Source organism: Carassius carassius, chromosome 18 (genome assembly GCF_963082965.1).
Source record: "Carassius carassius chromosome 18, fCarCar2.1, whole genome shotgun sequence".
NCBI classification, from domain to species: domain Eukaryota; kingdom Metazoa; phylum Chordata; class Actinopteri; order Cypriniformes; family Cyprinidae; genus Carassius; species Carassius carassius.
The window spans coordinates 13,791,900-13,852,847 of record NC_081772.1 but is presented as its reverse complement, the minus strand read 5'-3'; the positions used below and the strand labels follow the sequence as shown (position 1 = coordinate 13,852,847).

Sequence of the window (60,948 nt, the reverse complement as noted above, 5' to 3'; positions counted from 1 at the left end):
GTCTTTGGACTCATGGCTCTACATTAGCACATAAACATGTTTTGGATCATTTTCCGCTGCCTACAGAGCGGAAAGGTGCAATCATTAAAAACTTCCCTTAAGCTGTAGAGCCTGAGATCACTACACCCACTCTTTCACCTGGTGCCGCACGCGGCTTTGACGCTCTTCTGTCAAATTGCTTCCCTTAAATGAGTGGGTTTTAGTGTTCTTAATTTAGAAGAATAGAAATCAACAAACAACACTCTGAGTGTTGGGAAAAAGCTATGCTTGCATCACTTCGCAGCACCTTTTCAGGTTTACACAAATAACGGACTGAGTTATGATAGGACAAAAGTAGAAACACATATTCAGATCATTGTCGAGAGTTTCTGATGGCATATTGAGAGCCTGCGAGAACTTTCCACTCATCTTGTTTTCTAGTCAGTTATATCTTAAACTCCTAAACCATGTGCCAATGCTGGGTCACACAGCATTTAATAGCAGTTTACAGTAAAGGACACCTCCCAATACTGAACACTTCCTCCTGGGACAGGTAAAATTACCCCTGCATTGCCGAGGAGGGGCAGGGTGTGAATCTTTCTGTCTGACACTAGACAGGGTGTGTGCATGAATCGTGTGGTCATAATAGACTTCAACACAAAACGACTCTCTTGATAAAAAGAGTCATTTCAGAACTCAACAGTTCCATCTGCTAAGAGCAAAATTCACTCTCTCACACACAAAAACACATATCTTGCAATTACTCTAGCAACATTAACATTTGCAGAAAACCAAATGTGCAAGAGCACATCATTTTATTTTGGCTTTTAATGTGCAACTGGACAAAGAGGCAGTGCAACTTTTCAGATTAATTATTAACAGGCCACTACATGCTTACAAGAAAACAAGTGTAAATCAGCAAGTAGAAAAGAGGATATTAGAGGCAATAAATTTTCTTTTAATGTTTTTTAAAACTGAAATGGTGTCTTAGTGTTACAACTTAGAGGCGCTGTTGAAATTTTGTATTTGTGAAGGCTTATCGCTTCACAGGCTGAAAAGAGGCAGGCTTGAAGCAATTAAGCTGGAGCTTCATACTACTCTTAAACTTATTCAGTAGCTCCTCCAAGAGTCTGAGAAAAGAGAGAGAGATAAAGATGTATTAGAAAACTATTAACAAGCCAAATTTACCCTCAATAAACAAAATCATCACTAAACATCTGTACTTATTTTAAATATGTCTGATATCTGTACTTATTGCACTATTGTGCCAGGACAATCCGCTCAATTCCTTTTTTGGGAGGGTTTGTTCGTTTTAAACAAGGACACATTAACCTGATTAAAACTGAGGGTAAAGGCTTGTACCTTGTTAAAAAAAAAAACCTTTCTTTTTTTAAACTTTCTATTTACCAGACGATCCTGAAAAAAATGTGTTATTGTCACCACAAAGACATTAAGCAGCTCAGTTGTTTTCAGCATTGATAATGGGCCGGAAACAGCATATTAGAATGATTTCTGAAGGATGATGTGACGCTGAAATCTGGAGTAATGGCTTCTGAGAATTCAGCTTTGCCATCACAGGAATAAATTACATTTATTTTTTTAAAACTATATTGATAGTAGTTTTAATGGTAGTATAATATATAAAAGTATAAATGTATTTTGATCAAATAAACACAGTACTTGGTTATCATAAGAAAGATGTTCAACGAACAAGGCAATGCAAGTATCGTACATTTAACTAAATGAAACAGAGGTTTAGTATAAGCTGTAGACCCCATTGCAAAATTGATGGTTTCTGCTCAGGTGGTTAAGTGACCCATTTTCCATAACGACACTTTCTGGTTTCTCAAATGGTTTCATTCATCCACTTTAACTCCCGTGTGTATGTATATGTCACTGCATGCAGATCAATTTCACTTCAATGATTCCTGAAGTTTATTTTCTGGCCACAAAAATAACATTTCTTAGAGCTGATATGAAATTACACTGAATGTTTGCTGGACAAACAGATTAGTTGTTTGTAATATCAATTCATCTACAGTTACTACTGGCAGCTGATATAAATAGTTATAATCAAACTTAATTAACTGTAATTATTTATCTAAATTTCCCTTTAGAGCTAATTCTCTACATGACTGAACCAAACAATGTCACTTGGACATGTCATGTCATGTTCTAATTATCATCATCTCTGATGACTAATATTTTTTTTAGATTTTCAGGGTGAAGTATAACATTCGGTATGTATTTGACTGAAACTTCCAAATGTTACTGTGATAACTTACTTCTTGTCAGCTCCACTCTGTAGCTGTGGTAGAACTTCCAATGCCTGCTTAAAACTAGTGCTGAGACAGAGGAGACATATGAGTCAACATTACACACCCACATTATCATACTAACACATTTTGGTTTTAATTGTATTAAGACATCTGTGTTGAGTGTGTTTATGTCTTACAGGCTCTCTGATGTGAGGTAGGGCTCTATGGCGTCTCGCAGTGCACAGATTTCCAGACGTGCCTAGAGAGAGAAATATTTGTGATGGTGAAAAACGATGATTGTGGATTTCAATATCTTAAGATCAAATGTTAACTGTCCCATTAAGTGACTTGTACCTGCAGTGCACCGTTTTTACTAAAGGAGGACACACACTGCATCAGGCGGCTCATTTCTTCAGCTACAGCCTCAATGATCTTTGATATTACACGTGAAACCAGCTCCTTGGAAACTGTGAAAACCTAAAAAAAAACAAAAAACCCAGATTCTTTGGGACGGTCTATTAATTTCATCAATATGTTTTAGCGCCAAATGAAGATATCAATGGCTGCTGAAAATTCAGCTTTGCAATCACAGGAATAAATTACATTTTAATTATTACAATTATTCATTTTGAATTGGTAATAACTGGATGGATGCAGTTTTTGGGCTTTAAGATATCAGCCACTATTCACTGCTGTTATAAAACTTGGAAGAGCCAGGACATTTTTTAATATAACTCTGATTGCATTCGTCTGAACGAAAAAAGTCATCTACACATAGGATGGCTTTAGGACAAGTAAATCATGGGGTAATTTTCATTTTTAGGTAAACTATCCCTTTAGGAAATGTTCATTAAAAATTGTAACCAACCCCTCAAATAGCAGTGTATGTTTACAGTTGATTGTACATTTTTATTTTTATTTTTTCCAATAACTTGTCAAATTGAATTCTGGGATTGTCTTATCCACAAAGACAACATGTGATACTGTCTTAGAATTTGGCTAAAACAAGGTAACTTATAATGAAACTTACTTTTAGAATTGAAAGTGTAAACATAACACTTTTAAATGCTGTCTATGTAAGTAGCTCACAAGGTTTTGAAACAGAAAAGGTGGTAAAAGGTGGTAAAAGGCCTGTTCACACCACAATTTATCACTATAGCTGTGGTTTGAACTCTGCTATTCTTTAATATTGAGAACGATTTTTAGAACTACATCGTTATCTTTATAGTTATCATGTCTAACAGAGCATTTTTAAAGCAGATGAGCGATTTGTCGAACTGAAGGTTTGAGCATCTCACCTCAGCATGAACAGAGATGATGCTGACCAAAGCCTCCTTCAAATAACTCCTCACACCTGGGTCAGAAAGAGAGAAAGGGAATGAAAAAAGGTAGATCAAGCTATGAGAGTAGTAATTTTGTATTCTTTGCACACAAAAACTATTCTCGTATCTTCATACAATTAAGGGTGAACCACTCTGGTACATGGACTATGTTAACAATGTCCTTACTACATTACTGTGCCTAGAACGTTTGAGTTGCATTGCTGTCTATGCAGGGTCAGAAAGCTCTCGGATTTCATCAAAATATCTTCATTTGTGTTCTGAAGATGAATGAAGGTCTTGCGGGTTTGGAATGATATGATGCTGAGTAACTAATGACAGATTTTTCATTTTTGGGTGAACTATTCCTTTAATAAAAGTATATATAAAAAGAAAAAAAAATACATATTTATCCCAAACTTTTGAATGGAAGTGTACATAAATGTCTAATAATGTTGGTTTGTCTATTTTGGGAGCTAAATCAGAGCAGTTGTGGAGAAAAGTAGGTTTTACACAGTTCAACAAGTTCTTCTTATAACATCTCAGAAGCAGGAAGCATTCTTGTAAGTTCACAAATGATTCACATAAACCATTGCATTTAGTCAAGTATGCACCAACACACCCGATCAATATACACACACACATACACATTACCATAACTGAAACTGACATAAAAACAATGACGGCAAACTGAAACTGCAGATTTAAGACTAGCAAGTGTGTGGATATTTCTCTATTAGTACCATCTCCAGGGTGATGGTGTTTCAAATAGACTTCTAGAAACGTCCACAGAGGGTTGTCAACTTTACATCATTGAGGTGTGTAATACCTGTAGGTGGAAGGCAGTCCTTCCAGTCAAAGTATCCGGCATAGATGCCAGGCTCCAGAGAGCCGACGATAGGATCCGTTTTTTTCTCAATGTACATCTCAAACAGATATTCATCCAGCTGTCTCAATGCCTCTATGCTGACCTGAAGAACAAGAGCATGCTTTCAGTTCAATTACAAACCACTGATCATACAAGATTATCTCCTGAAGTACATGTGACCTTAAGAAACCATTAACATCACACACTTCTTGCAGAATGAGTAGAGAACACTCATGCATGTCCATCATTTTGATGTGTTTTGAATTTTAGGGAAGTCCTCAAAAACCAGAATGGAAAGCACCATCTCAAAAGGGGACAAAATCTGCGGGAACTCTGTGAAACACCATAGATGGACATCTGTCCTGACAGATGAGTGTCAGTCTTCTCTGAGAAACAGTCCAATTGTTGTTACATATTTTTAAGTCATTGTCAAGTAAATGGTTTGTTCAAATCCTTCATCACAATTAACAAAAGTAATAGATATGCAGCTCTAAATCACTCTGAATACCACTACAACGCAAGATCAAGAATAAATTATTTTTTGTCTGTACTAAGATAAATATGTCAGAGATACTTTATGACCATGTAATAAACCTCTTCTGTGGGCTCTCCAAGCTCTTAATCAGAGTTAAATTTCTCTGAAAGGTGCAATGCAGAGTATTTTTATCATACTTTATTGATTTACACAAACCGTTGAGCCCAACACACTCTTTCACTAAAACCATCTGCATTTACTGGAAAGGCCAACCATAACCTTTCACGAGGGCATAACCCTCACCCATCACCATCTTGAGGGAGTTGTAATGCCACCATGAAAAACCCTCAAGCTTCTCCTCAATCTATATTCTCTGAGTGAGTCATTCTCACTTCACTAAAATACACATAAATCATCACACTTGGAAACACATCTGTTATCACTGAAAAAAAGAAAAGAAAATGTCAACTTTGGACTGGAGTAAAAGGGAAGTGTGCATGTGTCTTTGTACCCTGATGATCTTCTCTGCAGTGGTGAAGCCGTTCTTCTCCAGGTGCTCAGCCAGATTGAGAAACGTGTGTCTCTCCAGATACTGACAGTTACTTAGGATGATGAGGAGAAGTTGCTCCTACATGAGCCAGAATAAACATACACATAGCAACTGAATCAGTTACAATGAACATATAGATATCTAGAGAGATCCCCCCCCCCCCACCGATGCATTCAATTATAATGATAGGAATGATTATAGTGATTTTTAATGACTTCTGAAGGATCACGTAACACCTAAGACTTGAGCTTTACATACAGCAATAAATTAATATTTTTTAAATATGTTCAAAAAGAAAAGTCATTTTAAATTGTAATAACATTTCATATAATGACTGTTTTAACTATATATCTGATCAAATAAATGCAGCCTTGGTGAGCATAAGAGACCTAAACATCCTTCTAACCCCAAACTTGTACATTTATATGCATACAGTTGAACAAGCAGTACTATAACAGATATGATTGGGTATGTCTGTGCCTCTACTTAACCAAAAACCAGTCTGTGAAGGAGAGAGAGAGAGAGAGAGAGAGAGAGAGAGAGTAAAACAGAGAAAGTGAGAGAGACAGAGGGGAAACCTGCAGCTCTTCCACTGCAGGCTTGGGGAAACCCCATGTGCTCTCTGAAGAAAAAGCTGCTATTTTTCACAACACATGACTCCTGTGCATGATATTCAAATGTTTGCTGTGTTGCAGATGGAAACTGTGACAAAAGCATCCACAACGGAACACAGGATGTTTTCTTGGGAAAATGGTTCTTAACCAACTAATAAATAACACACACACACACAAACACTATTTGCACTATTTTACTAAAATATTTAAAAAAATTGCATTTATTTTATATACCGTGCAAATATTTTAACTAAGATGTCACGTTTCAAATTACAAACCAACATCATTTGTGACCCTGGAACACAAAAAACGGCTTAAGTCGCCAGGTTATATTTGTAGCAATAGCCAAAAATACATTGTATTTGTCAGAATTATTGATTTTTATTTTATGCCAAAAATAATTAGGATATTAAGTAAAGATCATGTTCCATGAAGATATTTTGTAAATTTCCTACTGTAAATATATCAAAACTTAATTTCTGAATAGTAATATGCATTGCTAAGAAATTCATTTGGACAACTTTAAAGGCAATTTTCTTAATATTATTATAATTTTAATTTTCTTTCCACCCTCTGATTCCAGATTTTCAAATAGTTGTATCTCGGCCAAATATTGTCTTATCCTAACAAACCATACATCAACAAAAAAGCTTATTTATTCAGCTTTCAGATGATGTTTAAATCTCAATTTTGAAAAATTTACCATTATGACTGGTTTTGTGGTTCATGGTCACATATGTATAGTTTAACATTGGCACAAAAAGTATTTGCATATTTTCTGGTTGTCAAATGTTACTGGAACATGTCCATAAGTTGATGTTATGAACTATACCTGTGGTTGCTCTGCTAGGACACTTAAACTTAAAGGAACTTACTTCTTATGGACACTAAAAATCCCCCTTGCATGACTAGTTAGTTGTAAGGCTGGGCAAAAATAGATATTTCAATTAATGTTTTTTTTTAAATGCAATGTTACAACAGAAAGCCTGTCATCCATTCAGTGCTTATTATGGTGGAGATACTGTTGACAAGAACCAAGAACAAACCGTGATTTGCAATACTCTACAAATCTGTGGAAGCATTTGACATCACACGTAAAGGCGCCATAATTTCCTCAATGAATGAATGAATGAATGAATGAATGAATGAATGAATGAATGAATGAATGAATGGCGTTTTGTTTACGCAAGCACAGGCGACGCTCGTGGAGTTTTCAACCTCTGTCTTCTCACTACGATGATATGAATACATGAATTTCATCCCTAGCTGCTCTGATAGCTCATATAAATATTTTATATGGCCCTATTATTGTTTAAAAAAGGACCCTATACAAAAAAAAAGAAAAAAGGTTTTAAAATATGAAAATACCAATCGAGAGCTTGTGAATCAAAATCAAATCGGGACATCTGAATCAATACCCAGCTCATAATTGCAAATATATATAAAGAAATGCCTCAAAAAAGTTTTTTTAAAAGAAGGGTTTAATAGAGGGAGGAAGCACTCAAGGTTAGTTGAGGTCTCTGAATATCTTTAATCAACAAGGTTTCGTTTTGATCATTTTTAAACTCTCTCTCTCTCTCTCTCTTTTTCTCAGTCTATCATGTTTTCAGTTTTTAGTAGTACGCTGACACTGTGGTTCAGATGAACATCAACAGTGTTATTTGGATTTCAGTCAGAGAGAAATCATTTAAAATAAAGTGAGAAGCGGAGCATGTCAGAGTAGCATGAAGGCAGCTGTTATCTAAACTCACTTCCTATTCTCCGTACTCAAATATCCTGTCACATAGTGACATCCACCTCTGCAGTTTACTGTGAATAAAATACCACATAGGGCTACTTGATGTAGTAACCAGCTAACCAGTCTACACATACTGCATTTTATTTATGTGGCCATTTTTTATATTTTATTGACAGTGAAAGTGGATATACAAAAAAAGTGAAGAGTGGCGAATGTAATGAGTATCCAACGCAAGTCAGATTCAGACCCTTATCTCCCATATGAGCACCACAGCTTGATGTGCTAACTGCTAGGCCACAATTCATATTTTTTATATGAATAATAAAATCTGTATGTATTTTATAGCACAGTACTCTTTTAAATATGCATTATTCATGTAAATAGAGATAAAGAGCATGGATAAAGCTGGAAATCAGGAAGGGGGGGGGGGGGGTGGACTTACTGGTTTTGAAACAAAGTCTTCTTGGATGCTTCCAAATAGATCAGGAGAGGCCAAGTCCACAGACAAACTGAAAGAGAAAAACCTTGATATCATACTCCCACTCTAAACTTAAACATCCAGACTAAACAATATATATATGGCTCAGTGACACAAAGCTGTTCAGACTTGCCTGAAAGAAATGTGCATCACAACAATGAAAAATGCAATAATTAAAAAAAAATTTTTTACAGAACTTTACACCATTTGCTATTTTTACAGTCATTAAATCAAAATTACTGTTGAAAAGGTATATATAATATATTACATAATAAACTTAATATAGAATAAAACTCACTGAGAGGTGCCAGTTTCTCCATCAGTCTTGGTGCTGAGATGCTCAAGGCACTTAATAAAGACCTGTACCAAGCAGAGACATACAAATTATTTTTATTCAGCATGGATTATATTTACAAATCCCAACATACACAGAAACCAGAACACACTACCTTCATGATAGAAACACACTGCTCACAAGCTTTGTCTTGAACCACATCCAGATTAAAGATCTGAGCACGAAAAGACAGAAACACATGAAAATAATTACTCTCCATATAATCTGCAGTGGAAGGGCAGAGGACGAGTGTCGTGTGAATATTTGTACATTGATCTCTCCAGGTTTACATTCCATGGGCTCTTTCAGAGACTGCAGCATCTGAACCATACACTGCTCAAACTGGGCCGGCTGAAACAGACACACCATTCATCCTTAAGGTTTGGATTTTCAAGTTTTTAGAATGAAATAAACTAGAAAAAATATAATAAAAGCAAAAGATTTACCAGTGACGTGATTCCTTCATTGTCCACAACCCAGTCTTCTTTTTCTGCAAGTCTCTTAACGTCTAAATAACACAAAGTATAATCAATATTAAATAATCAATAACATTGAAAACTCACTTCCCCCATTCTCTCATCCTCAGTATTAAGGAAACTACTTTAACTGGGAAAGCTAGTTATTTGAAAAAGTATTTGGCTATTAGTTATAACATTAGTTGGCTATTAGTCAATAAAACTTTAGTTCACTAGACATGTCTTGATAAAACCCTAAAATGACTAATAAATTGTTTATACTTAATTTGAATGCAAATATATTTAGTTGAGAGCTCTAGAGCTCCCTCTATTGTTTTCATCTGGAGCAATCAACATCAGTGATAGACTGATATTTCGGTCAGTCCATCTTGAGATGATCAGTGTTGACCAATAACCTTATCTGCAAGGCATTTTAAGCAAATATTCTGTAGAATAGTTCAGCAATCTCATGCCATTGTTCGCCTGAAATATAAGACATTTACAAAAGCTGAGTGAATGTGTAGTTTTACCCTCTTCAGTGTGTTGTAGTGTGGTCAGCAGACAGTGCACACGCAGGTCCTGAAGTAAATCCTGAATCACCTGCAGCAAGTCATTAGGAATCTCTAAAGCTGACAGAGCTTCCAGACTTAACCTAAGAGATTAAATCAAATGAGTTTTGTGTGAAAACACAAGGAGAGGATGAACAAACTGAATGGGGGGAAAAAGGCTGAAAATGCCAACAGAAACCAGCACTTAAACATTTAATAACAGCTTCTGTGACATAAAAAACAGCAGCCCGCATCTGCAATGATCCTGGATCTAATGTAAATATGAATGATCATTAAAAAAATGTTTTATGTTTCACATTTACATGAAACAGATGAACACCACAAAACAACAAACTTGCTTAAAGGGATAGTTTACCAAAAAATAAAATTGTGCCATTATTTACTTAACCCTTAATGACTGACTTTCTTTTGGGCAATATAATTTTTTTTTTAAATAATGTTAAACAAATCCACTGTATGCACAAAAAACACACACACACACGGAGACTTCACAAAATTTTTTCTTTTGTTTTCCACAGAGCCGTGCAGGTTTGGAATGACATAATGGTAAGTATTAAGGACAGAATTTTCATTTCTGGGTGAACGGTCCCTTTACGTCGACAGAAGAGTATGCAATTAGCAAATTTGTTTTTGGCTATGAATTTTCATTTTGACCTATTACTAATTGCTACATTTCTACTACAACCTCCCTCACTTACCTGACGGTGTGGATGACCTGAGTGAGCCAGGCTCCGCTGAGAGGGGTTTTGGTGTCCCAGCCTCCATACTGCCTCAGCTGCTGCTCAGTAAGAGAGGAGGGTAACATAGCCCCTCGAACCAGCTGCACCAAACGACAGGTCACCTCCTCGATCATGCCCTAAACACAACCAATTGTGCCAAACCCATCATGGTTTTTCAAAAATAATTTTAATTTAATAATCAACACTCAGATAAAAGCTAAAAGAGTTGTAATATAAACCATTAAATTGCACAAAAGGATATAATATAATTCTGTTTCTGCTCTAATTATTGTTGAAATCTAAACATTTAAATGGTTACTGTATAAATTGTCTTTTAAGACAACAGGTTGATTAAATATAAATATTGTGCCTTTCAACATATCTACTGATGTTCATGATATTCATGTTATTCTGATTTTGGTTCATCAAAATGACATGTTCACCTGTTATGTGCATGAAACAGACACTTGACTATATCAAAATGCGCTATGGAAGAAACGCAGATTAAACACCAGTTTACGTTAATGATTTAGCCCTCTAAACAGTTTCAGATGAAACTGAAAATTCATTTTTGGGCCAAATATTTTCAGTTTCATAAATTTTGGTGCGTCACTACTCTTGAACCTTAGTGGCTCATGCGCACACTCTTAATCTCAGGACCACAAGCTCAAAACAATTCCAGCTGCTTTACTGACCTTAAAGTCATTCTGTCTTTGCCGGGCATTCTTCTTTAACTTCTCCACCTGACCAGACTTCTCTCCCGTCTGTCCAAGACAACACAGTCAACAAGATCATCAAAACATGATTACACTAAGCTTTGTTTCTAACACTTCTGAGTATATTTGTCCATGCATCTACCTCACTGAACAGACTGCCGTTGACGTAAGAGATCCACAGTTTCCAGAAGTTGGGCAGCTGGCTGATGACCACGTCTGAGAGCTTCTCCACAAACCTCACCTGCTGAGGGCTCTTATAGAGCCTCGCTGAGAAAATATGTATGATATAATGTTATGAAGACAGCAGCATTCGGTTTCTGAAATTAAAGTGGCTGACGATGAGCTTTCTATGACTTTCACAACTCAAGCTAACTAGGTGCAGTTTCAAATTCAGCGAAAATCATACATTACGCAGAACCTGATTTTACCAAGTGAGACATGTTCCTGGGACAACATAGTGATTAACCAATCAGATTTGAAGAACCAGTTTATAGATTTTGTGAAGTGTACGCTTAAAATCACTGTTTGGTGCTTGTACATCAGTGTCATTCATCTATCATTTCCTCTGATTTTAGGGATTACTCATGGTTAAGGTTAGATTTAGGTGTAGGGATATGGTCAAGAATATATTTTTATATATATAAAATGTTGTTCCAGGGTCAACAAAATATGTTGACCTAGGAACACACCTAACTCAGCAAAATCAGGACGTGCCATACATTACAATATATCTGTATATAATATGTGTACGATTTTTTTTATTGTCTTTGAAAGAAGTATATTATCCTCAACAAGCTAAAAGCAGTAAAAACAATTATATTGTGGAATATTATAACAAATTAAAATAAAGGTTTTCTATTTTAAAATACGGTAATTGAAAACAAGTTTATGCCTTTGGTGGCAAAGCTGAATTTGTCAGCAGCACATGATCCTTCAGAAATCATATGTTAATCATTCTGTTATTGTACTCACAGTCATCTTTAGGTGTCTGGAAGCTGCCTCCTCTCTTCACTGGAGCTGAGAGGCTGATCCTGTTCAGGGCTGAGGAGCGATCCAGCTCTAAACCGACACCACCCACTGACACAGAGAGACACGATGAATGCTCATCTACACACGTCAGCATTTAACAATGAATCATGTTTATAAAAATAAAGGGTTTCGGTTAACCCCACACACTCAGTTAAGAGTGCCAATTCATGCTCCACTCATGGTCGGATGTAGATGAAGGCATATTTGGAGCCTTGCTCATGGGGAAACAGGTCTAGATGATGCTGCACTCTTTCAATCTGTTTTTTTTTTTCCTTTCTTTTTTTCCCAGTGATTTGAGCGCAAATAATGAGGCAAATGCTTTTATGCAAAGTGACTTTGCGCTCTGCTCAGAAACCAAAAGAGCTCTAACCTAATAATAAACTAAGATACATATACATGTTCTACTGCTTGATATGTTATTAAAATGTTTTACACGGTATGATAGGCTACATGTTTCTCTGTCTTAATCTCTCTCAAAGATGGCATTTATGCAGGTATTTAATTTTTACAGATTTACATTTATATGCACAGTAAAAAGTTTTCTTTTTTATATTTTTCAACCTCCAAGTTCTTTAATCTGCTAGTTATAGAGTCAGCCTCTTCTTATTTGAAGTTGTGGTTTCACCTGACATTACTCAGAGTTATATATATTCCTCTTATTTTACTTTTATTAACATCTATTACTACTGTTTTAATTAGAACGTTTTAATCAGGAAAGGTCCCTCTCTGAGCTTAGATTCGAACTCAGGTCACCTGACGCCCAACCGCACTACACCTCAAAGGACTGTCTATACGAGGCTATCAGCTCAGACAATCAGATGATATTTAAATGTTTTTATCATAAAGAAAATTATAATTTTATCAGTTATACAACGAATATATAAATATATTTTTTTGTGATAACTATGAGGAAAAAATATAGGCTGTAAATTCATTGAAATAACGGTTTGCAGTAATTGTATGAACATCTGGGTAAAGCACCGCCCACTTCCGGATTTTATCCTGATACAGATCATTTTGAAATTGTTACAGATAGAGATATTGGCTCCTCTGCACACCCCTAGTGCAGTAGCTCTTCTCTGACAGTAGATGGCACTAAAGATCTTTCTGGGACTCTTCCTAAGTCTTGATTAAATTGTTGATATAGTCTGAAACATTCAATATGTCCACATGGTGTACACATGTCATGTTTCTCTCTCACAGATAAAGATGTATACCATTCAGCCACTTGGATATTTACTCTTTCTTTCTTTTGATAAAAAAAATAATGCTGGTGTTGATCCAGGTTTCCAATCATCTCCTGCTTTTATCTATGCTCCTCTCTCTCCTTGTATTCCCCGATGTCTGTCTCTCTTTACAGCAACCCCCCCCCCCCCCCCCCCCTCCCCCCCCACCCGCTCTGCCACACTATAGAGCTCTGTGGACTTCCTGTTCTCTACAAGGTCATGACCAGACCACACACGGGCTGCTCTCTATCTAAACAAACACACACACTGCTTTCACTCTTCGGAGTTGTAGAGGACCCATCAATTTATTTCAAACTATCTGTATGAGTGTGTGTACCTTTCTGCTCTTTGATATAATCTTCTTTACAGTTTTGCATCAGCTGCAGGATCCACTTATGTTGAGCGACTATACATTGCCATGCTGGGTCACCTGGAGCATGTAGATCCGACAGGTATCTTGAGTAAAAAAAAGAGAGAGAATCATTAGAGCAATATAATCACGTCCTTTTTCAGGACCCCTTAAACCCCTCTCACAATGACAGGTCATGTAAGGCAGGGAATGTAATTACTTAAAATAAATAATTAAATATCAAATATTTACACTACCACTCATAAGCTTGGGGTAAGTAAAAAATTAATACTTTTATTCAGGAATGATACATTAAGTTGATCAAAAGTGACAGGAAAGATTGAAAATTCTATTGATTTCTCACACAGTATGTTTTTACTATTTCCCTGGCATCAAAAAGCATGAAAACTCCGGTCACAGGTGATGAATAACGTGAGCTTAACATACCTGATATAGCGTTTCTGATCATGTAGAGTGGATGGCGTCTCCAGAAGTTTATCCAAAAGCAGTTTCCTCAGGGTTTCCACCCGTGTTTCCACCTCCGAATACACTACAAATAGATATGCAGACAATCTTTTTTAACATTTACACAGTACTCCAGGTAATGTGAATGTATGCGTGTCATATTAACATATGTTATCAATTATTATCAGTGAAGATCAGATCACCTTTCTTAAAGACAGGGACCTCTGTGTTCCCAAACAGAGATTTGGCTTTCTCATAATCATTTATAACAACGTCGTAATCGCCCTGGAAGGAAACCATACACATACATACAGTCAGTTTAGCATTCAGAGATCATTTTTATTTCTCATAAAGTATATATACTACCTTTCAAAAGTTTTGGGGTGGTACGACTTTGCAGTGTTTTTAAAAGAAGTCACTTCTGCTGCAGTTTTTTGATAAATTTTAATATACAAAAATATTTTATAATAATTATGAGATATTGTGATAATAATATTACAATTTATATTAACTATTTTTTATATATGTATATATATATATTTTACAATTACATTTATTACTTTCTTCAGCAGCCATTACGTCAGTCTTCAGTGTCACATTTTTCAGAAATCATTCTAATATGCTGAATTTAGTATTCAAGAAACAAACTTTTTTATTATAAGCAATATTGAAAACAGTTGTGCTGCTTAATACTTTTGTGGAAACTGTTAAACATAGATTCTTTGATAATCAGAAGGTTCAAAAGAACAGCATTTATTCAAATTATTATTATTTCTTTTTCAACATAAGTCTTTACTGTCCCTTTTGATCAATTTAATGTGTCCCTGCTGATGTATATGTATGTATATGTATGTATTTAATAAATATTTCAAATATCCCTGTACCCAAACTGTACAGCATGTATGTATGTATGAATGGGGGATGCCACCTTCTGGATGTTGCGCTCAATGTTGAGTGGCAGATTAAACAGAAATTTGAATCTCTGAAGGACATTGAGAGCACTGCGTGTGGAGTCAGCCTTGTCCTTTCTGCCCAACACTTCTTGAAACAGGGTGTCAGCAGTTTCACTTGCTCCTGAGAAGAATGAGCAAATGGAAAGAGATGAGATAAGGGTGTAGAAGGGCAACAGCTGATAAAAAAATGGTTTAATCATCCTTGCTTGGTTCGAAATAAATTCAAGATCTCTTACGCTCCCTCTTCTTGGGTGGTCGGCTATTCTGGAATCCCTTGGTCAGATTTAATAAGAACCAGCCCCCTGACCACTATAAAAGTCCGTCAAGCATTTTTTCCACTATTGTGCCCCTTTGCGATTGGCTGAGAGTCAAAGGCATTAAGTGGCTTTGGTAAGAACATACATCTAAATGTACTTGTAAAGATGGGTGGTGAGGAGGATAAGGAGGGGCTGGCGATGAAAGCACGTCAGTGTGTGACTGGTTTATTTGTGCGGCTCGGAGGAAACGAGCATGTTTATTGACCTTCCGTCACATGAGAGAATTGATATGGAGATATGATTGGGATATGAGTGGTCTCGAACACACGCAGACGCACTCATAGAAACACGCCGAGGTCTGTGTGAAATGTGTGGCTTTGATGGTCTAAAGAGAATGCATATGCAACTCTGATCTTAAATTTAGCTGTTTTGTGTAATCGTGTGTGATTCTGAGCATGTGTCTGGGTTTATGTCTTACTGTTAAGGACATTCTCTAGTCTCTGGGTCATAGAGCCCTCCACCTTCTCAGTGCCGTCCGATTCAAGCTTCTGATGGATAGCTAGACAAAGACAGTGAGAGAAAGAGAGAGAAAAAGCATCTCCACTACCGTTTAAAAGTTTGGGGTCAGAAATTAATACTTTCATTCAGCAATGATGCAATGAATTGATCAAAGGTGATAGTAAAGACATTTATAATGTTACAAACGCTGAGTTTTAATTATAAACAATCCCAAAATATAATCTTCTTTTGAATTGTCTGTGCATTGCTATTACAACTTGCAAATAAAATTTGAACTGTAAAAAAAAACATTTTACAATATAAACCCCATAATGTAAACGCTATCATAATTCATCAACAGTAGACCATATACAATCACTTGGCATAAATGTGTGCTATTCACTGATTGCGAACTGCTCTGAAACCGCGAGCCTGTAGCACGTGCAACAATGCTGTGTATTGACTATCAATGTGTTGAAAATGTGTTCCTCGCATTTATTTAATCACAGCCTTTTGAAGTTTAATAATCACAATAGACCGTACCATAATTCCTGTTTTTCTGCCCCAAATTTAAGATCTCTTAAATGATTATTACGACTTGTGTTATACCATTTAAGATATTTAAGAATTTTATGACCTTAAATTTGACAAAACTGAATCTGAGACATTATAAGACTTTTTAAGGCCATGCACTCTATAGCGCATATATATATATATATATATATATATATATATATATATATATATATATATATATATATATATATATATATATATATATATATGCATGCTATAGAGTACCTAAATACGAAGATAAACCATTGCACAAAAAAACTAAATTAAGTCTTTTTTCTGTCTCCAGATCTGGATTTGGGAAACTTCTGTACACAATGACGTCATGGCTAACCTCCGGCTCTCCCCGGGGTCCGGAATGCTATGTGGTACACTTCCTCTGTCTCTGAGGTATGTTTTGACTTCTGCCTGGTAAGTTTTGTGAGTCTTCTCTGGGAATCAGTGCAGCTTCCGTCTGCTGCTCTCTCGTTTCCTCTCAGCACAATGACAACCTTATTACTACCTCATATAAACATTATGACAACCACGCCTTGTTATCCGTCCTCATGCATGTCAATCACATGGAAACGCAGTGCTAAGAATAGTTCTTCTGTTTGACTCCAGACAAGTGACCCAAGAAAAGTCTAACACACACAGATTTGGAAAATAGAATCTGCACAGTGACACTGACCTCTGATGACAGCACTCTGAATAGAGACACATACACCTGTGTACAATGAAGTAAGATGCAAAAAAAAAAAAAAAAAAGACCTTGAATAAAAGTCCCATGCAACTATATGAGACTATTTGAGCTTTACTTTTAAAACTAAATCTAGAAGCCAACCCATTTAAAAAAAAAAGCTTAACAATTCTTCATCAGAAGTACACAGAATATATCCAAAAAGTCAAAAAATAAAAAAAAACTATACTGTACAGTCTATATTCACAAATGAAACTGATTATAATCAATTGCAATGTGCTTCCAGTCTTTAATTCAAATCGACTCAAAAAGCCAGAACTCTAAAGAAATCCTGAGCTTCCCAATGGTCATTACAACATTGTATTTACGGGATGAGTAATTTCAACACAATCATTCCAACATGACCTAAACGCAATAAAATCCTCATGGACACAATCCAGTCCCACCCTATATTACTTCCCACACAAAATTCTGTTTCCCTAAAAATGCTTCTGTTCCCTTCAGTCAAATGCAAGAACTGAATTACTTATGATTGTATTTATATGTTTAAATGTACACACCAAGCACACATACCTGCAAGAGCATCCTGAGCCTCAAAGAAAGTGCTGAGACCTCCTTTCACGTAGGCCAGACTGCCCTCATTCTTCTTACTGGCTTGTTTCTTAAGATTTCCCACAGCTGCACGCAGTTGCTCAAAGCTAAAACAGCAAAAAACATAACACACATCAAACAAAAATCTATTTTGGCAGATTAACAAATGAACAGATGGATGGTATATAGACCGACCTGGTTAAAGAATGGTTCTCGATGAGATACCAGGTGGCAGAGAAATTATCACTAGTGAAGTCTCCACTCATTCTAGGGAACATGTTCTCTAAATCCTTCAGAGGAACCTTCCCTCTGAAAAATAGAGGACAGACACCCACACAGCTGGTCTATAAAGACTCATCACGAAAACACCACAGATCATAGACCATCTGATCTACCACAGTCCAGACTATAGAGAAAACAAGACCAGATCTGTCCTCATATAAACAGCAGTGCATAAGCCAACCCACAGTGTCTTTTGATGTGTCACAGAATAGACTGATGAAATACATATGACTCACATACCGCTGAAAAAGTTTGGGTGCTGTACAATAAGATTTATTTTTTGAAAGAAATAGAAAATCAACATGTTAGAAACACTTCTGAAGAATCATGTGACACTGAAGACTGGAGTAATGGCTGCTGAAAATTCAGCTTTGCCATCACAGGAACAAATATTATTTAAAAAATATTATTAATAGATTTCTTAAATTACTGTTTTTACTATATTTTAATCCAATAAATGCAGGCTTGGTGAGCATAAGATAAAAAAAAATAAAACATTACAAAATGTTACCCACCCCAAACATTTTAACTGTAGTGTATCTCATCTGACTGAATATATAGATATGAATTAATAAATGGTTAAAGATGCTGCAGAGGTCAGGGAAAGGAAGAGATTCACTTCCTATCTAAGGAAATGGTGTACCAATGACTTCATCCAGGTAGACGATATACACACAATGGGGCTGTTTCTACTTTCTGTTGAACTTCCTTCCTTATAAACACAGCAGTCCACTCTTATAAACAAAGGGCAGTGCTTCTTGGGTGAAGTGTGTGAGGAAATGCATTTGTTATGGTCTACGTGAGTGTGTGTTTTAATCAGAAAGTCAGAAATGAAGCACATATGTGCATGTGTGTGTGTGTCGAGTAGAGAAATACCTGTGATTAGTTGTAGGTGTAAATGTCTTACTTTCTAAGTTCATAAGAGGACAACACAAACTCAATTGTGAATGTTTCTTTACTTGTCTATTTCGATGCCCAAAGGGTTGGCCGGCCTCAACGAGAGAGGAGAGATTCCTTTGTTGCGATCGGTCCTCATGTCATAGTAATTCAACTCATCAACCCAGACCGCAGATTGATCCAGAATGCCTAAACACAAAAAAACATGCACTCATTGGTTGAGTGCTTAAAATCCATTGCCGTCTTCAAAGAGCATCTGTGTACATTCAAGGAGTGTGTATCTATCAAACCGAAATTATGATTTTGCCTTTAACAGATATTGAGTGTGTTAACATGCACACCCATATGCTGATAATTCAAAAAACAAACAAAAAAACAAAAAAAACTTTTACGTGAGATCCGAAAATTATCAAGATATATTTTTTTTAAACAAAAAACTGACTTCAGTTGGTATAAAACAAAGTGATGCAATAATTTTTTAATAAACTGATGAATGAAAGGGCACAGTTTAAGGTGATTACATGACCATACAACTTGTCAGGGTTCAGCATAATTGGTGTAAGATTGAGCATTGTAAACATGCACGGAGTGTGTGTACACGAGTTAGAGGGCACTGTGAGTGTGTCTCACCGATCCTCTCGGGTTTGAGCAGTTTGAAGGAGACTGTGGACGTCCCTCGGCCTCCGCTCTTGGTGGTCACAATGATCTCGCCCTTGTCATCTTTAGCTGGACCCACTCGACACACTATCTTACTAGCTAACATCCATTCTGCTGTCAGCAAGCAGTTATGACCACAGATAGACAGACCTGATCGACAAAGACAGACAAAGACCAAGAGAAAAGGAAGTTAATGCCAAAACTGATTTAATAGACTGATCATTTCTGTATGAAGACATTCATATTAACAGTGGTATGTTTGTATTGTCCTTTTTTAGCTCTTTGCTAAATCAGAAGAAAATGGGTGAAAATTTGCAAAAAAAAATTCATGTTTTTGTAAAAAGTCTCCTGTGCTCACATAGACTGCACTTATCTAATCCAAAATGTTTTAAAATATTATTACAATTTATAAATAGTATTTACTACTATTATTATAACTATTACTTATTATTATCAATGCTTATTATAAATTTTTTTTATAATAAACCGTGATCTAAAAGTTGAAAATAAAATTTATTTGAAATAGATTTTTTTGTAACATCTTCACTATCACCTATGATCAATTGAATGCGCCCTTGCTGAATAAAAACATTTATTTCTTAAAATAAAACTTAATGGCCCCAAACCTTTAAACGCTAGTGTATGTTTGTTCAAACGGAGGGTGTTTATCTGTAATGCAATGGATATATACATGTTTATTACCTATGAGATCACTGGGTCCAGTGCCCAGGTTCTCTCCACGAATAGTGACTTTGGTCCACGGCGCGCCCTCGTTGGGTGAGATGCCAGTCACCAAGGGAGGCTGGCGTGCACGAGACATCCTTTACACACCTAGACTAGACACAGGTAAACACTAAGTGTTTTGTTTAGGCTCAGGAGGCATTCTCAAAGAAAGGCATTCTCTGCTGAAAGCCACACATGAAAAGATTCAGCACGTTCAGTGCATTTAAAAACTGTTAGACATGAACAAATAAATCTACCCAACCAGCTCACACTGAGCAAGCGTGTTACTGTTCGGAGCAACACAGATGCTACACTATAGTATATACACTATACTAGTTCAGCAATCAAGGCATTTTTCCCGTGCCACAGTCACAAAAGCTCTCTCTCGTATACAAACACCCACACGGAGCACAAGACTGACAGCTCCAGGGCGGTTTGCATGCAAGACCCCATGGCTGTCTCTGTGTGGTCTGGTAGGGTGTGTTTCTGTGTCTGTGTGGTCTCTGGCATGGGCCAGAGAGAGAGATAAAGGGGGACCGGGTGATGGTTGAGTTCTACAGCAGACCTTCAGAGTCCACAGTGCAGCTTCAGAAGACGTCTTGCCGTGTCTAGCAGCAATATAAACTAACTGTCTGACATGTACAGTATATTCACTGCTGAATTTTTATGATGATACCAATTTCTTGGTAAATAGTAAAATTGTTTTTATAGATTACATAGTTCAATGGTGCCCTGTGTTATTTTTATTAATTTTTTGTCTGGGTGTGCACTAAAATGCAATTCATGCATACTATGATTTAAATACACCTCTTTTATGATGAGCACGTTTTCATTCAAAACTTAAAAGTGTGGCAAAAATGTCAAAGTGAGAACAATAATTGTGAAAATAAATAAAGATGAAAATGGGGAAAAATCTATTAAGTGGCTTGGCATTTTTTTACAAAATAAAACTAAACAAAAAGAAAGAAAGAAAGAAAGTAAAGAAAAGAAAAAGGAGGGGTAAAAAAACACGTAAAACAAACAATTAAAAGGATTACATTTTTTAAAAAACTTAAAAAAAAATGCCTGCTGCTCTGTTACAGCAAAGTCTAATGGAAGTGAACATGGTAAAGTCAAACACACACACACACACTTCTGTGAGGCAACATTTGGGAATGATTGACTGCTTAGATGACTGACACCTGAGAGTCTCTATGGAATAAGGGGCTCCTCTCAGACAAATTACTAAGCGCCGTCCTATCAACACTCAGCCCCCTTCATAAACACAGTGACCCCCCACCTACAGCACACACTCTCTCAGCAGGAGAAATTAACACTCCAGATGTAATAGTGGGAGCTTGAACAAAATATTTAACATGAGACCATCATACATACTGCTGACTGCATATCATTTTTCAACGTTTACAAAATTACAAAAAAAAAAAAACATCAAATAAAAATCGAGCTTTTGCAAAGCATGATGGGCACTGGGCTGCATTTTAAGTTGCTGCTATTATTTAACACATAACTGAAGATGAGACGGAAGAAACATGATCCCAAAACAAAACAAGATGTTAGATCTCTCATAGAAATGAAACAAAAGATACTTAAGTCAAATTTGATTTATACGCTTACTTTGCTAAAATTATTATGCATTCAAACTGGTTAAGTTTGGTTAAGGTTAAATAATACAGTAACAGTTAGTTGTGTGATGAGTTTGTAATTACTGACAAAGTAATGAACTGACGGAGACTGTTATCCTCTTTGATTAGAACAAACATGAATTTTCACAAAGATAAAATACACAACTCATTTAAGACAAAAAACTAATTCACATACATTATAGTGAGGTTGTCAAACAAAACATGGACATAAACAGCAGCTCTGACAGATGACAATAGCTGACTGGCTAATGCTAAAAACAAGCCGACAGAATTGACAAGCCGACGACAACGAAATCATTGAGAACATAGTTTTTCCACATAATAAGAACCCTGCTTTATCATCTGCAAAGCAAGGTAAAATAAAACATTGCGATTACTTACAGAGGTAAAGGCAGGAGAAAGTTTCTGAAAAACAGTTCCGGTTGAGATGCTGAGGCCCCGCCCACACGACGAATCACGTGACAGACACACGACCAATGCATCATATTGAGCCACATAGTGTAGATATGTAAACTGTAATGTAATTTTAAGGAATTTGATATTTATTCTTTATTTATGCCTACAAATGACAGTGCAGTGAAAAAGAAGTTCTGAACTTTTGCTATTTGCTGGAAAATGCTCATGTTTCTGGAGAATGAGTGAATGAAAGCTAAAACATCTAGCACTTTTAATTTTAATCATCATAAAAATACAAATATACTTGGTAAATAGCAAGAATATGTTGTAGGTGTGTCGAATAAAAGTTTAAAATAAAACAAAAGACTGTAAAATCCTGAACACTCGAACTTGCTTGGGAACTAACTTTAATATAAAACTTTTTGGTAGATGTCTCCTGACTGAATCAAAGTTGTTTAGTATTAGTTAAGGATTTATCATTCCTTGTTTTATTTTGAACTTTAATCATCATTAAATATGAATGTAAACAAGAGACAGATAGATTTTCAAATTACATTTTTTGTGTATAATATATAAATTAAATTTATATAGTTTATAAATTGTGTATAAAAGTTATTAATCATTTCATAAAACAGGCTTATATAACATTACGCTCCAGGTTTTGTGTTTCATGCTATGATGCAACACTCAGTTTAACTAATTGTATTTCAATTACACAATGTTCAACATCAAAGTCATCCTGTGAGGTCACATGTAGATTATGAACCATTTTCACAATGCATATGGCGTTACTTCCACTTGTTCTGGGAAAGTGCCGCACCATAAAACCACACAACACAGACCACCCAAGTACCGTGTGCCATTATGCCCTCTCTTATCTCCCTAAATAGTGCACGGCAAAGATACTTTCCCTCAGATAAGGCCTTTTGGGCTCTCGGGAACGTCATTTTTTCAATCATTCTGAACTAATCTGAGGAATCAAATCCAATTTGACTTTCTTGCGGCCTCAACGCACTGTGTTGCGTGTGACGGCACCACAAGGGATGTTCAACAGTGTAAACACGTCATGTAGCCTCGGCTATTTTCTCAAGAGGGCCACCGACAAAGACCCATCCAGCTAATTAACAGAGAAAATGTTAGTAAAATAAGATAACTCAATTAAGATCTCCACTGTTTGTTTGTTTAGCTCACCCACTGCTGATGATTGTTCCACATTCCTGATATGAAAGTGCCAATTACTACACCATGGGTCACAACACAGCAATAAGACTTAAATGACCAGAAACATCAGTACTCTGGTACAGAGTGAGAGTAGAACAGACACATAATACAGAATGAATAACAGGGAATTAGTTTTTTTTCAGATTATGAATTAGCACTTATTCATGTTACTTCTGATTAAAAGTTTATTATTATTATTATTATTATTATTATTATTATTATTATTCACTTTTACACTTGGATAGCACTGTGTGCACATGATGGGGACAGAAGAAATTTCTCTACATTATTGTTCTGCTTGAATGTGTTCCTCAATGTGTTCCCATGGGTCCTGGGCCAGCACAGGAAATACTGTGAATAGGCTTCCTATCACACACACATGCACACACACACACACACACACACACACACACACACACACACACACACACACACACACACACACAAACACACACACACACACACACACACACACACCTAAAAATCACTCTCACAGTTACTGTTACTGTAATAAAAAATTTCTGAGCTCTTGACGTCTTGAACAACTACATGGATCAGTGAATTGAATAAGTTGCATTGATATGTTCACAAGAAGATAAGATTTTAGAGCACTAAAAACTGTTTTAAAATAATTTAACAGGGATTTTATTTAGGGCTTCCAGGTCTCTTTCTGTTCAAGCCAACAGGCACTTCAAAAGTTCAAAAGGTTATGCAGTTTGGTTCTCATTTGAAAAGCTCTCTATTTCTCTTCAGTTATTCGTAATTTATATGTATTAGTGAATTGTGTTTTATTCGCAAAGGTAATTTATTTGTAAATATTGTGTAAAATTAATTATAATTTGTAAGACAACTCCAACAGGAGACATTTGTGGTTTATTATGGTATATTATATTTTAATCTTCTTTTTGACATTGTGTTAACACCCACTAATCACTGAATTATTTATTTTTATTTTAAAAAAAAATTGTATTATTATATGTTACGTAAATATTGTTTCAGTTATAATAGATTTTAAAAGTGTCACATATACTACACATAATTTCTGGGTAGCGGTGAAAGAGTAGAAAAAAAGTTATATGTACTCTACAACTGTAATATGTCCATTTACAAGTATTTTATGAAACTCTATGTGCCAAACTTGACCAGTTGAGGGCGCTACAAAAGCAGAGATTGCTGAGCAGTTATTCCAATCGTGTATGCGTACAGTCATAAAAACTACTGCTTTCAGAAGACGTGTATATTCACTTAAAATGCATAAAATGTGAGTGATTGGTTTGGTATCTGTCTGACAGCGAAATACCACACGGAAATAGGCCTATACGATGAAGAATTGTTAACAAGGTTATATACAGTCTTATATTTACACAAGCAGAGCTAACCTGAGCTAACAGTCGATGCACTGAATTTATGAGCTAGAGGAAGTTTAGCGTAAGTAGGGTGCTTGAATTTGGCAGGACATCCATCTGAATGTATAAGCTTAATGTAAGTGTGTGCATGAGTAATGAGCTAAGCATTAAAAAGGGAAATAGGGCTCATTTCCACAATGTGGACAAAAGGGGTATCTGGCCGAGGAAACTACACGTGTGAGAGAAAAATGCACTGGGGTCATTTTTAACGGGCTTTTGATCCTCTTGGAAAGGGTGGATGAAAGACATCCTGTAGGCTACTGCAGAAAAAGAGAAGAGGAGGGGTCACCATTCAGCTCTATCTTACTGCTTTAACAAACTCTCTTCATATCAAGCTCTCTTATTATGTAACTAAGCTACACACTGTACTTTCTGTTAGATTAGCCTTAAATACATTTTTTAATTGGTTTTTAAAATATATATATAGTTTTATAAAATCTAAAATATAAGATATACTAAATTGGTTTCTCTGTGTCTATAATGCTATTTAAATATGTGAATTATTATTGTTAATATATTTTGTTGTTATATATAGCTATATATATATATATATATACACACACACACATATATATTATATATAGCACAAATATTTTATTGCTAAATAATCTCTGAATAATCTAAATTAGAATCTAAACATAAACTGTTTATAATCTAAACTATATAATCTAAGATATTGTTTACATGGCATAATGTAGTTACTGATTTTTTTTTATTTAAATTCTATAGGATATGGTTAGCAAAGCACTTGATAAATAGTTCTTTACCTACTACATTGTCTGTACATGTGGCAATCTCTCTCTCTCTCTCTCTCTCTCTCTCTCTCTCTCTCTTTTTCTCTTGTCAGACTGAGATTTTATCACCACCTACTTTGTGTAAATCACTTAGAATTTTAATGCCAATATAAACCTGACTGATGTGTCAACCCACTCATACCTCTCTCACCTTCTGCACATTCACTTGAGCAGAGACAAGTGAATGGCATGGCATGGCAGTTTTCAGAGCCAGAGACGTCACTTCCTGTTTGTTGTTGGCGGCTGTACTGCGTTTGAGCTCCGTCACTATATTCTTTTCATTGACTATTTTTAACTCAAAAATCAATTTTATACATCATCGTTTCCGTTTATATAACGTGTGAATATATCCTCTATTGTATTCTACAACAAAAACAATCAGAGCGCCTCGCTATCACTAGTTTTATTTTGATCTCCCGGGTCCGCTATTAGCTTTTAGCCCGTTAGCATCAGCAAGCGTGATTGCAGCTAACTGCGCTTACATTGCTAATACTCTATTCACACACATTACCACTGCTGTACTCACTGTTACTTGCTTTAATGGCGGATGAATGTCTCCACTCTGTGCAGCTCGAGCTCTAGGCCGTGGGAAAGCAGATTCGCGACCTGGAGGTGAGGCAGGCCCAGCTGAGAGAGCGGAGAGCCGCGCTGGAATCATCCCGGGCTGACGCTCACAAGTCCGGGGTAAGTATACAGCGATCTGCTAACAGTCCCACCACGTCTACTCCGTGTGTTTCTCTGCACAGGCCCGGTGCACCCAGGACGCGATCTTCCCAGATGTCCTTCACTGCGACGCCGGGACACCGCGGACCCTGGGTGCATCCACAGCGGAGGACGCGAGCCGGGTCCCGGGCGACGACTTCTCCCACTCCTGCCTTCGACATCTCCATCCTGAACCGCTTCGCTCCCCTCCGCGAGACAGGACTCGACGCTGTGATCATCGGAGACTCCATCGTCCGACACGTAAGTGCTACGTTAGCCGAAGGTAAAGTGCACACTCATTGTTTGCCTGGTGCTCGTGTTCTCGATGTTTCTGCGCAGATACCCGCGATCCTGAAGGCCGACGAGAGCCCCAGAGCGGTCGTGCTTCACGCCGGGGTTAACGACACCACGCTGCGGCAGACGGAGACGCTGAAGAGGGACTTCAGCAGCCTGGTCGAGACGGTTCGCAGCACGACGCCCGCGGCGACGATCGTCGTGTCAGGACCACTGCCCACGTATCGACGAGGACACGAAAGGTTCAGTAGACTTTTTGCTTTAAATGAATGGTTGTTGTCATGGTGTAAAGAACAGAAACTGCTATTTGTTAACTGGAATCTTTTCTGGGAGCGTCCTAGGCTGTTTCGCGCTGATGGATTACACCCCAGCAGAATCGGAGCGGAGCTGCTCTCTGACAACATCTCCAGGACACTTCGCTCTATGTGACTAGTAAGACAATTCTCTAATAACTATTATGATGAGTTTTGTTCCACTCGCTTAAATGATAAAAGTACTTGCGCTGTAAAAACTATTAAGACTGTGTCTGTTCCCCGAATAGTGAGGTCAAAATATAATGTAGGATCTAGAAAAAATCTTATCGGAATTAAACCAGAAAAATGTAAAGTAAATGAACAAAAACAATTTTTAAAGTTTGGGCTCATAAATATTAGATCACTCACACCCAAAGCAGTTATTGTAAATGAAATGATCACAGAAAATAGTTTTGATGTACTCTGCTTGACTGAAACCTGGCTAAAACCAAATGATTATTTTGGTCTAAATGAGTCTACTCCACCAAACTACTGTTATAAGCATGAGCCCCGTCAGACTGGTCGTGGCGGAGGTGTTGCAACAATATATAGAGATATTCTCAATGTTACCCAGAAAACAGGATACAGGTTTAACTCTTTCGAAATACTTCTGCTAAATGTTACACTGTCAGACATGCAAAAGAAATCTAATGTATCTCTTGCTCTGGCTACTGTGTATAGACCACCAGGGCCGTATACAGAATTCCTAAAAGAATTTGCAGATTTCCTCTCAGACCTTCTAGTTACAGTTGATAAGGCGCTAATCATGGGAGATTTTAATATTCACGTTGATAATGCAAATGATACATTAGGACTTGCGTTTACTGACCTAATAAACTCCTTTGGAGTCAAGCAAAATGTCACCGGGCCCACTCATCGTTTTAATCATACACTAGATCTAATTATATCGCATGGAATCGATCTTACTGCTATAGATATTGTACCCCAAAGTGATGATATTACAGACCATTTCCTTGTATCGTGCATGCTGCGTATAACTGATATTAACTATATGTCTCAGCGTTACCGTCTGGGCAGAACTATTGTTCCAGCCACCAAAGAAAGATTCGCAAATAACCTGCCTGATCTATCTCAACTGCTATTTGTACCCAAGAATACACATGAATTAGACGAAATTACTGACAACATGGGCACTATTTTCTCTAATACATTAGAAGCTGTTGCCCCCATCAAATTGAAAAAGGTTAGAGAAAAACGTACTGTGCCATGGTATAACAGTAATACTCACTCTCTCAAGAAAGTAACTCGTAGTCTTGAACGCAAATGGAGAAAAACTAACTTGGAAGTTTTTAGAATTGCATGGAAAAACAGTATGTCCAGCTATAGACAGGCTCTAAAAACTGCTAGGGCAGAGCATATCCACAAACTCATTTTATAAATAACCAAAACAATCCAAGGTTTTTATTTAGCACAGTGGCTAAATTAACAAATTACCAGACGCCACCTGATTCAAATATTCCACCAATGTTAAATAGTAATGACTTTATGAATTTCTTCACTGATAAAATAGATAACATTAGAAATACAATAGCAAATGTAGATTCTACAGCGTCTAACACTTCAGTTTCATCCATCGCACCCAAAGATAAACTGCAGTGCTTTACAAATATAGGACAGGAAGAGCTAAATAAACTTATCACTGTATCTAAACCAACAACATGTTTATTAGATCCTGTACCCACTAAATTACTAAATGAGCTGTTACCTGTAGCCGAAGAACCGCTTCTCAATATCATTAACTCGTCGTTATCTTTAGGTCACGTCCCAAAATTCAAGCTGGCGGTTATCAAGCCTCTTATTAAGAAACCAAAACTAGATCCTAGTGTACTGGCAAATTATAGGCCTATTTCAAATCTTCCATTTATGTCTAAAATTTTAGAAAAAGTTGTGTCTGCTCAATTGAGCACCTTCCTGCATAAAAATGATCTGTATGAAGAATTTCAGTCAGGTTTTAGGCCCCACCATAGCACAGAAACTGCACTTGTTAAAATGACAAATGACCTGCTTCTTGGGTCAGATCAAGGCTGCATCTCATTTCTAGTCTTACTTGATCTTAGTGCTGCGTTCGACACCATAGATCATGACATACTCATAGATCGATTACAAAACTATACAGGTATTCAAGGGCAGGCTCTAAGATGGTTTAGATCCTACCTGTCCGATCGCTACCATTTTGTTTACTTAAATGGGGTGTCATCTCATTTATCATCAGTAAAATATGGAGTGCCACAAGGATCCGTCCTAGGTCCCCTTCTATTTTCAATATACATGTTGCCCCTTGGGAATATTATTAGAAAATACGGAATTAGCTTCCACTGTTATGCTGATGATACTCAGCTATATATCTCAACGAGACCAGATGAAACTTCCCAATTATCTAAGCTAACAGAGTGTGTTAAAAATGTAAAAGATTGGATGACAAATAATTTTCTCCAATTAAATTCGGATAATACAGAAATATTAATTATTGGACCAAAAAACACCACACAGAATCTTGTAGATTACAATCTGCAACTAGACGGATGTACTGTTACTTCTTCTACAGTCAAAAATCTGGGTGTTATATTGGACAGCAATTTGTCTTTTGAAAATCATATTTCCAATGTTACAAAAACTGCATTCTTCCATCTTAGAAACATTGCCAAGCTACGAAACATGTTATCTGTTTCTGATGCAGAAAAGCTAGTTCATGCATTCATGACCTCTAGACTGGACTATTGTAATGCACTTCTAGGTGGTTGTCCTGCTTCTTCAATAAACAAGCTACAGGTAGTCCAAAATGCAGCAGCTAGAGTCCTTACCAGGTCAAGAAAATATGATCATATTACCCCAATTTTACAGTCTCTGCACTGGCTACCTATTAAGTTCCGTATCAGTTACAAATTATCAATACTTACCTATAAGGCCCTAAATGGTTTAGCTCCTGCGTACCTAACTAGCCTTCTACCATGCTACAACCCATCACGCACCCTAAGGTCACAAAACGCTGGACTTTTGGTAGTTCCTAGGATAGCAAAGTCCACTAAAGGAGGTAGAGCTTTTTCACATTTGGCTCCCAAACTCTGGAATAGCCTTCCTGATAATGTTCGGGGTTCAGACACACTCTCTCTGTTTAAATCTAGATTAAAAACGCATCTCTTTCGCCAAGCATTCGAATAATGTATCTCTTAAATTGTGAGTGTAGTTGCATCTGCATTTTTATTCTTTAGCTTGGGTTAAACTAATTTTACTTTGTTGGATCAGCAGCTATGCTAATGATGTCTCTATTTTGTTTCTATGTTTTGCCACGGGATTTACAAGCTCCAGTCTGGATCCAGAACACCTGAGAAGAGATGATGCTGACCCTCAGAGGACCCCAGATGATCCTAACCTTGAATCAACAAACAGAACTAACAATTATTGCTACATGTGTGACTGCATCATATAATTACTATTAATTAATAATATTAATAGTTCATCATCTAGCCGACTACGTCTTGTATTATTATTATTATTTATATTTTTCTAAAATCCTGTCAAACGTGCACAAACTACTAGCTACTACTAAATATTGTAGAAACATAATTTTCTGTAAAGTTGCTTTGTAACGATTTGTATTGTAAAAAGCGCTATACAAATAAACTTGAATTGAAAAAAAGAGACAACCTCTGATCGACCTGCAGGCTGTCACATCGCAACATGCACAACACACAGCTGAAACATGACATAAATAAAAGACACTCCACTGTCCATGCATACAGTACCTACAGAGGATGGAAATGACGTAATATCAAAGAGGCCTATGATGCAGGTTATGAGAACATACGGCAGGATATGGAAATGCTTATGACACATTGTTCTCCAACTTTTTTTGTGTGACCTGAGGGAGAACAGATAGGAACACTACTGAGAGGAGCTGGTGACAGCGGCATAAACGGCTGGATGCAAATCAAGGCAAATGTAAAATGTAAAAACAAACCTGATGTTGTTTATGTTGAGATCATTTAGTAAAACTTTTATGCTGAATTTTCTAAGCATCCTTGAAACCCTGTTTATCACAACAAAATCCTGCTTTTATATCAAATAAAATTAGGAAGTAAAAATTAGAAGAAAATTCAAAAATGTAATATTTAATATTTCTTCATTTGAACAAATGGGCCTTATTGCACCACTTTCAAGATAGTATTAATTCAAGATGGTCAGGGTTTATAAATGTGGTGAATGTTTATGCTGAACAGGGTATATACAGTATGTGTACCGTATGTGTGTGTTTTGAGTTCTGCCAGTGGGATGTAATAAAGGACAATAAGGTACAATGTAAATCGAAAATCAATCTTCTCCATTGCTTTAATTACATTTAAGTCCTTAACTCCCTGTCTAACAGGAAATTAAACAGTGGAAATTTGCAATACTTTTCATAACCACAGTAAGTACAGGATTGTTGGAGTAATGGAGTTCCTGTATACATTAGTCACAGTAATGATTACCAAAAAATACCTAAACCATAACTCACACAAACATATGCTTACATGCCTGTCTAGATGAGTACAGCTTCAATAGTTTCATATAATGCAAATGATAATTAAAGATTAAACCAAACCCCACCCACAAAAGAAAACAATAAAAAGAAAATGAGACAATGACTCATTGCAGTTTCTTTTTTATTTTCTAGTCTTTATATACACACACACACATTTTGTCTTTTATTTATTCAGTTTCATATTTTTAATTTATAAATTAATAAAGAAAATATGTGTGGTAACATTTTACAACAAGGTTCCAATGTTAACATACATTAGAAACTAACAATCAAAAATTCTTCTAAAGCCTTTACTATCTTAGTTAATACTGAATGAGGATTTACTAATACATTATTAAAATCAAAAGTTGAATATATTAATGTTATTGTTTAACAATGAACAGTTGCATTTTTATCAACTAACATGAACAAAGAGTAATAAATACTATAACAAATGTATTGCTCATTGTTACTTATTGTTTGATAACACATTAAAAATAGTTAACAAATGGAACCTTATTGTAAAGTTTTATCATATGTGTGTATACATATGTACATAAAGATAGATAATTAAATTCTCATCTGCCTCAGAATCTTTAAGGTGCGTTTTGGCAAAGCTCAGTCGTTACCGTATGTGACCTTTCTTGAGGAGTGGCTTTTTTCTTGCAGCCCTCCCATACAAGCCAAATTTGTGGAGAATTTGTGATATTGTTGTCATATGCACACAATGCATGACCACTCTTTGTCCTTAATTCCTGCCGCTGCTTCAGAGTTGCTGTAAGACTCTTGGTCGCCTCTCTGAACACTTTCCTCCTGGCTCTTTCATCCAGTTTGGAGTGACGTCCTGATCCAGGGAGGGGTCTATGTTGTGCCAAATACCTCCCACGTCTTAATTATAGACTTCACTGTGCTTCTAGGCATCGATAAAGCCTTGATTTTTTTTGTATCAATCTCCTGACTTGTGCCTGTCCACAACTTCATCCCGGAGATCTGTTGACAATGTCTTGCTACCCACAGTTTATTGTTTGCTTCAGTTGCACTACCAAGGACAGAAATGCTTAAAGCTCTTTTCATGCTGAGCTCATCAAAAAGACCACAGCTGATCAATGCTGCTGCTTTGTGTGCCTTTGAGAAGGTGATTAGCTCCATCTGATTGAGTTTACAAGTAATTTTTAGGAGGGGGTGATCCTCTTTCCAACTCAGAGATTCTGTTTATTTATTAATATAGGCCTATATTATTTTATTTTTTTCTGACTTGTTGGTATTATATCTTTCACTTGGATGTTATAAGATGCACTGAGTAAATACAGCTGGATAAAACAAAAACCTTGTCCATCTTCATTTCAGGCTGCAAAGCAACAAAATGTGATTATTTTAAGGGGGATTTAAATATATTTTTCTATACCCACAGTACATGTTTTTAGATTTTTAGAGGATATGTTTTTTTTTGTCTTTGTAAATTCTTGTTTTCATCTTTTATGTACTGCTTTCATATCTGTGTTTATATGGTAATGTGTGTGTGTTTGTGTGTGGTCTGGTTGCTCTCCTACTATAAGTTTGTTTACAAAAGTTCACATAGATGGCTGTACAGAGCCTTCGGCCCACATTCCAACACTGTGTGTCATACACGCAACACAGCCTCTCGCTCTCGGTCTCTTAAATGCACTTTAATTCACTCCCTCAGAATGCACGTCAGTTCAATTCAGTGCCACTCATTTCAAGTCTTTTCCATGTCATGATCAGCTGCAGCATAACAAGCATCTCTAGTCTTATTCAAACTAAAATTATTCATGGATTTGTGAAAGTTGTTTGGTCTTTCTCACCCCATTCATTCAATCTCTTGCTTTCCCTCTTTCTTTTTTCCAACATTTTGTCTATAATTACAGGGAGTATGGGCAGCTAGCGTGTCTTAAAATGAGTTGTTACTCATGAAACGCACATTTGAATGCAGAGATAAGATGTCTCTAACTGATATAAAGCTCCCACCCTTTGTTAGAGGTGTTTGTGTCTCATGTCTGTCCTGGATTAACTGTCAAATTGAACTTCAGGATTTAAATGACATGTCTGTTGTTCCAGACACTGTCCCCTGTTAGTGCATGTACATATTTTTTCCATTTTTATAACATTACTTAACTGTTTCTTCAGGCAGTGCTTTAGAAATATTTGTTATTATCTATTACTTCTGCAGTCTGTGCCATCTGTGTATTTTGTAGAAAAAATGGATACTAATTTCTTTTAAATATTATATTATCCATTTGCACTTTTGAAAAAGTGTTTTTTTGCATGTCATATAAGGACAATTTTGGTTCCCCAAACAACATTTATGCTTTGAAAAATAAAAAATATTTTTTTTACATTTGTACAATGGAAAGTTTCTATTGATTTTAATGCTTCATCATGGGACTACAGATGTCCATAAAGAACTTTTATTTTTAAGATTGTAAAGGCCCCTAATGTTTCTAAATCTAAATGTAACTTTATCTCAAGTGTCTGAAGTGTTTTCTCTGATGACTATAATGATCTGACATATTTGCTTACATGACTTTTGATGAAAGTGATTGCTGATAATGTACAGCAGTGAAAGTGGTGTTTTTGAAGTAATAATACCAATATCATATTATATTTATACAAATATAAAGTAGAACCCATTTAAGGTGATTACAAGATACACAGTATTGTATGAATATATATTAATTAATATTAACATATAACATAACATATACAGTACAGACCAAAAGTTTGGAAACATTACTATTTTTTATGTTTTTGAAAGAAGTTTTTTTCATCAAAGTATCCTAAAAAAGTATCACATGTTCTGAAAAAATATTAAGCAGCAGAACTGTTTCCAACTTTGATAATGAATCATCATATTAGAATGATTTCTAAAGGATCATGTGATAATGATCCTAAAAATTCAGCTTTGCATCACAGAAATAAATGATAATTTAAAGTATAATAATTTTAAAAACAATTATTTTAAATTGTAATAATATTTCACAATATTGTATTTTTTTCTGTATTTTTGATCAAATAAATGCAGGCTTGATGAGCAGAAGAAACTTCTTTCAAAAACATTAAAAATAGTAATGTTTCCAAACTTTTGGTCTGTACTGTGTGTATGTATATGTATATATGAATTTTCATTTATCATTTATGAATGAACCAATTAATTCATTATCTTAAATTAACACATTTCTGTGAATAAATCATGGATGCTCTCTTTGTAGTCCAATGTCAGATGTTTTTATCTGTTACAAATAATTACAGCTGGAGGAGGTCGAATTCAGCATGAACTAAACAGAAACCCTCTGGGGTTAAAAGATCAATCTGGTTGAAGGTGAAAAAGGCCATTCGCAACCTTTGGGTTTAGATAGAAGTGTGACCTTTAGAATGTAGAACAGGTTAATATGGCTGTGTTTACAGTGGTGGAAATATTAAGTGCACAATTAATCAACTAATAAAATTATTAATCTGACAAAAGTGCACAGAAGAAGAGAAATCACACAAAAACACACCCACTGTCAGTCATGTGAATGTCTGCGAAGTGAAAGCCAAATATAACTGAAGTATTAACCTAGAAGGATTGAAAATGACTTTTAAGAATGTATTTATTTATTTTTTTTAAAGAAAATGGTTTATTTTTAAGAACAGGTTTATTTGTCTGGTCTTTGGTAATAAATACATAAATCATGCATAGAAATCAAAATCAATTCAACACCCATATCCTTATCTCTCATTACCCTAATCAGCATGTTTACATAACTTTACGAGCGCACTGCTATACTCTTTGTGTTTATCTTTCCCTCTGATTAGCTGCATTTATACAGGACTTTGAATAATAACGACTGACTTCATGCTGAAGCTTTATGCACTGGAAATGAATGACAACCAGTGGCCAGCTGACTGATAATAAAACCAGCCAAGGCTTGTGTCCGTCAGGCCATGTTTGCCTAGTGATGTGTGCGTATGGCGTAGGTGTCTATTTCAGGAAAGCTTTGTGTATTAGGCATCTATTTTTCACAGTCATTCAATAATCTTCATGATTCATGTTCCTCGTTGGCCTTGAACTTACATACACAACTTGCATGCACACACACCCACTACAAAACTGTATAACAAAAATGTTATATAGTAAAATTAACCAATATATTTATTTTTATTTCACATAATTTATTTTATTTCATATTTATTGTTTTTTTTTTTTATAAATAATGGCAAATTATACTATACAAGTGCTGGAATATTGCAGTGTGCTGGCTATTTTATTTAAGTTTTGTGTACTGCATCTTTATTCAGAAAATGTCTAATGATTCATATAATGTACCATGTTTCATGACTATATCTTATGTCTTATGTGAAATTTAGCATTTCACGTCTTTGCTAATACAAAAATACTTCTATATCATAATACAACATAATACTGCTACAACATATCATAATGCATCTTGCATTTTTTATTATATTTTTATTTTCATTTAATTAACATCAAAGAGCTGACTTCAGAATAAATGTTCGGCAACATGACAATAACACTCAAACAACTGTGCAATTTAAAAAGATTTGGCAACCCTCCTTCAAACATTGATGTTTTCAATAATTTGCTTAAAGAGCTTAAACAGAAAGAAGAGGACAGAAGTAATTGAAAACTTTTCTCTTTAATACTCTCATGTAATCCTTTACAAGCCCCGTTTCAAGTGCTGCCAGCAAATTTACACAAACAGTGATTATAATAATAAGAAAAGCACTTTACGAGGAAAAGGACTAAGTGATGGCACTTGAGATGTAAAAAGACCATAACAGCCAGGGATATTATTTATTTATTTGGAAGTGCCAAAATGGCTTATGAAATGATGTCAAGAAGACCTAATGTGGGCGAACTAATGGTTAAAAGTCTACTTGACAAAATCCCACCAAATCTGAGAGACTGCATGGCCTTACCCTAAAAAAAACACACACAAAAGAAAAACACATTTTAGTTATTTCACACTTGCATTATACAGTATATTTACAGTACAAGCACTGTGTTTAAACTTTAAAAAGTTAGTTTTCATGCTGCCTTTGCATTTTAAGTTTAGTCAACTTGAAATGTTGAGTGACAGCTTGGATATTTGAGTTGACTAAACAATTTTAAGGCAGCATGATCACTTTTTTCTTTTTAAGTTAAATTTTTTTTTAAAGCGAGGGGACTGCTATATTAATAAAAGGGAGTCCCAGAATGGGTTGGCGTTCCTGTAACTGGAGTGGCAGGATCATGAGGCCGTTATCTGATAATCTGTATGACTTTGCACAGGTGTGTTATTAACCAAATACTCCCTCTCATCATCCTCTCACTGACTGATACAGTAATGAAATGGAAAGATTTTGAAACGTGTGTGTGAATGTGCACTCTTGTTTTTGTGACATATCAGGACACAACTCTGTATAATGACACCGGTATGACACAGGTATTACAAGGAGAGGGTGACTTATGAGGACATAACCCATGTCCCCATTTTTCAAAACGCTTATAAATCATACAGAATAAGTTTTTTTGAGAAAGTAAAAATGCACAAAGTTTCCTGTGAGGGTTAGGGTTAGGTGTAGGGTTGGTGAAGTGCGATAAATACAGTTTCTACAGTATAAAAACCATTATGCCTATGGGATGTCCCCACTTTTCACAAAAAAAATGTGTGTGTGTGTGTGTGTGTGTGTGTGTGTGTGTCTATTAACAGCCTTATCATCAGAAGTGTTTCAATGTCAATGTCTCTCTAATTAATCACAGTTAAACAAATGAACTGTCTCACACACAAATACACCCACGTGCACATGGGTAGCGCAAAGAGACTATTTAAAATCACATCGGGCTGTCAGAGCCTTCCTTCAAAGGTAATAAACAGACTGCTGCCATGGCAACACAGTAATGTTGTATTAAACATTATGGCAAAGTTGATATTTTATGTTATTGAGTTACATTTAACCACATTCCTCTGCACTCAGAGGGCACATAAGCACAAACACACCTGGGTCACACCTACACACATCAACAGGGCCCAACAACCCCTACTAAAAAAAAGAGTGAGTGGAGAAATAAGGGAATGAGAGAAAAGAAATGTTTGCAGGTGGATTGCCTCTGTGAAAGCTCTCAGTCAGAATACAACCTCAAAACAGCATCTATTTATGACTCCATGCTGTTTGATGTGGGTGTGTAAGTCTTTTTGAATAGAGTGGAGCAAAGAAAAGAGAAGCAAATGAAAGAGAGAGACAGCGATATACAGCATAGAAAGGTGCAGGGCAATGTTCAAGAGCACATATCATCTGTTAACCTGCGCTAACAATGAGAGGTTTACACTGCCGAGGAATTCAAAGAACTTTTGGCAGAGAAAGAATAAGACAATAGCAGCCCTGGTGAGAGGGAGACTCACTCTAAATCTGCCACATTGTGTTTCTGGCTTTGATCTCTTCAAACTTGCCTGCATGTGTAAGGTTTTGCTCTTTAAATACATTAAGACCTCAGATGCAGTTGGGGTATTTGCCCAAAGATTAGTTTACTTAAAAACAGAGAGACAGAAACTGCCTGAGTCAAAGAGCTGAAGAGAACGGCTAATCTGCCATTCAGAACGCTATCGCTGCATTACAAGAAGACAGTGTGTGTATGTGCACATGTGTGTGTGTGCATGTCTATGGTAAAACATCAGGTTCAAAGGACTTGGGCTCATAAAGCAGTCAAGGCCTTTTGTGTAGATACTTTATTCTGTAACAGCATTTGATCCAGGAGTTGCAAAAATATACAAATGTAACAATTTGGAGTTAAGCTTGACAAGAAAGAAATGCATGAGTGCACGCGTGGCGTGGATGTGTAGAGGTTTACGTTACTGGAAATAAGCGAGTACTTTCTCAAAACATATTTAGAACACTTTAGCATAAAAAAGAACATTTTAATCTGTTTAACCTGACAACAAATGCCAAACATCAACATAACTTTCAAAATGTGAAAGGAAAAAAATGCTTCACGTCAGGGCCGTGCACAGACCTTTTGAGGGGCATGTGCTGAAACTGAAAAAGGGCACCCCCCTCCCTTTTTTTATATCAAGATTATTTAGTAATCTGGAGGTAATTCCCCCGCACCGGTCTCCATCACATTCTCTTGATCTACACTAGCAGTTCCATACTGGCTTTCTTCTCTTGCATCGCCTTCTGATAACACTCCTGCAGAGGCTCCTGTATCTTGTTCACCAGCAAATTCTTGTACATCATCTATCGCTTCTCTCTCTACATCTGAATTACTACTTCCTTCCTTTTCTTCTTCCCTGCTACAAACTGGCCTAATCCATGAAGTAAGTGAGCTGCTACCCTTGGCTGCCTGCTGTCGCTCCCTCTCCTTCTTTTTCTTATTTCTCTCTTTACGGGGCATTGCACTGCAACCACCAAGTAATCATAATTTATGTAAGTGCAAAAAAAGTTTTTTTGTCAGTATTATTTGTAGGGTCCTGTGTTCGTGAATTGCTCTTGTGTACTCCCCCTTTTTTTTTTTTAAATTGCATTTAAAGAGAAAAAAAAACACTTGACTCATACATAAACGTGTTAACCAAAATAATACAAATTAGTTTATAAAACCAAACAGAAACCAAAATCTTTTTTTATTGAACTTTATGCACTTTTTTATGAACTTTGCAAAGAAAAAAATTATATATATTCTCTTTTTTAGCTATTCTGTTTGGTTTTCTAAGCTAATTTGTATTATTTGGTTAACATGATTATGAATGACATTGAGAAGAGAGGAAGGTGAGCAATGAGTCAAGTATTTTTGACAAACTTTTTTGAAATATAATTTAAGTAATTATGTCCAACTCAATTCCAGATTATAAGAAACTATAGCCATACCGTTACTGTAACATATTTTAGTTACTAGGCCTACTACATTACTGTAGTAAAACCATGTTTTACTACATTTTATACATGTGAGGACGAGGGGAGAGTATACCATAACATGATTAGCCTAAATGTTAATAAATTAAGTGTATCAGCAATCATAAATCAAAGAAGAAATTTCTTAGAAATATGTTATCTAGGTGACGAGGATCACTCGTCGCTTTGTGTAAGTTCCAGTACGAAAAAACGCGGGAGCGCACCTGTTATGATTTTCCGATGGTAAAAACAAATTATATGTTGTTGTATCACTTATCAATATATAGTTTTTGACCAGCGAATGTGTGCAAATGTGAATTTTTTTTTGTCCGTCATTAAAATGCCTGCCTGCCGCTGCCGGCATCACATTACATTTTCATCTACAGGTTACAAACTAGGTTTTGTAGCTATATAGACGGAGCGCTCAGTTTTTTCTGTGGTAAAATGCATTTGGCCAAAATCGCATTTTATAAAAGATGAAATGCTACTGTATGCACAGGCTATTTAAGTCCCACATGTCTCAGTCAGTGAGTCAGTCAGACATCAAATAAATAAAATATGAGCCTTTATAGACATAGTGTTTAGTAGTACTTATTCAAACAACAAGATATTTATTTACCCTTCGCAAAACTTTGTTCAGGTCAGCTGTTGTCTACTGTGCGGCTGCTGTGGAACTTCAGTTGATTCAATGAATATAGAGGGGGCGGAGTTATCAGCTTACTGACAGCTTGAGGATCGAATAAGATTTACACAAGCTCGTTTTAAGAACTTTCATTTGCTAAATTTTTATATTTGTAAAACAGACAGACAGACGTGAAGGGTGACCAATAGCATTGATAAAAAAAATTAAAAAAATAAAAATAAAAATAAAAACACCAAAAAAAGGGCACTTCGGAGTGTAAGGGCATGTGCTCTGCACAGGTTGAGCCCTATGTGCACGTGCCTGCTTCACGTGAATTATCATACAAAGACACACTAAAAGAAAGTTAGTCTACTGCCCTTTAAATCTTAAATCTCCTCCCATCTCACAATCTATATGCCATGTAATTTCACATTCAGCATCATTTCAGCAACGGATTTGTTCAAAAGTCTGATTTCCGTCAGACTAAATCAATACTTCAAGGTTCAGACACACTCACCACACTGCAGCGCAGACACACACATCCAAGAATCTGAGGAATCTCAGCAGACATGTTGTATTCTCAAGATGATGAAGAATGTTAAAATAATCAAATAAAGAGTTTATTACTATTTTTTTTTTTTTTTGGCATGAAATACAATTGCTTCTTACATTCTGTATGTCGGCATATTCTACAGGTTAGGGAGGCCAGCAGGTGTATCTACTCAGAAGGAAGCAAATGTTCTTCTCACCACTTTATCAGTTTCACAAATTCCACATTGATAAATACTTGTTTTCGCAGTTAAAGAAGTTTTGAGTTCTAAAAAAGACATTGTGTTTTTTATTGTATGATCTGTACACTCTTACCTCAAAAGAATATTTGATATTGTTCTTTTAACTTATCAAATCCATAAAAAGACTATCCAGACATTTTATAGGACCTCAGATGGGGTGTATCGCTTTGATTATGCATTAAAAATTGTGCACACTGTGACAGTTAAATGCAAACAACTTTTATACCTTTTCACACAAATTATAATTAAGAGGCAGATTACTGATAAATAAAGATTTTCGCGCAGTTCTTTGCACAATACATGATGTGTAGAAACAAGGTCATACCATACGGTTGCTTCAGCAATTTTTATTTATTTTTTATTAACTTTATGCAGTACAATTTTAGCACCACTCACCAAATTGAGCTGAGATATATATAGCATCCAATGTAATAAAACATTGGTACAGTCACGGTTATCTGTTTCGGAGAAAACCGAACACACTTTCAGTGTCACTCATTAGAGATTTCACTACAGTGAAACATGCAAGAAGCAATGTAATATACATAATACTGGAGTAAACCAGATTTTGCCATCATTTATACAGCTACAGTATCTCTGGTCTAGATTAGATCTCTGCAGTGACACTCTGTATGTTCTCTGACACCAGCATGATTTATCATCCAATTCAAAATGACTCAAGCTCTTCTGTAGGCCTGTTGGCTTATCAAATACAGAAAGAACAAATCAGGACATCAAGTTCAGAGCTTTGAGATTACAATCACTGTGTTGTGTGTTTTTAAATATGTTTGTATATAAAAATATCTGACAGCAATAAAATAATATTCTTTTCATTAATATTTACAAGAAGCACAGTGTTTCATTTCTAAGGCCATGCAATACAAGTTGCTAATGTTTTGGTTTTATAGTGACATTTGATGGCATAGCAGGATAATTCTTCCACAAATGTAAAATGTATTTCCATTCATTTAAACAGTAGCTGTACTTAATCTCATTCAGCAATCAATTGTATAAAAACAGATACTGTCAAATAAGACACAAAACTTATAACCTTTAGATATATGACTTAAAAAAAATACATACAACTATTTTATGGCAGACATTGCATCAACCAAAATCAACAGAATTTCTATCTAAAAGAAGGAAAAATGAGCTAGAAGACTTTACTTTAGGCTTGGTCTCTTTATAAATGAAGAATGTTATACTTTAGACCTGATGAGAAGAGCATCTCATGTTTTTTTGTTTTTTTTTGTCTATATCTGAGCCTTTTGTATATGAGCAAATGTTGTTCAATCTGCAGAATCTACAGGCCACCTAGGAGTTCTGTTTATGGTAGCACGTGCCAGGGCTGCCGGAACTCAGTGTGAGCCCTGCTTTAATTTGTTTAGATGAAGAGGGAATGGAGTGCCTTGTAAGAGGGGTCTGAGAGGGAGAGCATTATCACTGACACCGTGTGCAAGTCCTTGTATATTTAAAAAAAAAAAGCACACAAAAAGGACTATTTCAATTTTTAAAAAAAGTGCATGACTGGGGTGTTATTGTTTTTTAGGTCTGCCCGAGTATTTCGAGCATGAAATGTTTGGAAATTCTGGAGAAAAATGAATCATGGTTTGATTGCTTGATCAACAAAGCTACTATAAACCATTGTGACTTCTCTGAGGGTTTCGTGCGACGCCCTTTTGTTCATCCCTGTGTGCTGTGAAGTGTGTTTGTAAAACAACCTAAATAGTTCTCGCGCAACCACAGAGATTGCAATCTTGCTCCAGGCATGAGGGTTCTCCTGAGCGGCTCTTCCTGAGCAGGATGGCTTTTCTCCTCTGAAAAAGCAGCATGTCTTGATTGGCAAACCGACCCACACTGGAGAGGCAAGCCAGGTCTAGATGTAATGCTATTTCTACTCATTCTCCAACAAAATCTAATAGATCATTGTGTGTGGTTAGATAAAAGGTTCAATTAAGTAGGGTTGTCCTGACTTGGTGTGTATCTGTGTATGTGTGTATTTATAAGAGAGAGTGAATGAATGAAAGAACAACAGTTAGAGAACAAAAGAAAGACAGTGAGAGAGGTGTTTCAACAGGTGTAACTGCCTGGTAACCATCGTCTTTACTCATAACATTATTCTAAAAAAAGGCTTAAAAGGTCTTATACTACAGGGACATCCGTTACTAAAGTTACTGGGTTGCTAAACCTTTTCCTCATAAATAACAAAGTTATACACTACAGTTAAAAAGTTTGCATAAAGGCATATTAGAAAGATTTCTGAAGGATCATGTGACACTGAAGACTGGAGGAATGGATGCTGAAAATACAGCATTGCCATCATAGGAACAAATTACATTTGAAAACATATGAGGACAAGGGGGAGGGTATTGGTGCCATGACCCGGATTCGAGTGAGGTTTAGGGGGATGGGTGTAATGGAGGCCAGCTGGTAGGTGCTGTGCAGGTAAACCTGGTATTTAGCCTCCTTGTTAGTGCGCCTGCCTCCCATGCTGGCGATCCAGGTTCGAATCCCGCTCAGAGGACCTGGAGGAGTTACACTCATACACTGGGTCTCGAAGTGCACCCAAAACTAAACACAAGTCCCAAGGGGACACAACCAGCTGTGTTCTTGCAGTGATGTGAATCACGCAAGAGACCTACTTGTAAAGACATTTATTAGAGTTTACAACCAAATGCTTGACATTGATACTTCAGCACCTTTCAGGCATTCTGACTTAGTTTAGTGCTGACACAAAGCTGTGTGAGGGTTTTGTCATGTAGGCAGGACTGCAAGGTGTCATCAGTGGCCTTTCAGTCACGAATAAAGGTGCTGTTTATAAAGTGTTGCATAAATTGGGCTGGCTGATTGGAAACCAGTTTCGATGTCTTTAGAAACAGGTGACAAAATATTTTGCATTGGCATTTGATTGTACTATTATCTAGTCTCACATTTAGTGTTGACATGGGCCAAGCATTCCACCATCACTCTCTCTCTTCCTCACAAGCAAACAAACACACACTCATACACAAACACAGACTATACAAACTTTTTTTTTACATACTTGCATAACAAGGCTCACAAGGATCCTGGTTTGAGTCTGGCCTGGGTCATGATCCATCCGCCCTTTCGAGTCTCCACTCCAATATCCTACATATGCAAAATGCCCCAAAACTGAAAAAGAGTGTGAAAAAACCCCACCTCAGTTTCACATCACAGAGACTTGCTGTATATACCCTCCCTTCCACTCAGGTAGGCCTGACTAGCAGAACTACACTAAAATAAAGGTTCTTTATTGGCATCTATGGTTCCATGGAGAACCTTTAATATCCCTAGAACCTTTCCATTCCACAAAATGTCCTTTATAGATTATTATTAGAATGTTCTTCACATTTAGAAAAACAATATGGTTCTTTAAGCACTTTATGGTTCTTAAAACACTTCTGGTAGAACTTGTACTTTAGACAAAAGTAAAATGTACACAAAAGCTATTGAAAACATTATAAATAAAAAGTACTACTCTTGAGCTTACTTTATCCTTCACAGTGATTACTTTTAGCCAGGCACAGATGTGTCCGTGGGTGTGTGTGTGTGTTAATGGATCAATGTTGAATCACCCTGTTCTCTTTATAATCTGCATCTGAAGATCCATTTGTTCCAGTGTAGCTTCCTCTGATTAATAACCCAGACAAATATAAATGAGTAACACTGGATCAATACAGGACTATACTGACCAACAATAGCATCTGCCACTCAGTCATTTTCTCCATTAAACATTAATTGATTGAGTGTAATTAAAAGGTGAGTTTAAAAAATATCAATTTATATATATCATTTACTCACCTTCATGTCACTCCAAACCTGTTTTACTTTATTTGACTTTATTCTGTAAAACATAAAAGATGATATTTTGAACTTTTTAGAAAATATTCTGAACTTTTTTATGATCACACAAAGAAAGTCAGTGAATTCCAAAACAACAGTGGATTCCATTGACTACTATTGTATGTGTGAAAAAAATAAATTACTATTGAAAGAAAATGTTCATGTGTTTTAAAGAAAAAGTTGATTGGTGTGATTTTTATCACAATAAGGACAGTTTATCATTTAAGCACAGATTATTTTGTACCACTTAAGTAAATTATGCACAGCTGTGCTCCAAAACAGATTTAAACTATAGAAAAAAATATGAATATCAAACACACACTCTGATTTCTTTTACAGTAAATCACTGCAGCAGTAAAGTGAGGGCGGGGTGTGTCGTGCGAAGCACAGTGCGTGAGGAGGGCGAGTGAGCGTTTGGATCCCCTTTCAAGTTTAGACAAAGACAGCAGAACGGCTTCGCTCGCCAGGTAAACACAGTTCCACCAGCAGACCATAAGGGTGGAGGGTGGGGGGAGCTTGTTGCTTACATTTCTCTTAAAAATGCCTCCTGCACAGCATAGAGTGCAGTTAAAGCTGTCAACACATGGCATAGAGTGCAACTCATATCAGATAATCCATTATCAGATTTAATTTTTTTAAAGAAAATACCTTTTGTAATGTTTTCTCCGGGCTGCATGTGAGCAGAGCTGCCGTAGCATGTGAGGAGCAGCGATAAAGAACTAAATCAGCATGCAACATAGATTGTTCAAACATGATGTTCTCTTCTATATCCTAAACTTGTCATCCCACTGCCTTGATACACAAACTAGTGGATTTAGACCCACAAGACTTTGGTTCAGTCCTCTTAGCCTTGCTGATGTATAACCGCAATGACATTTACAGATTTTTTGTTAACTCTCACGCACATACACATCACCTCTGAATAACCTCGGTGTAATAACAGTGCTTGCCTACCTCTGTATATTTGTTTATTTTTCTTTTACTGGTTTGGCAAGTTAACATCAACTCAGGTGAAAGCCCTCCATGAGCGTCTGTGAGTTTTAAAAAGTGCAAAGAAAGGACACACACGCACACACACACATAAACACTGAGCAGACAATGAGGGCAGACGTTTCGCTGTTAAACACATGGCTACTCTCAGCAAAGTTTACATGTTTCAGATTCCTCTCACATTAATGCGCACCCACATGCAAACAAGCTCATTACACACAAGTGAGAAATCAGACCCCGTCAGGACTGTTCAGGACATTATATATATATATATATATATATATATATATATATATATATATATATATATATATATATATATATATATTCTAATGAATATATTTAAACAGGTGAGGAGTAACCTGACTCTTGTAACTTAGGAGCAGCTCAGATGACAAAGCATTTCTGCAGGGACAAAACCACAAATTGTTTAAATCAAATATTCACTTCAATCCTTTACAGACTTTCAAGCTCCTTTAAGCTCTGAAAACAGACTGCTTTATGCCTTCTCACTTCACTCATGAACTGAAATAAACCATCTGTGTTTTATTGTCAGAGACTCAAAACCACATCCAGAGACCAGATTCTAACATGACACCATGCACCTGCAATCACTGCAACTTTGTCATGCCAAATACACACACACACACAGTTTACTAAACGTTCAACACACTTCAAAACAGAGTTAGGTTTCACACTTCATAGTGATAAAATGCTTTTCGCACTTGCAGATGTAAACACATATCCACTCAACAATAAACAATCAACAGCTCATTGTATCCAATTGCACACTTGGAACAAAGATAACAAAAACAAACCTAAGTGGGAGGAAGGAGAAATTTTAAAGAATTCATTAAGAGAAAAAGAGAGGGAAATGCTGGGTACAGAGTATAGCATGAACCAAACAAAGCATAAAACAGGTGTGTGTTCTCTCATGATAGCTCTGTAAAAGTGTGTCTTTGGGATGTAATCAAATATGAAATACTTTTAACACACAGAAACACTGGTGCTGCTATACAAGCCAAAGCCTCTGTGATAATGAGAGCGTAGACTCGGCTGCTGTATCATTTCTCTCGGCTGTTAGCTCAGCCGTGCGCTAAAATCTCACTGTCATTTTATGTGCCAAAGCTAAAATGGTATAGTAATCATAGCATCTGGTGGTGGATAGAGATCTGGGCTGGTAACCCAAACTATAGAAGTGACGATTTATCAGCTGGAGAGTGGTGTCAAACACTGACATGACCTTTGTGAACTCTGTGACCTTGTAGGCACTCAATCTCATTTATCAACAGTAATATACAGTAAGTGGTAAATGTGCTGTATGGCACTTTGGAAACAGCTAAATAACCAAATCTGAACTTAAACACTAACAAATCCATAACCAATAAATGGCCAGTAATTAAATTCTATACTATTTTGTGTAAATAAATGTAAAAATAATACATTAAAATCAATTATATTTAAAGTGAATTTAGGCATTGCATCATTATAATGTGCAGTTTAAAAAAATTATATTTATTTTAAAAGTTGATACATTACATTTGACAGTGTTGTTAAACTATAAAATTTAACTTTAGTAAAGGTATTATAAAAAGAGAAGCCCTGAGATACACAATTAAATTCAATAAAAATTATATTAAATTCAATATCGAAAAATTTTATAACTCTCTAAATGTCAGTATGGATATACAGTGCATTACTTTAAACATTATTTAAATGGTAAAAAATAAAAACTTTTAAAATATATTGCATTTTAACATCAAAATGTTTTATTTGCTAAATAAAACCCAGACACCCAAGCAAATTCTTGAAATACTTGATAGCTTTGTTGGTATTTAAAGCAAAAAAGATAAGCACCGTGTTGATCAAGTGCTGGATCCTATCTGAATCTCTAGACAGATGATGAATAGATGACTTTGAACTTCTTGTTTAGAGAAAAAGATCATGACACCTGCATTTAAAAAAAGATAAACCACTTGCATCGGAAACAGAAGGCCTGAACTTAAAGTTATCAGATGGCCACTGGGGCTAAGAATGAGGAGAACGATCATTTCAGCTGTCACAAAGAGAGAGCGGAGGTGACTTTTGCAGGCCCCCGAATCAAACTGCCAACCATTTAATATGGTCTCTTTCTATTAGTGTTCGATTACACTTCTAAAAAGGAGAAAGCTTGGTTGACATGCCCTTTAAATGTCAGTTGTAGGCCTGCTCAAGTGTTCAGCCTGCTGGAAATCATTTTGTCTTGGAATGGTAAGGGAAATGAGTAAGCAGAGGGAAACTCTATCTGACTGCAGCGGTTTGGAGCCGCGCACAGTGCCAAACTGCTAAATTCATATTTATTTGAGTTCAGATTGTTGAAGCAGTCAAGGTTTTTGAATATATCCAGGGATATTCCAAGACATTTTGGTCTCTTTATAAAATGGGGCCAGGATCATACATCAGGACATAATTTATTATTTAAGACAATTCAACAAAGTAAAAGGTCTTGTTGTTTGAAAATGGAGCAGATCTGTGTTTCTTGTGTGGTTTATGTGAGTGGATTTAGTAAGACTTTTAAGTTTTAAAATGGATGATTTTATAAAAGTATGGTTTACATATGACAACACCAGGCCTGCGACAATGGTGGTCTGTAATCTTTTCAATGCATGGATAAGTTTAGCAGTGTAATGTATGGATATTTTATTGTGCAGATGAATATTTAAAGTCAGTTGGGTTCAATGTTGTTTCGAACTCCCATATTCTTCAAAATATCTTATTTGTTGTGGAAATTTAAGTTATGGTTACCGAGAACCCAACAGTAACACATGCTCAAACGGTCTCCATGGAAGACTATATAATCATTTGTGTATGTATGTGTATTTGTGTGCGTGTGTTTATAGGCACACACCACAAGTTGCACAGGCTTGCTTGCCTGCCCCATGAACCCAGAAAATTACACACACCATCGGTGCACAAGAGAATGTTTGGATTCACTCAAAGAAAAAATATCCCAAAGGCTTTATGTAGGTGTGGTTCAAAAGACAGTTAAATGATTATCACTCACCTTAGGGCACGTTAGGAACTTATGGAACTTCATGACCTTTCACTGTGCCTTCACCTCTGCGGAGAGAATATAAGAGAATTGCTAAGTTGGACTTTTTAGATAGGTTTTATCTATTTTTTTTTCTTCATTTACTCTTTGACCTGCTTGTGATCTCTGTGGTGTTTCTCATCCCTGTTCTTACCGTTTTAGGTACATGGCCTACATCCAAGTTCATCATAAATGCAGTAAACTTCCCCATTCTTTCAAAAGTCAGCAACTGCCATAAGCAAATGTTTCATTAAACATGTAAACTCAGTTTTAAAAAAGGGTGATCGTGAGTGACAAGTTGATGTCAGGTATTGGGTGCGTCAGAATCAGGTGTCACATTCCACATACCGTGGTGAGTTCATCTGGCCAATTACACAGTTCAAATGAATTAGCAGGGATATTCTCTTTGTCAAGCATTATATTTAAGTCTGTATACAATGAACATAATGGGGAAATCCACTAGCGACAACTGCTTCTCATATACATTAAAGAGATATACATTTTTTCTGATGATATAATCAAAGCACATGATAAATCAAGAAGTTGCTATCAACATCTTTCACTATTTGTGAGATAGTTTTAAAAAATGCCTCTCACAAGTACAGCCAAACGTGTTCATTCACATTTATTTTTCTATCATGCTGAGGATTATTTTTCTACAGACATCTGTTTAATACTAATGAACTAGAAACATTTTTGATACATTGAATGATGCTCAAAATGTGGGTGATTTCTATTCTAGATTAACGTTGAGTTATTTAAATGTTACATACAAATATATCATATGAACTGAGAACCTTCAAATAGAAATCACAAGTCATTTTTGATGACCCATTTCCTAAGATTCACACAAACCTGTTGACATTATTAAATTTAAAGCACAACAAGACTTATTACATACGTATAACCACTTAAAAAATACACAGAATTCAATCGGTTCTTACGACTCCAAACCACTCACACACAATCCGTACAGTTACGGGGACAGATGAGCATCTCTAAACCTAACTCGCGTGAATGCGTTTGTGATTGATAGGTCTAGCCACTAAGCCCCGCCCTCGTGGGCCGTCCTCGCCGAGCGATTATATTAACGCCCGCCGATGCTGTCCGTTCTCCCATGAGGACTTTCTAACAAATAGGAAGTGATCATTCTTGTTTCTTTAATAGAATTTAACCTAAACTAAGACTGAGCACTCCCAAAATTGTTGATCAAAACAAGTAGCCTTTTTATAAAAGCTACTCAGTTTGAAGTGACAGAGGCGCTTTACAATGAAGTTGGAGGTTTTCTCTGCGAGTCGCCTTGCGGGCAATGACATGGATGAGAACATGGCTTCACCGCTGTCCACGGAGGAGGAATTGGGCTCGGATGGAGACTGTTCAGCCAACAGCCCAGGACCAAGTGTCCCCGTTTCGGACGGGAAGGCGAAACCCTATACGCGTAGACCCAAACCACCATACTCCTACATCGCGCTCATTGCTATGGCCATACGCGATTCCAACACCGGCCGCCTCACACTTGCTGAAATAAACGAGTACTTAATGAAAAAATTCCCGTTTTTTCGGGGCAGCTACACGGGGTGGCGCAACTCCGTACGGCATAACTTGTCATTGAACGACTGCTTTTTAAAAGTGCTGCGAGATCCCTCGCGTCCGTGGGGAAAAGACAACTACTGGATGTTGAACCCACAGAGTGAATACACTTTCGCAGACGGGGTTTTTCGCCGGAGGAGGAAGCGCATCAGTAAGAAGATCCTGAGCACTTCGCAATCTCAAGAGCGCGCGCCTGCGGATGAAAGCAGGCTCCCATCGCGCGACGAAAAGTCAAAGTTTTCCAGTTCTTTCGCCATAGACAGCATCCTCAGCAAACCGTTTATACGGAGGGAGCAAAGCAGAGAGGACACGTGTTTTGGTACCAGGCTAATGTTGTCAGCGGCTCCGCACTTTCTGCCTGTAGTCATGGGCTATCCGCCGTCCGCCGTGGCTCATGCGCCGCTGAACGGATTCCAGGTCAGTCCTGAGGTGTCGAATGCCTTTCCAATCTACAGGTGTAACACGGCGGACATTACTAGCATCAGTCGAATTCCGGACATACCGAATTCCCTTCCGGGTTTGGCACATTCCCACATTACTGTACAAGAGACTGAATATCATCCCTTCAGAATAGACTCTCTGCTGTCATGAAATGACAAGTGATCAAGCCAGTTTGCAGACATTCACACGCTTAAACGCAATTTCGTTGGTGTTTGACACACCAGTTATGTGCACTTTCTTCTGTCAAGTGGTGTGTTTTAGGCTTATGTGTGGTTAACCCATGCACACTTCTTAGGCTAATGCAGTGTTGCATGTTTGCTGTTCAGATGTTTAGACTAATCAGTGCGCGCCAATGTACAGTATTTTCCATTTTCATTTCTTGAAAACGATGGCATAACCATGCCAATAATTATGGACATAATGTGATGTAGTCTTGTGTTGGGTTATGTCTGTGTAAATATAATGGTTTGTTTAGAGCTGTGCTCAGTCAGTTGAAAAACATATGCAGTTGTACTTTCGTTCATAAAATAAAATATGAGAGATAATAAAATTTCTCGTTCATTATTCTTCGGAAACCGTACTTTAAGTGCCACTTGGACCACCGTTTCATTAGATTTGTCACTAGATCCTATTTTCTTCACTATGTTTTACTTGCAATGATTCTGACTTGGACTCAAATGCAGAGGAGCCTTACTCACAAACACTGAAAATGTTGACTGATTTACAATTTCTAAGCATTAAACAGTAACAAAAATACATAGTCACCAAATGACAAATGTGACCTGTCGGTGAAATCCAGGCTAAAATCTCAAAATCTAAATAGGCTATGAGATAACAAGAATAAAAATTTTATTTCAATCATTAATTTCACTATGATTTCAATCTTTGACAGGGCCTCACTCAGTCGATATTAAAGACATTAAGGTTACATTTTCACAGAATGTTCTTTACCTTATGAAGTATAAATTTATTTAGGAAAAGAAAGATGATTTTAGCTGGGTTTTCACAGCCATGGTCACAAATATAACAGCGAAAAGAAATCGCGGTCGCCGGAGATTGTAACCATGGCAACCGTAGGACACTCGAGTATTTTCCGTTAGGATAAATATCACACCACAGTTCAGGCTACAGACAAAACATAGTCTAATTATTATCATCATGCATTCCTTTATTACTGACTCACAAAAATGTTTATTTAACACCATGTCTTGGAGATTGACGCACTGTTAATTCGGCTACCTGTTCAAATTCCTTAAAAATTGTTACATTTTACTTAAAAAGACAAAAAAAAAATTACATTTACTCACTGATCTATATATTGTCAGTGGCATTCATAGATAAAAGTCGAATGTTGTCAAAGTTGGAATTAATGGAAACGACACTTCCTAGCAATCTCGTCAGCTCAGTCTAATGAAGCATTCAAATTCATAAAAATAACAACAAAAAACTAGCCTATGTCCAGTTTATCCAGAAATATTTATATATTTCAGTTCATATTTACATTACGTTAAATATGAACGTATTTATATTTTGTATTATTTATTTTATATTTATCATTCATTAATATCGCTAATACAATATAATGCATTAATAGGCTATCGTTAATAACTGTTTATTTATTTATTCATTCATTGACTTATGTTGTTATTGTTGTTGTATTATAAATTTAATATAATACTATAGGCCTACCTTTACAGGGTAATCAAAACAAAGGAAATGCACCGGAAATGCTAAGCTTGACGTCATGGGTTAGTTACACTTAGTTACAAACCTTAAACATGTCAACAACAGACTAAAGTTGTCTCTCAAAATAAAAACTACTCTTTTACATCCATATCTATCTATCTATCTATCTATCTATCTATCTATCTATCTATCTATCTATCTATCTATCTATCTATCTATCTATCTATCTATCTATCTATCTATCTATCTATCTGACCGTTGACAGAAATTAATTAATCGACAAATATATCTACAATGTTAGCAGATGAATTGACTTCCACTTGAAATCACACAAATACATAAGCCACACATGCTCGGTTATACTCCAGCAATCTCACACATGGCTGGAGTCCACGACAAAAGGACAACCACTTGGATAACCGTGGCAAAATATGAATCATTAAACAGAATATAACGATATCTAAACGGTTTTTACATTTCTTATTAATATACATTTTATTTTGTAAATTGTGGGTATTTTTATTTTTGTATAATGACAATAATGCTATTCATTTACTTTGTCTCAAACACGAACATATTTTCGCTGTCCGCGGTACTGAAGGAGGGCCATCGTTTTCTTCTCGATTTTAGTCTTTAGTCACACCATCTCTTTGGGCTGACAGCCCTCTAATTTTCAGGGCAGGGAACGAGCCTGATTAAGAGAAGACCAATCGTCCGAGGACTTGTCTTGCTTCACTTAGCTATATGGTCTTTTTAGCCTACTCCCTATAGTTAGTGAATGAATGAATGAATGAATGAATGAATGACTGAATGAATGAATGAACGAACGATTTATTTAACTAACTAATGAAGATAATGTTTTGTTGAACAAAGCGCCATAGCAAATCCACAATCGGCAAAAATAAAAAGTGATAAAAGTTGAGAGAATTCGATGCACTCGTGGATGACGTTATTGCACTATAATAGCTATAGGGTATAGCCAAGTACAGCTCACAGTTTTATGTAGGTTACTTCTGTGGTTATGGCACGTAAAAACACCAAATAATGCATTGTCTGGCTTTAAACCTTTAAATGCTTTCTTTTTTAAATGCTTGCCATTAAAGTGCGATGCTGCGACCTGCAGGTGAACTCGCAGAATAACACACCTATACAAGAACCGTTAGCTGAGAATTCAAGTCTGTCAGGATCACTTCAGATGCAAAGAAGCGCTCATTCGTATTGGCTATAAATGGGAAACCACGTTAAATAAACATAGGCCAGTAGAGGGGTTATCTAGAGAAACATTAAAACAGCAATTTTTAAACCAAAATAATTAGCCTACACAGGACTATAGCCTATACGAAACGAAATATTGATATTAACCAAGTAAAATACTTTTATTCTGGTGTCACTAATTTCCAGTGCAAGCAATGACATCGAAACGAAATTAACGTAAAGTAAAATTTTCTTTTAAACAAGCATTTTGTTGACATCGATTTAACACCAAAAAACAGCGAGCTTCAAATAAGTTTACACATTTCGTGGGTTGATTTTTTTCAGTGTGAAAAGCTAAAGGCTTAAATAATAGGCCTGCCATTCTTCCAAAGAGCAATATGTCTTTGAACATGCTAACTATGATAGGTTACAATAATTATAAATACATGAAACATAAAGCATCAACGGATAAAATATAATGTAGGCTACACCGTTATAAGCTCTAAAAATTAGTCTATATTCTCACTGTCTTTATTTTGTCTTTCAAAATCTTTTTAATTGTTAGCGCCCTCTTTCTCTAACAATTTAAAGTACACTAAAATATTTATGTTTATTGTGTCTGTATCAGGTTTAAGTGTACTTTCTTTAAATGAGATTTTTCTGACACTTCACATCAGGCAAAAAAATATCTCAGACCAAGGGTTGACTGGAGCCTTTGATGCGTATGCGTTTGACAATGAATAAAGTCATAGGTCTACATTTTGTTTACAGTGGCTCAATGAGGTCTGGAATGAAAACAGATTAGTGAGTGTATGTGCGTAAGGGAGTGCGAGGCTTTATTACACACATACACTCATAGCGATGGTCTGTGTTCAAAGTCTCGCGAAGTGCTCGGTTTCCTCTAGAGCAGCCGTGGTATCCGGGACTCGGCGGGGGTCAGGCGCTCAGCGGGCGGGGGAAACCCGGCGAAATACTGCTTATATAGCGCGGGAACATGTTTTTATCCACATCCTCACGGCAAGCTAAAACTATAGGGGACTGATAATTCGCTTTGTTAAAAACATGGTAATTAAAAAGGCAAGAGTAAAAACAGCGCGAGAGATAACATAGGCTACCCCGTGCCATTTATGTAAAAAATAAAATAAAATAAATAAATAATAATAATAGATAATTAAAAAATAATAAAAGGTCCCCAGAAGCCATAATGCTGTAGACTATTTGTTGTCTAGCTATTGCCTATACAATGCTGTTTATAATACCATTAAATTAATATTACCGTAAACAAGTAATATTAATTTAATAATGATACGAGGACTAATAAAAATGCAGAGGCGGATCTCACTCTTCGATTAAAAATATATATATATATATGTGTGTGTGTGTGTGTGTGTGGGTGTTGGTGTGGGTGTGTGTGTGTGTGTGTGTATGTGTGTATGTATATATATGTATGTATATTTATATATATACGTATGTTTGTATATATGTAGGCTATATATGCAGAGCTGTAGATTACTTGACAATTGTAATTCGTTACTGATTCAAAATTAAATGACAAAAATTGTGTTAGATATAAAAATTGGTATAGATAGATAGATAGATAGATAGATAGATAGATAGATAGATAGATAGATAGATAGATAGATCCAAAGTGACTTACAAATGAGAACAATGGAAACGATCAAAATCAACAAAAGAGCAATGATACACAAGTGCTATAACAAGTCTCAGTTAGCTTAACGAAGTACACATAGCAAGAGCTTTTAAATAATATAATAAATAAAAATAAAACAGACAGAATAGAAAAAGTAAAGAGCAAGCTAGTTAGAGGTCTTTCAGTTAGAGGGTCAAATAAAGATGGAAGAGATGTGTTTTAAGCCGATTCTTAGATGGCTAAGGAGTCAGCTGCTCAGATTGAGGTCATTCCACCAGGAGGGAACATTTAATTTAAAAGTCCCTGAAAGTGACTTTGTGCTTCTTTGGGATGGTACAATCAAGCGATGTTCAATTGCAGAATGCAAGCTTCTAGAGGGCACATAAGTCTGAAGTAATGAATTTAGTTTAAGGGGTGCAGAGCCAGTGGTGGTTTTGTAGGCAAACATCAATGCCTTATATCTATCGTAGACAGAAAGAAGCAATGCAATTTTCTGTTTTATGTTGGTTTTAACTTTATAACATTAAAAAAGCAGTGACAGGCGATTTATTCGCATAAACAATTCGAATTAGACTAAAGGTCTACCTTTATGTGTAAACATGTAACAAATGTAAGGAAATGGGCCTATATGCATGTTTACGTCTGTATAAATACATTTATATTTATACTGGTCTATGAAGACTGGTGTGACCCTTATATGGCGGAAGCTGTCGACGTCCAAATGGCTAATTGGCTTTTTCTTTTGCTAATGAACTCTGTACTCGAGGGATATGCTGTAGCCCCGGGCCCGTAAGCTGATACTGGAGCGCTGTGTGTGGTATCCAAACCTCTCGACGGAGACAGCCTGCTTCCACTCGAGCCAGAGTCATTCCTCTCTCTCCCTTGTCCATGTCTGTCTCTCGCTGATCACTGTCTCCCTCATTTTATGGGATGGTTTATTTATTTTAGTCCAGCTAGGTTTGTTAAGGCCTCTCACGCTCACTGAGTGTTTGTTCATATTGACAGCCCTCCAAGTCCATTAAGCTAGATGAACCCATTCGATTAGAATTCCAGTTGCACATGCGAATTTCACAAAGTAAACAAGATTAGCCTTCAGCTCACTCGATAAACGGAGATAATCTTTATTCAAAATTATAATTCTATTAGGCTATAGCCTACCTCTATCCTCATAAAGCGTGCAACGCTGACTGACTCACTCAGCAGAAACGGCCAAATCATATTTTATAAATAAGACAAAAGAATAAGCAAACTTAAGCCAAAAAGATAATGATAATGATGAGAGACGCGATGGTTGTGGTCGCATATAGCGATAGATTGGGGGTCAGTTGATTTTGGTGGACAGCGTGCATGAGGTTCTGGAAAGAGTGACAGAGTTGAGTTTGTGGAGGTCTAGGGGTTGGAGGGGGTGGGTGAGGCGGAAAAGGAGGAGCAATTAGAGCAGAGAAAGCCCGGAGAGAGTTATTGAATGATTGGCTGTCGAGTTTTGTTTAGTTGAGGCGCTACACGAACTCAGTGTTTCCATTTCTTCCTCAAAAAGGGACTACAGCCGCCAGGATCAGGACTGAGCTCGTGGCAGAAAAATAACCGTTTCAAAACGCTGATAACGAGTACGAATAGGCATATTACTTGGATATTTTCTCTTTCATAAAGCAGGATATTGGTCATAACGTTAAAGCCTGAAAAAGAAGACCGTTCAGTTTACATAGGATGCTTGGTTAAGTTAGAGATCTTTGGGGTTTTGCTTAACCATTTTCTTCTGTCAACGTCAACGTCTCTCTTACCAGCTGTGTTCGTACGTCAGCGCGGGACAGATGACGACTGAGAGCTCCCACGGTCCCCCGCGGTCGACGCCCCCGATTAGGACCAGTCCAGCGTCCACCGCGCTGCATCCAGGACTGGTGAACTCTACAGGTAGCTCGGAGGACCATGGCGCAGTGTCTAAGACTAAAAAGACTAACTCAGGACTGCGACGCCCGGAGAAGCCGCCCTACTCTTACATTGCACTCATTGTGATGGCAATTCAGAGCGCACCGACAAAGCGACTCACACTTAGTGAGATTTACCAGTTCTTACAAACACGCTTCCCTTTTTTCCGAGGCTCCTACCAGGGCTGGAAAAACTCTGTTCGGCACAACTTGTCTCTGAACGAGTGCTTCATTAAACTACCAAAAGGGCTTGGGCGGCCGGGTAAAGGACATTACTGGACCATAGACCCCACAAGTGAGTTTATGTTTGAGGAAGGGTCATTTCGGCGAAGACCACGAGGATTCAGGAGAAAATGTCAGGCCATGAAACCGATGTACAGAATGATGAACGGCCTCGGGTTCGGTTCCGCCATTTTACCCCAGAGCTTCGATTACCAACCTCCCACCGGCGCACTTGCGTGCCACAGCACTGGCTATAACCTGGACCTGTCTGGTAATGGTTATGAGTCAATAAGCAGCGGGCACCATGGTCACATATCCCCCAGCTCCAGACATGGTTATATGGCTAGCTGTCCAGTGCCCGGGAACGGAGACTATGGCGCGGAGAGCAACACAAGCCCAGTCCCGTCTTCCCCTGCAATAGCGGGCGCGTTTGAGGGTCACTCGCCGTATTCAGAAGGAACAGCACTATGGGCTTCTTCAAATTCTCCATACCTTAAACAGCCGACTGCAGTCTCGAGCAATTCGCCGTCCACAGGGCAGCATCCCGGCATCTTCACCTACTCTCTGGAACAGGGTTACATACAGCAAAGCGCGAGAGACAACACAGACATGTCAGGTAAAACAAATAACGCAGGCTACATATAATCTCTGACACATTTAGATGTCATTATATTTGCTTTAAAATATGTGTTATTATGTTGGAAAATATTTTTGTAATAGGCTACATTATTTTATAGCTAAAATTACGCCCAGTGTCAAAACTATTATGAAATTCTAAAGCACGGTAAAAATAAATAAATAAATAAAGAGCTCTCCGAATGCCAAAAGTTCAACGTATAAGGTTTTAAATGACTATAAACTACAAAACGTTTTGAATTGATAAGTGTTAAATTCATCTTAAGCTTTGTGCGCATGGCTCTAAAGCTTTGAAATCTTTCATTGGGAAGATTTTTTTTTAAATGTACCGTCGACCACGTTTTTTTTTGTTTTGTTTTGTTTTGTTCGAACAGTTTGGGTACAAAACAACAAAATGCTTTTATAATATGGTATAATAATAATAATAATAATAATAATAATAACAATAATAATTACCATTTTGATAGGGGTTAAGAATCATTAGTCTATATTTTTATCTAAACGTAATTCTTTTTTTTAAAGAAAAATGTGAAACTCATAAGCAATTAAGGACATAAAAAAATAGTACAATCGAAAAATCTATAATTTTTATTTAATATTTTTGAAAACATAATTAATGCTTAAAAATAAAATGGTACAAAAAATGGTTTTGTTACAAAACATTTAATTTTACTCACAAGCGTGGGCCCTAAAAGCTTGCATGGGCTAAAAATGTATACCCTTGAGCTGGTAATTAAAAAAAATAAACTTTTTTTTTTTTCGTTCTGGTCAATATGTTTATATTTATCTCAGTGCATTTATCTGTCTCCAGTGGGTATATCGCGCTATCAGACACATTCTTCCCCAGTCGGAGAACGGAAGGACTTCATGTTGAATTTGAACGGAATTACCTCTTTCCATCCGTCTGCTGGTGGATATTATCATCACCATCACCATCACCACCATCAGAGTATGCATCAAGACGTCAAACCTTGCGTGATGTAGTCCACTTGTAGCGGAGCAAGTTGCACAGATAAGCACTCGGATAACTGTGAGGTAAAGACAGTTAATGAAGGATTAATAATTGTTCACTCACTACATTTTTGGAAATGTATTTTTGAAAACCAGCGTAAATCATCTGGCGACATGACTTGACCTCACCGATCCAAGCGCAAATGAAACAGTCAAACTCATGAAGTCATGGACTGGCCATTTTATGCCTGCTGGTTATATTTCTATAGAGTTTGAATTTACCACATATAAGTATATTTCACTTAATCTGTACAGTGCAATGTGATATGGAAGCTAGCAATAAAACATTTCAAGGAAAGTAGTGTGTTTTTCCCTGACCGATAGGCCTAAACCCTATCTATCTATCTATCTATCTATCTATCTATCTATCTATCTATCTATCTATCTATCTATCTATCTATCTATCTATCTATCTATCTATCTATCTATCTATCTATCTATCTATCTATCTTTTGAGTCAAATGTCCAAATGTGTTTTCCCCCATCGGTTTTTTCATGTTGATTACAAACACATAATTTAAATCCGTCCAACATCAGAATAATTTTTGTGAATTCTGCCTTCAAAACTTTAATTCCTATATCATATGTGTGTAATAACGTTGTGTAAACAAGTGAACAATATAAACAAGCCAGTGTGTATTTATATATCATTCTTTTTTTTAAACCGAGGTTTGGAGATATTTTTCACTCGTCAGGTTGCGGCAAGTTGTCACAGTTTTAATCACAATATTACTATTATTTATTAATATAATTTTCAGACATACATTTTTGCAGTTTCATTAATTGTTTTGTGTTTCATAATTTCAAAACATCCATAGAGGCTAACTCCCCATTTAGTGACAACATGCTCTCAGTCTAAAAGTCAACATAGGCCTATATTATGGAAATTTTCAATAACAATTTTGTTGTCGAAACTTACCTTTACAGAAACTGACATTTAAAATGATAATAAATATTTTGCCCTGTGAGGTGTTACGACTAGCCTCGGTCTTTCTCGTTTAAGTTGTAAATAAGAATTCAAATGCGCAGGAAAAAGATAAAATTAAATAGGCTATTGCAACGTAATGTAAAAGGAAGTAAAATATTTAATTCTATGGGCCTATTCTACAACTGGAAACAGCCTATAGAGAGTTTACATTTAACCTACATAACTTTTATAATTAAATGTAATAACTATATATTTTTTTATTTAATCGGCAGTTAGGCCAATATGCTAAATTACAGGTTTTATATTATTTTAACTCTTAAAATTTTAATAACATTTAAATCATTTTACTCTTTCTACTTCGTTTACTTAATTTAGCAGCAGTGCCCTATAAGGAACTTGACCCATTCAAATGGATAAGACAAACCGAACAAATTCAGATTTTTTTTTAACCTTCAAAAGCAAAAGGACACGTGTATCACGGTAAGCATTAAAAAAACAACTCCATCTTATTTCAGAAACTACTCGCGTGATTATTGGTGGCGCAGGGAGTCGAAGCTTTTAGACGGTCATCTCCCGCCATCTATCGGTCAATCAATGCACCTTCACGCGATGCCAGTGAAAGAGACTCGATGACTGCCAGCATTCCTCCTGATTTTAGAAACAAAGCAGCACACCTGAACGACTATTTAGATATTTAGAATATTTAGGGTAGAATTGAGGCATTTACAGCTACAGGTTATCTGCATCAAACGCACCCGTCTTGAAAACAGTTATCTTCCAAAAAAAAGACAAAGCCTTATTATTAAAACATGATGGGGGGATTTATTTGGACCAGTAAAATCACCTGGAAATGACAATATAAACAGGGTTTGTAAACTATAGGCTAATAAAACAAAGAATCACAAGAGGTTTTCAATGCATATG

General features: G+C 36.5%; 4 protein-coding genes across 5 annotated transcripts; 3 read left to right on the top strand and 1 right to left on the bottom strand.

Moving 5' to 3' along the window:
- Positions 1-777: 777 nt before the first annotated feature.
- Positions 778-22,386, bottom strand: LOC132092460 (exocyst complex component 2-like). 2 transcript variants are annotated; one of them, XM_059498703.1, is made up of 28 exons: positions 22,276-22,386; positions 20,231-20,359; positions 19,502-19,678; positions 18,934-19,060; positions 17,888-18,001; positions 17,675-17,799; positions 15,830-15,910; positions 15,070-15,215; positions 14,345-14,426; positions 14,124-14,226; positions 13,665-13,783; positions 12,045-12,149; positions 11,215-11,339; positions 11,052-11,120; positions 10,336-10,493; positions 9,599-9,720; positions 9,060-9,121; positions 8,884-8,964; positions 8,729-8,788; positions 8,578-8,639; positions 8,244-8,310; positions 5,411-5,527; positions 4,386-4,527; positions 3,536-3,591; positions 2,592-2,714; positions 2,435-2,496; positions 2,265-2,324; positions 778-1,109 (listed from the first exon to the last, which is right to left on the bottom strand). In XM_059498703.1, the coding sequence occupies exons 2-28, from the start codon at positions 20,346-20,348 to the stop codon at positions 1,016-1,018; spliced, it is 2,757 nt and encodes a 918-aa protein (XP_059354686.1). In that variant the 5' UTR covers positions 20,349-20,359; positions 22,276-22,386; the 3' UTR covers positions 778-1,015. The 2 variants fall into 2 exon arrangements, with proteins under 2 accessions (XP_059354686.1, XP_059354685.1); XM_059498702.1 differs by having other exon boundaries at positions 20,231-20,364; positions 22,276-22,368.
- A 3,917-nt stretch (positions 22,387-26,303) lies between these two features.
- Positions 26,304-27,136, top strand: LOC132091878 (uncharacterized). The gene is made up of 2 exons (XM_059497965.1): positions 26,304-26,395; positions 26,458-27,136. The coding sequence occupies exon 2, from the start codon at positions 26,489-26,491 to the stop codon at positions 27,134-27,136; it is 648 nt and encodes a 215-aa protein (XP_059353948.1). The 5' UTR covers positions 26,304-26,395; positions 26,458-26,488.
- Positions 27,137-49,851: 22,715 nt separating this feature from the next.
- Positions 49,852-51,315, top strand: LOC132091877 (forkhead box protein Q1-like). Its single transcript, XM_059497964.1, has one exon. It carries the CDS (start codon positions 50,010-50,012, stop codon positions 50,919-50,921), a length of 912 nt encoding a protein of 303 aa, XP_059353947.1. The 5' UTR covers positions 49,852-50,009; the 3' UTR covers positions 50,922-51,315.
- A 5,431-nt stretch (positions 51,316-56,746) lies between these two features.
- On the top strand, positions 56,747-59,596 carry LOC132091876 (forkhead box protein F2-like). The gene is made up of 2 exons (XM_059497963.1): positions 56,747-58,065; positions 58,897-59,596. Exons 1-2 carry the CDS (start codon positions 57,114-57,116, stop codon positions 59,067-59,069), a joined length of 1,125 nt encoding a protein of 374 aa, XP_059353946.1. The 5' UTR covers positions 56,747-57,113; the 3' UTR covers positions 59,070-59,596.
- The last annotated feature ends 1,352 nt before the right edge of the window (positions 59,597-60,948 follow it).

Excerpts from the sequence above, each read along its gene's own strand:
- LOC132091877 (XM_059497964.1), top strand. The coding sequence starts at position 50,010 with ATGAAGTTGGAGGTTTTCTCTGCGAGTCGCCTTGCGGGCAATGACATG.
- LOC132092460 (XM_059498703.1), bottom strand. The coding sequence starts at position 20,348 with ATGTCTCGTGCACGCCAGCCTCCCTTGGTGACTGGCATCTCACCCAAC. Across the intron at positions 18,002-18,933 it reads TTGGGCATCGAAATAGACAA|AGGGAAGGTTCCTCTGAAGG; the intron begins GTAAAGAAACAT and ends TCTATTTTTCAG. Across the intron at positions 8,311-8,577 it reads GGAGAAACTGGCACCTCTCA|TTTGTCTGTGGACTTGGCCT; the intron begins GTGAGTTTTATT and ends TTTCTCTTTCAG.
- LOC132091876 (XM_059497963.1), top strand. The coding sequence starts at position 57,114 with ATGACGACTGAGAGCTCCCACGGTCCCCCGCGGTCGACGCCCCCGATT. Across the intron at positions 58,066-58,896 it reads AGACAACACAGACATGTCAG|TGGGTATATCGCGCTATCAG; the intron begins GTAAAACAAATA and ends ATCTGTCTCCAG.
- LOC132091878 (XM_059497965.1), top strand. The coding sequence starts at position 26,489 with ATGTCCTTCACTGCGACGCCGGGACACCGCGGACCCTGGGTGCATCCA.